The 72089-nt window shown below is 33.5% G+C and overlaps 2 protein-coding genes and 1 pseudogene across 4 annotated transcripts; all 3 read right to left on the bottom strand.

Moving 5' to 3' along the window:
- Window positions 1-16418: 16418 nt before the first annotated feature.
- On the bottom strand, window positions 16419-30821 carry LOC128240906 (uncharacterized). 2 transcript variants are annotated; one of them, XM_052957894.1, is made up of 9 exons: window positions 30663-30821; window positions 29899-30112; window positions 29357-29497; window positions 29025-29135; window positions 28335-28538; window positions 27893-28155; window positions 27325-27451; window positions 26039-26238; window positions 16419-20181 (listed from the first exon to the last, which is right to left on the bottom strand). In XM_052957894.1, the coding sequence occupies exons 1-9, from the start codon at window positions 30819-30821 to the stop codon at window positions 20137-20139; spliced, it is 1464 nt and encodes a 487-aa protein (XP_052813854.1). In that variant the 3' UTR covers window positions 16419-20136. The 2 variants fall into 2 exon arrangements, with proteins under 2 accessions (XP_052813854.1, XP_052813855.1); XM_052957895.1 differs by lacking the exon at window positions 30663-30821 and adding an exon at window positions 30213-30346.
- A 262-nt stretch (window positions 30822-31083) lies between these two features.
- Window positions 31084-47182, bottom strand: LOC128240904 (uncharacterized). 2 transcript variants are annotated; one of them, XM_052957892.1, is made up of 10 exons: window positions 47053-47182; window positions 39585-40160; window positions 38216-38429; window positions 37729-37869; window positions 37407-37517; window positions 36812-37015; window positions 36391-36644; window positions 35890-36016; window positions 34923-35116; window positions 31084-31208 (listed from the first exon to the last, which is right to left on the bottom strand). In XM_052957892.1, the coding sequence occupies exons 2-9, from the start codon at window positions 40155-40157 to the stop codon at window positions 34944-34946; spliced, it is 1797 nt and encodes a 598-aa protein (XP_052813852.1). In that variant the 5' UTR covers window positions 40158-40160; window positions 47053-47182; the 3' UTR covers window positions 31084-31208; window positions 34923-34943. The 2 variants fall into 2 exon arrangements, with proteins under 2 accessions (XP_052813852.1, XP_052813853.1); XM_052957893.1 differs by lacking the exons at window positions 31084-31208; window positions 35890-36016 and having other exon boundaries at window positions 34967-35116.
- Window positions 47183-60400: 13218 nt separating this feature from the next.
- On the bottom strand, window positions 60401-61362 carry LOC128240959 (uncharacterized; annotated as a pseudogene).
- Between the last annotated feature and the right edge of the window lie 10727 nt (window positions 61363-72089).

Raw genomic sequence — 72089 nt, 5'->3', positions numbered from 1 at the left:
CCACAAGATGCTAAATACAACCTAAGATACTCCACAGATACCCCACTTATACATTGTAAAACGTCGTTGTATTACAATTCTCTTATTCCTTCCACCATCCGGGCATGGAACTCACTTGCCCCTACATTACAATCTGCCGATTCGGTATAACAATTTAAAAGATTACTTTGCAATACTTCTAAACTACCGATCTATTTTAATACCGGCCCTAGGCACCTACAGATTCTTCATACAAGGTTAAGACTTGGCTGCAGCCTGTACCGGATGTTGCTATTTTTAGAAACAGAAGGTATTTCCCCGCTATTCATAGGCCAATAATGGAATTTCTACATTGTAGTATTTGGAAACTCTGTGATGTATTTCTCATGAATACACGTTTAAAATAAATAAACACTTAAAGTGCACGCTGGCAGTTGATTACGATACATCTTACAACTTGAGTCATTACAGTAAAACATGGATTATAAGTGATTTATACGAGTAAGAGAAGATTTTCTGTCGAAAAAAACGAACTGTCAACAATCAGCATGGAACTGGGATATTCAGATATTCGTATCAAAGGGCTATAAATGTAAGTATCCTTGAGCAGTTTTTTACGTTAATATGTTCAAAAATGTTTGTTTTTTAATTTATCTTTGGAATTCTTAAATCATTTTTGTTAGCTAAATGTTTAGACAGCGTGTTCATATTTTTACATGTACTCATGTACATGTTACATATTTTTTTATGTACATCTATATGTTACATATTTTATATGTACTTACGTACATTATTTATGTATATGATATGAGTATGTAATCTTTAATTTGATTGTTATATCTTAGAAAAATATTAGACTTAAAATTGTGTTTAAAAATGATGTGTTTTGGTATGTGACATATTTCTAACATACTATAATACATGTACATGTACTAACCCATGCATATTTTCAAAAAAAACTTGTGAGAAAAAGTTGTACGTGGTTTGGGGCTTGAAGCCACTACAGCTTGGACACAAGCGAGATTCATTTGCTTGGTGTAGGTCTCCTTTAAACCCCAGACTGTTGTGAATCATTATCAACCATACGCACAACAACTACATATTTGTACCTACCAACCCTTACTCTTGGCAAAAACGGATATTAGTGCAGAATGTATAATACTTGTGCATTTGTATTATATGGTAGTTTCTGTTGGTTGATAATCTAATTTCTTTCAGGCAGGAAAATGACTGAATATTACTAAGTCACCAACAGTGGGTTATGAGGAATTCCAGCCTGCATTAAATACTATGTTGGGTCCTTGAGACAGATTTGACAGCCATGTCTATCCACAAGGCAGTCGCATCTGATAGAGATGATGTGAGTATGTCATATAAAACATATATGACTTGGTTTTTGTTTTTAAAAACCCACTGTATTCAATAATCAAGTGGTGGTAGTGGTTGTGGTTGTGGTGGTGGTGGTGGTGGTGGTGGTGATGATGATGATGATGATGGTGGAGATAATGATGATGATGATGGAGATAATAATGATGATGATGATGATGATGATGATGATGATGATGATGATGATGATGATGATGAATTTTATTGATAAATTTAAATTTTCTTTATATATACATGTATGTATCAGCTTGTTTTTGTGTGTTTTTTTTTCAAAATAATGTCGAGAAATATTAAACTGTTAAATTTTATTGTGTATATGTATGGCAGTATAGTTACCTATACTAATTAGTTGTCAAGGCTTTAAAGTACACCTTTTTTTTCCTTTACAGCACTAAACATTCTGGATGGGTAAAGTACCTGAAGGGGCATGAAGACCAAATCAGCATTGACTCAGCATTGAGTAGTTATCATCTGTGCTCTCACTACAAGTACAAAGGCATGGGAACAGACCAAACTTCAAATGTTGAAGAGTGAAAAAATATTGTGAAAAAACCTTAATATTAGAATACCAATACCAATGACAGAATAAGACAGATAGACATCAAATTACCCACAGAAGACTCACAAGATCAATCAAAATGATTTTTTCCATGCGTATCAATAATTTGTTCGTTTGAACTTTAGTTTTCTGTTAAATGAAGGATTATTTTACCAGAAACTGTTGTGTTTATTTCATTATCTCTGATAATGCGAAAAAAAATCAAATATAGACAAAATATGTACTTGTCGCTCTTTGTAGCCCTTGGAGTTTGGGGGTGGGTGTAATGAAAGATAAATAACTGTTTTAATTCACGGTAAAAAAAATTCAAAATTTGGATAAAAGTCCCATAGTGTACCATGATTATAACTATGTTGTCGGTTAAAGCTTTTATAAAAGTGTGTATTACGCGGCTAATACCTTAAATGTTAATGTACGTTTTACTGATTGTACTAATTCTAAAATATTTTCTTCCGTATACTCCAATATTGGTTCTACTAAAAGGTTTCGCTGAGTTGAAGTGTATTTGCTGATTTACATGTGACTCAAAATTTATCTGTTTACTGAAAGACACAGAAACATTTTTTTCATTTTTTTTATCACTCAATGATTATTCTATTTATAATAAAGTTCATGGATCTCCATATATGTTGTTTCCATTAACATAAAAAAACATTTGTTAAGTTCCATTGCGATACATACATTTATGATGCATTTTGATGTGTATTGAACTGCTTTCTACAGAAGAAAATGATCTTTATAAGCTTTAAGCTTTCGATCAAATTTTTAATTATTTAGAATATGATATATGTTGTCACTTGTATATTTTCATGAAATAAATATGTTTAAACCAAAGAGTGTAGTGTAAAGAGCAGGAAGAAGGGCGGGGGGAGGGGGCATGAATAGGTCAGGTCAGTAGAGTCAAGATTGTTGTAATTTATCTTAAGGAGGTTAAAAACGTTTAGTTTGGCGAATGTAGTGTTGAACGTGATTAAATATCATTGAGTTTGTCTGGTCCGAGGCGTTTTTGAATCCAAACAATAGAACTTGAAGTGACATAGGCCTAATAGCAGGACATTGGCCGAATAGGTGATGCCTTTGTGCATGATATAAGGGACAGGTGAAAAAGAAATGGTAGGTGTCCTCAATTTCACCACATTGGCAATTTAAACTATTGATAATGTTTTTAGAGAACAAATGTTCTTTAAGATTACTACAGTGCATCCGCAGCCTTGCATGTGTGACACTCAATTTGCGTTTACCCTCATAGTAAAATTGAGGAACTGTTTGTTTATTCTTATTAAGGTTAAACTTGAAGGAGGGCAAGGATGTAGAGGAACGAACTGTTTCCGAAAGTGCATTCCACGACAATATTGTAGTTGGTAGAAAAGAATTCGATGAAAGTTGAGTTTTACAAGTAATATTACGAAGGTTAACAAAATTTCGAAGATTGTAGGAGGTTGTATCACCAACTCGGGACGGAATAAGTGAAGTGAGATAGGCTGGTCTTAGGAGATGAAACATCTGGTTAAAGAGTGTGAGTTTATGCTTCATTCTTCTCTCCTTCAGAGGTTCAAGTCCTGTTTCAAAATAAAGATTAGAAATGGAAACGAGTCGTGTTGCCCCGGAGATAATTCGCGCTGCCTTATGCTGAACCTTTTCTAGATCTTCTTCATCAGCTTGCGTAATATTGACCCAAACAGCATCGGCATATTCTATAAGTGGCCGAATAAATGTTTTATATAGTACTTCTAGCGATTTGCGATCAAGGACATATTTCAATGATGGCATGAGGTAGATACGTTGCCAGGCCTTGCTTTTTACGGACTGAATATGTTCATGCCATGAACAGTTATTGGTTCGTGTGACGCCAAGATGTTTATGGGAAGTAACTTCCACTATTTGAACATTATCCATAGAAATGGGTGGATTTGCCTGTCTGTTTGATTTTCGAGAGATACGAAGTGATTCAGTTTTCGCCGGGTTAAATGATACAAGCAACCTTTCTGCCAATATACATATATGGATCTTTTCCATGTCATCATTTAATTGCTGGGCAGCAAACAAGGGGTCATCGACAATGATATACATGGTAGTATCGTCTGCAAAATGACGTATGAGTGAATTTATTTCACGAACGATATCATTTATGTAGACAAGAAAGAGTAAGGACCCAAGGATTTAACCTTGCGGAACTCCGGCAGATATTGAAACCGTATCAGACATAGTACCAGACATAACAACGCACTGTTTTTATCACTGAGATAATCAGTAAGCCATATTAAAAGGGAACCAGAAATACCACTTCCTCTAAGTTTGAAAATGAGGGCTTCATGTCATACGCGGTCAAAGGCTTTTGAGTTGTCACAGAATACTGCTCGCACTTCTTTACCCTCATCTAGAGCGAGGCTGGATGAGGGATAAATAGATACAAGCTGATAAACAGTGGAATCTTTAAGAACGAAACCTGACTGCAATGGTGTAAGGGAGTCGCTTGGGCTGAAAAAGATCTCGAAGGGGCTGTGGAATTTCGGTTGCTATCTCCCTTAGAACATAGGTGTTTATAGAGTCCGGTCCTGTTGCTTTACCAGTCTTCAGGACCTTTATTGAGTCAAGAACATCTTGATTGGAAATATCGAAATCCTGCATGGAAAAGGCAATCAGAGACAGTGGGAAGAGGTGTATTATGTATTGTAAGAAGGGTTGGTGTTTGGAAATTTGTTCAGAAGATTTGCCTTGTCAATGTTTGATTCGTAGACGGTGCCGTTGTGGATGAGAGGGGGAATGTGCTGTAAATTATTAAATGGTTTTCTAAAAGTCTGTTGAGGAGAGGCTATTATCTCGTAGTATGAAGTGTTTCATAATGTGTTTGCTTGGCAGTGCTTATAATATTGTTGGCATTATTGTGTATCATCCTATAAGCCCGCCAGTTGTGTTCATTATTCGAGAATCTGGCTCTTCTACATGCTCTTTGTCTTTGACGGATTAACTTAAGAATTTCATTATGCAACCAGGGAGGGTCCTGAGTGCGAATCGTAATAAACTTTGACGGTATACATATTTCACAAAATTTCATAAGTTGATTAGTGAAATTATTAGCGAACATATCGATATTTGTGTGGAAACATGAACTCCAGTCAAAATATGACACAAGCGATCGAAGTTCGACATAGCCCCCTTGTGAATATTTCCAGACTTTCCGTTTAAATGCTAATCCGACCGTGTTGTTAAATTTCAATATGCAATAAATAGGGCAGTGATAACGAACTTACTGATCCAGAAATGGCTCCCCTACACCACATTTTAAAACAATATCTGATGATGAAACTAAGAATAACTCGAGAAGAGATTCTGTGTTTTTGGTAAAATGAGTAGCGTTACGAATGGCTTGTGAGAGACTGAACTGTTGACATTCGGACTCAATCTTTTGTCCAGATAATGATTTATCCATATCAAGATTGAACTCACCTGTAATGCCTATGTCTTTAATACCAGTATCAACCGCCGGTGATATTGAGTTGGTAATGGATTCAAGAACATATGAACTGGAATAAGTGGATCTGTAAAAAGTACCCAAAAGAAGACGTTTAGTTTCAATGCATAATTCGAGCCAAAGACATTCTACATCATTAACTTCAGGATCACGTCGCTCTAATACAAATATGTCAGATTTGATGAAGACAATGACACCTCCATGTGAGTCAGTAGGTCTGTCTCTCTAAAAGGTGTATGAAAGGCAGGAAAATTCAACTCAGAAGATTCAACATTAGGTGTGAGCCATGTAAAAGCTAAGATATCAAAGTTATGTAGTCAGCATACAAAATGTCTTTTTTCCCGTAAAACCTCTGCATATTGTAATGTTCTATTCTTAAACTACCATGAACCACACTAGAAGCTTCGGAGGAGGAGGTCGACAGAGATGATATCGGACCGAGATTTTCATGAACATCACCGGAAAGGAGTATAAGCATAGACAACCAACAAATTAATTCAAAATGAGTTAAATGTTTAGAACCTTTTGCTTGAGCTTGATAAAAACAGAACAAACTGACCCTCATGCTATATGTGCCTATTTAGATGGCCATTTAAAATCATGTGACCAAACAGCTTTCTGAATGAGGGTTATCCACATACTACCTGACCTGTACCACGGGAAAATAGAGAATAGAAAGAGAAAGAGGGGAGAAAAGATGTAGAAGAAAAGTACTTGTGTAACATAACTAGTACTTTAAAGTTAAAAGTTCCCTTAGTTAGGGTTTGGATAAAAAAAAATCGTAGATATAAAATGTTTTACGCAAAAGCGAACATAATAGTAAAACTACAAGTAATATTAGAAGCTAATTAAGCTTAACAGCTTCTTAGAGTATATTTCATGTTTCGGTTTGGTAGCGGACGCGACTTTATAAATAACAAAACCGAATGAATGCTACTTTTCGGATCAAATATCAATGTTATTCTAAACGGAGGGACTACCTGAGACTCTTTAAATTGTTGAAAATCAGATACAAGGAAAATACTGCAAACGGTTTCACCATGTCATTTGTGAATCATAAAATATAAAGTTAACAACGCGAAATATTTAATAAAACATCAATTATAGTGCCGCTGGAAAGATAAATATACGTTACCGAAACTTATTTTACAGAAAATTTCAAATGATTCATTGCGACCGAGTATGTGCCTTTAATGTGTCAACATGTGTGCACGCTTTTTCTCCGGGAAGACGAGGTGCAAAGTAATTTGAAAAAGTATCAGATATTATAAAATGAATTTAAAGAGGACCAGTTGCGGAGTAACATTGCGGAAGATGAAAGAATAATGATAAAAATATCGGAAATAATAAATGAAATTGAAACAACAACTAAACATTAACAAATGCCAACTCATGGAATTTTGCGAACGCGATTACAACTAAAGATTACACACCAATATATAATAAAAAAACTTGAAGCTGAACATATATAATAATTTAAAAACGGTTTCCGCGAAATAAAGAAAAGTTAGTAGTTTCAGTTCATAGGATCGGATTACACACATTACGGTATTATGATAACTTCAATTATGGTAAAGAAATCAAATATTTCAATTAGAATGTTAAATGTAGAAAATAGAAAAAATACCACGATAAGGTCAATAAATTTTAAAGAACTTTAATAGGCAAATACTATTTAGGATGGATGCCTTTGTTGTTTATTCATTGACGTGATTTAAAGGATACCGTGTAAATTGGACGGTTTAATTATGGTGATTTCTGGAATCACACTACTCTATAAAACAGCAGTCTGGGTTAGTCATTCTAAAATGCCGTTCAGGCTTTTTAAATGATGGTTAGCCTTGACATCATTCATAACAAAATTCAAAAACATGTAAAAACTTTCTATGAAATGAAGTGATATTTATTTGTATTATGTGGCTTAAGACTGCCAATAAATACCTTAATTCTTATCCATAACCATATCCATTTTGCAAATTCACAAGCTGTTTCCTCAAAATAGTAATTTAAATACCTGAATGCAGTTGACAGAAGCTTTCTTATAACTCAAAAGAAAATGGTTACACACAACTATACTTTCGGGTTCTGCAGTAGTATTTATAGTCTGGAGCACCTTCCCCTAACACTATCGTTATCAGTAAGCAGGGGACTATAGTATTTTATGAAATTATAAAACATTTATCGTTACATACAGGATTCAAGATTTATTTACAAACTATTCTGTAGGCCATGTGGACAATGTTTACTATTATACATACATATAATAAAATTAAATAATAAAGCAAAATAAGACTAAATATAAAAAAAACATGTATATCAACGACATTGTTACGCTAAGTGAATTAAAATGTTTCATTGTGTAATCTATTAATTAAAATTTGACTTCAGCATGAAAACCCAAGTTTACAATAATAAGAGAATATTACGTTTTTGCTGACTATTAATTTATTCTGTGTATATATAGTTTTGCTAGAAAATATGTTTTATGATGATATTTATATTAAAAAAATACCTAACTCCTCACATCAGAAAACCTATACAAAACTCAACTAAAAGGAACCTTTAGGAAATTACCATTTTAATGGAATTGATAAAAAGACGTACCGGCAGAACATTGTTGTTTGCTTTTTTTCCGACTAGAGTACGTTTTCATCGTCAAGCTTAAAGCTTATAGGAACACAGCTAGAGTTAGAACTATATTGGTAAACAGTTACAAACGAGAAAACCCTCAAGTGTTTAAGAGATTAAAACATGACAAAGCCGGGCCTTTACGTGATAATTGGCCTTCATGCTCGTATAGACTATGTCTCGGGCTGTTATGAGACACTTGTGCAATCTTCCCCAACTATACATTTAAGTTGTCATCCTAAACGTAGCCAGATGCCCAGTTTGTGACGTGCACGCGCCAGCGGTTCGAAGGGACGCTATGAAGTTTCATAACGCTTGAAAAGGCATACTGGTAATTTTCCTCAGTATTCTTATTTCTGTCATCCAAAGTAAGAGCACACGTTGAATAATTATAATGTATGTTCTTTTTTGGACGGGAGGCTAGGTGCGTGCGCGAAAGGGAAAAGAACTGTAGAAATGTTTTTTTATGTCAATAGATGACAATTAAAAACCTCCAAATAATTGGAGAATTTCAAACCGTCATGGCAGGTTTTAGTTTTTGTCAGCATACATACAAATGGTCGTTCACTGGGGAACACCAGAAAACTTAATCACATACTGGTAGGAAGACCGTAGAGAGCTCGTGCGGTCGCCAATTTGTACCTGAGGTTGCTCTTACCGCAAGTATGTGACAAGTTCTTGAACAATTATTTTGTTGTGTGTCAGAATCTGGATGCTTTAGAGACACCAAACCAAGAATATTAAGTAGACAAAAGTCCAGTCATCCAAGTGAGCATAAAGGAGTGGTAGATTACAAAGAAAATAATGAAATGAAAAAAATGCCATGCATGCAAATGCAAATTTTTCCCACACTTTGATAACATTCCACAAACTGAATGATATTGCTATTTGTTTCATTTTGCAAAAACTGCATCCATTTATTGTAACAAAAAGTAATAAATGTTCGAAAACATTCATTTATTTTGAATAAACTCATGGTTTAGATGGTGTTGTTCCTGGTTTACCTCTTTTTTGGTGTTTTTATTGCGCAGTTGATAAGATTTGCTAGAATATGTACAGATGTAAAAAAAAAATCAGCTCTCGCAGTATACTTATGACGCAAAAACTTCGCTGATTGCTAATAGTATTGCTCATCCTGATTTTAATGGTGATGTTTTAAAGAAAATTCGTAAAATTAAAATGTTTCCAGCAGGTAGTTGGCCAGATAGACTTAATAAATTACTTGGATTTTATTTAAACCGTGGATATAAAGGCAATATTTTGAAGAGCACTTGCCTTCTCATTTTAGAAAATGAATACCTGACACAAAATATAGGGTTGAAACATAGCAAAGCTTTCATAACTAAGGTTTCTGTCTTTGTTTTTATGTAGATTTTGCTAATTCATGTTATCTTTAAAACCGTATTTGGCGAACACGTTTTTGGCTGACTCGGAGTGTTTTGGCATATGACTTCATTTTCTTTAAATATTTTACATTTTCAAATCATTTGGAAGGAAAGATTTGCAAATACATTCGCTTTTATTTTTAATAATATTTTCCTTTTTTGTTCCCAGTACAATGATGCTTTTTATTATGAAACTAAATGATCACACAGTTTTAAACCTTTTATTTTATAAGGCAGACTGTTTGTGATGTTATAAGTTTCAAACAATAACTGCATCGTATCTTTGAAAACTTTTTGCATTAGGTGCTCTGAATTATATTCCTCCGTCTGCAGATGGAGTTGGGATCTCTAATCATATAAGTACTTGGGGTTTACCTATACGTTTATTATTATTTATTTTATTGATAAGTTTCCTCAAGTCAATGCTAACTTTGATAGGATTAACTTTTGCGTTTTATCTTTATTAAGGATTGTTGGGATAAGAGTGAGGTTTGTGCACATAAACTGGTTTAAGACCCCAGTAAATTTACATTTTACTGACCGTTCCAAGGCGGTACCTAACAATCTTTGATAAACACCCCTAGTTTATTTGTTTTTTAATTAGTTTATGTGTTCCGAGTTGTTTGTGGAGCTTTGTTGATTTATTTTTGTATTCTATGTCTTTGGCGTTTACCCTGTGCCATTTAACGGGTTTTATGTTTCCCCAAGTTAATGCATACTTTGATAAGATTTGCAACTTATGCTTTTACTTTATTCAGAATTGTTGGGATTAGAGTGAGGTGCAAACAAACTGGTTTAAATCCCCAGTATATTAACATTTTGATGACCGTTCCAAGGCAGTCCCTACAATTCTTGATAAACATACCTAGTTTTTGATATATAGTATGTATGCACTGTGCTTTTCTGGGGTTTTGTGCTGTTCTTCTGTTTCTTGTTTGTGATTTTATGTTCTATGTCTTTGGCGTTTACCCAGTGCCATTAAACCGGGTTTATGTTTATGTGCTACTGAGCTTGTTTTTGCAGCTTTTTGCATAAATATTAACAAAACTACTGCTAATGACACTTTCAGCTCTTAGTTAAATAAATAATAGTAATGTGTTACCTTAACCAGGGAAAAGAAAATTGCAATTGGAATATTCTCGGCTACATTCGTTGACAAAAACAATGGTGTTTGAAAATGCATACTGTGTTAACGATTCGGAACATGGTTATCATAAAGTTTATGATATATAGCGAAATTGATGTAAAAATAATTACTTTTAACAGGTTAAGTGTTCTATTTCTGTTTTAATTGACTATATTGGAATAATCTTAATACATGTGCGACCAAACTCTGATCGGCATTTTGAACAATTTTACGAATTTTGTTATTGTAACATAGACGGCATTTTAGTATGACTACAGTCTGGGTTATATTAATGCCGGTCATTGACACGAATGATAAGAATGGTATAACTGTTTCTATGTCAATTATCGTATTTGGTTTATGTTTCGAACTCATTTACCTGTATCACTTAATATAATTCAAGTAAGATCGGACGTTTAACTTGTAGTACACTTTCTTTTTTCTTAAGAATATTAACAGTATTCTGTAACTTAATAGTCGCTGAAATCTAGATTGATTTAGTTGAAAATGTTGGTGTACATTTCATTACTGACAATGAATAGTGTAAATGTTAATTATTTAAAAGAGGATTTTGTTCAAGAATCAAGCATTTAATTGTTTTTCATTTTTTTTTCGGATATTGGACAGTCCAAAGATGGTAGTATGACCAGGAAATGTGTAAAGCTCTTTTAAATACTTAAAATCATACTTTGAACATACACAACTATACAAAAACTATACTCGCAGTTGACGAGGAATTGAAATCTTAAGTTGTATGATTATCTATATGCTGTTTTAAATGTCAGTAACCTTTCCATATTTTAAGACAGATATTTATATTTAAAAAGGTATTTTCAAAATAGTTAAACATTGAACAAAGATTCGAAATAAACACTATTCTAATAAGATAGTCCTGCATTACTTGCTTAACTCCTTATCACATCAGAACAAATATGTTTCGCTCTGTTCTTAATTATAAAAAAGCCATTGGTGTTCATGTTCCGCCTAATCCATCCTTTATTTTAGTGAAGGAAAGCCATTAGCGAGACTGTTACAATTGATGTTTGACATATTGTCTCATTGTTATATATTCTGTCCTATCACTCTTTGACACGCAGCAGTATGGAATTCACAGAAATGCAACTTTAGATTTTACCAAATAATTAATTCTTGGTTATTGTCATGACTTTATTCAGTCACCTTACACAATTTTGATACATTGTATGCAAAAACGTTGAATTTCTTTGTCTAGTGTGTTTTTATTATTAATAGTCTGGCCTTTTGGGATCATTGAATACGTCTCAATGATTCCTGAAAAACGAATACCGCAGTTGAAGTTGGAACAAGAGATATTAACAGTAACTGTGTTGCATTTAATTTTCACTTTCATTGGAACCGAGAAACTTAAATTGGCTGTTATTTATGCTTCCTAAAGATCACTCTTCAGGATGTGATAACGTCAAGTTCTATTATCAATCCAGAGTATGAATCCTGTTTATAATTTTACAATAAAAGTATTTCTCTCTGTGCTTTTAACAAGAACCATGAAACATATAACAAGAACCATGAAACATAATATTGGAGTATTTCGAAATCCTCTTAAGGTATACATTTTGCGATAATATAGCCAAGTTGCTACCCCATAAACTTATTGACAGGTTCTGTGTTTCACATAATAATCACAGTCAATGGAACAGACATTAATGTTATCATTCCTTGGAACCACTCTTCCAGTATGTGATCACATAGATTTTTTACTGGTTTATATTACGAATCATGTTTTCAAGTTTTCAATAAAAGTATTTACACGGTGCTTTTAAACATAATCCTGAAACATAACATTTCTTTTAAACCTCTACATAAAGACTCTCAAAGAATAATAGCTGTTGATTGATTTGTCAAAGTTATAAAGTGTGGGGATCAAAAATGAAAGCAATTGTTGTATTCAGGGCATATGGCACACGGAGGACATGTGAATGAGTTATCAGATGGATTAATATTTAATATTTATTAAAGATCTTGATAGTTTCTTTCCTTAAGTTGGGAACATTTTTATGAATCCAGAGTTAGACATTAGAGCAAAGTAAAATTTGATGATCTTTGCGTACATGTTTAAACAGAACACTGCAAATATTCACCGAATTGATACCAGAAGGTCTAGGGTTTAGCGAAACGTCGCCACTCAGTAGAAGTGATAAAGAACATAAATGTATACAAATATATTAGGTCATTTTTCGGTTTGTCGATTTTCCATCCGAAATCATTCCATCCGAATACTCCACCGCATAGGTCGAATTTCCATTTGGCTGCCACAAGTCCACCTATCCTGGAACAATATATTTGATTTACGATAACTGTTGTTTTTGTGATGTTTTTCCCATATAAATTAGTTGAACTAGAGGTAAAGTGAAGGTAAGAAGACAAAAATTAAATGCGTCTTCGTCCAATGTTTACAAATCGCGCCGTTCAGCGGAGCAGGCAACACAACCATGGGTATCTGCATGTACATTCAATTTTGCCGCTTCGTTGGTTTTGTTTTTATATCAACGCTGAAAACGCCGCTTTAATTGTCTACACAGGTGATCAATCACAAGCATTGTTTCAACTGCGTTGTCGTTTGTCTCCTTTAATAAATAATTCACTGTAGTAGTGATTTTACAGTTGCAAAATTGTATTAATTAACGAAAATTAAATTCGCGCGCGATCGTTCAAACCGCATGCCGCCAGACGACAATCGGCCCGGTCCAGGCCGTAAAACTATTTATACAATTAATCGCAATAACCCTGTACAAATTTGTTACTTTATTTAGTAACATAGGTTATAACGCCCCATTACAGGAAACAATTCATGCCAAGGCAGACACACTTGGAACAACGGGAAACAATGTCTATTAGCTGACAATCATCGTCGGATTCCCCCAATACACTACAACGTATGTGTATCATTGGACATTTGGCTAGGAATATTCGTAATCAGGAATAATTAATGAGGCAGTTCCATTGGTTCCGCAAGGACATGCAAGGAGATTTTTTCGAAGTCCAGACTAACCTCGCCGGAAATCTAGCTTATGAAATTTCCTTGTTTATCTAAGGATTGGTCTTTTTAAAACGGCGGCCTCCATGTAATATTTTTCTAAAGCATGTGGTTAATTTGGTACTGGCAAATTTGAAGCGCTTCAAGTTGATGTTATAAGTAAATTGTTAGAAAGGACTGACGGTTTCTTGTTTATGAAGACTGTTGGGGGGAAAAGTCGTCTGAGTTACCAAGCGTTCCGTTGTTATCCATTATGAATTTATGACAATGCGAGTTTTGATGAAGTTTTATTGCTACCTACATATGAAAGGACATAGAATAAGGCTTGGCCATACTGGAAGGGAAGTTTGAATTCCTGTTTTCATCACCGGAGAATCTTCTAGGTGTATCAAAGTGGAGGTACATTCTTGTAATCAGCCCAAGCATACAACTAATTGTTATAGACGAGGCTCAGTTGTACAATCCTACAGTGATAGGTTCCATATACATTATATATCCTTTCTTGGTAGCATTTTAAAGTATATGCATTACTTTAAAATTTCTTTAACAAATTTTATTTATGTACAATTTAACATTAATCAAAAGATTTCCTGGCAACTAAACAATTAAAAAATAGATTTTAAGTATTTTATTATGAAACTCTTTGAGGGAAGGGGGTATTTTTAATATAGCTTTATTAAATGCGTTTTTAGTTTTGGATTACTCCTTAGGTCATATATCACAATTTAGAAGGTCTTAAGTTTGGCGTTAAAGTTCCAATACTTTAATTAAATATTCATGTGAAGGACGTGTCGATCACGGTTAAACATGATTGTTTTTTGTTGAAAGAAAATTTCAACATATTTCAAAAGAAAGGATTAATTTAATTTAAAAAAACTCCCCATGTAAAGGTGTTTTATCTGTTAACCCTCCTAACACATTGAAGAACGTATTGTTCTTATTCTACTCAAATATAAGTACCAAATTTATATTGCTTTCAGGGGCGAATCAGAAACTGAAGACGTTCCTGTTCGCATGTGGTATAGGCAGCTTCTCCAATTTAGGTGATAACAGCGACGGCTAACAAAGATGCGAGAAAGAAGCTCCAGAAATTGCTTTGCATCAAAGGGTGTCATGAGCTAATTACTAATCCAGATCGTGCAAATATTAAACTAAAAATTTAATCGACAACACCATTACCAGAAATAGATCAGTTTTTAATCTCAAAACTTTGTGCTGAAAAAGAATAATGTGAACGATTTATTATTTTCTGTCCATCAATAAAACTATGTTGTAAATTATATTCAATGGTCCGACTTCGAACTGAACATTCAGTTCTTTTGAAATTTGTCATTTATGTACTGTTAAGGAAAGAGTAAAAACTGATATGAATGATGTAAATGGATACATCAGTATTGTTGTCGTTGCTTCTAGTGCTGCTGGAATGGGTGTTAACTTCCAAACATACATTGTTGTCCTTCAAAAGACATATACAATTTTGTTCAGAAGATTGGTAGGGCTTGCAGAGATGGTAAGCAGACAATGGTTCTTATGATTTATACTCGAATGCACTGTAAAGAAATTGATATAGACATGAAAATGTACATTGAAAACATTTCTTAGTGCAGACGAGAAAAATTACTTTCAGCATACAAAACCATGTGACAATGTGAAGCATTTGTGAGCTGTGATTTATGTACTCAAGTATGTGCATGCAAGAGTAGCATTTGTTCTACTTTAGGCCATCCATACTTTATTTACAATGAAACAAGGTGTCTTAGTGTTAATTCCAGTTCTGATTCTTCGAACGCTTGTTCATCTAGTGATGATGTTTTTCTAAAGTTCTAGAGTGCTAAACGTAATGATTTGTAGTTCTTTATAGAAAAGAAACAACAACAAGAGAATGCCAATGCTTGTCTGTTATCATCATTATAATCAACCCTGGGACTCTGTTTACAATACAATATTATGTTCAAAATACATAAGTACTCAATCAACTGCATGAAGCAGCACATTATTATATTGGGGGTATCCGACAATGGTCTGTTATATTTATTCCAACAAGTGTTACAACTACAGTTAAGAATCTTCCTACACAGGTGCATTTGTTTCATTTGATTTTGTTATGTCTAGTTATGACCATGTACATGTTTTTGATTGAAACTGCATTTTAGTACCACTATCAAAGAGTTGAAAGTGTATACCTAAACAATTATTATAGCCAGAGTTAAGCTACACATGTGTGGATTGTCTCTTAATATGTGTGAAAGGCTTTGTGTGAATATTACAGCTTCAGTTGTTTTTCAGTTATATGCAAGGTTAATTAAAATGTTTGTATGTTTGTGACCAAGTCCATCACAATAACTGTTTTGTTATATTCTATTTTTAGAGCATGTTACTACCGGTAGTGTACACTTCTGTATTTGTAGTATTTTAACGAGGAAGACTGTGATTGCAAGCTTTGTAAAATTTGTGTCAAGCTTTGTATAACGTGTGACAATATACCATTTATAAAAGAGACCCTAGTGCAAACTGAACCATAAACAATTTGTTTGCAACTAATGGTAGCCAGGTGGTTGGCGCACTGGCTTGACAATCAAGAGGTCGCAGGTTTGAATACAACCTCCACCCGGCATATTTACTGTTTTGATAAAACCTAAGAATCATTATCATGGTTATTAGCCTTCCACCTCTGTTTCAAGTGGGAAACTTGTCAATCTGTTGGAGTTAACTAAGACGAGCACTGGTATGGAGTCCTGGACTTGACTGCCTTTAAGTGACCATTGTTAATAGAACAATAAACACAACATACACACTAACAGTGAAAAGTCATTTAGAAGTAATATCCTTTAATGATTAAGTCTTCAGACTGGAAAACAACAAAGACCAAATAATATTTATTAAGTTTATTGACAAAGAAAACACTTGTATGTCCAATTTCCCCTAAAATTAACTCCATATGTACATGTTGGCAATTTTACATCATTTGCATATTATGTTTTATATTTTCAGAATTAAAACATTCACTCAAACAATGTAGTAAATATTTACTACATTATTACAGGTCATTATAATTTTACGATGTGTCGCCTATCAGAAGTGCCAATAATCTATCTTGTAAAGGTCACCATGACCCTGAACTTTGACTCCACAATATATAGGGTTCATCTTCTAACCATAACTAATGTGCAAACCAAGCTTGAAAACATAAAAGTCGTTCAAAGTGTTCGATTGTAATCAAAAGCAAGGTGCTTTCGACGACAATGTCAGACAGAGTAAGCCATGCCATGCCAAGCTTAGCGGGGCACAAAAAGGTTATATCAAAGATTGTACTTTAGGAATCGTGTTTATTTAAAAGACAGGGTCCATACTTATCATGTAAAAAGTTTGAGTCAAAGTGGTAGATTTCAGAAAAAATGTCAGTCTAGGGACTGCCAAATATCAGTTAGTTAGAACTCCTGCAAGTAAGCAATAATTACAAGTAAGGCATACAAAAAGGTTTGTTTCAGGTTTCATACGCCTAACAAAAAGGGTATATATGTAGGTCCCAGACACTTTTTCCGATATTTTTTGGTGAGCTAGAGCTTTAAATCATCAATAATATCGTATTAGAAACATTGATATTAATAAAGGCATATAAGGCATCACTTTTAACTTTTAAATTAAACCAAACGAATGAAAGGCCACAGAAGGTATAGGATAATAGCAGAACATTACAGCTTTACATTAATAATCAACACGTTAAAGAAAAGAAGAGAATATCATTTGTATACAGATACAAGTATATAAGCAATACATTGGCGCATTTTTAACAGTGGAGTTTGTGGCCACAGAGCTATAAAATGAAAAATAAACATGATTTATAGAGGTAAATATTTTTTTTTATTTAAAGTAAAATAAATGTAAATCCCTTAATATTTGAAATACGGTCGGGACAGAGCCGCCCACAATACATGTATGCCAATAGCTATTTCTCACATAAAGGAAGTCATGATATTTAAGTGTTGCTGACACACAAAGAATGGTGATTTAATTTAATAAGGTTCTCATGTGAGATAAAACACAAGACGTAGTATCCATTATTGTTGTTTTTGTTAGTTGTCTTAATAGCATGTGTATTATATGCCAAGCAAGCGTATATCTAAAAAATGAAACATGGACTTGAACATCGAATTATAATGTGGCCGGAACATTACGTTTTGCTTCCCTATGCCAGATGACTAAATCACAACAACCCATCAAGTCTGATTTCTCTTATTATGAAGGTTACGAAGAGTTAATTATAACTTTCAATTCAGCGCAACTGAAAACAAAAATTAAGAAATGAAATGACAGAACGAAAGAAATCATCTTGAAAAAAACACTGCTTTAGAGGAACTATTTGACGTTAACTTAAATAACAAGGCATCATGACGTCGGTTAACAACTTCGCAAGTGCTATTTTGTAAATTGTACAAAACAATATTTTTCTATAAGAATTGAAGTTTAAAGTAATGCAAGAATAAAGATCCTTCCGGTCCTGATCGAAAACTGTCGGGCAAGCCACATGGCCGGTACAGTTGATCGGTAAGCCTCGTTACCAGCTTCCGCAAGTGCCATGGCTAGGATTTTTTCGATCAAGACCGGAAACACATTATACATATGTATATATAGTATTATTTCAACCTTGTTTAAAAAGTAATATATCATGCATATTAAAAGATACAAAAAAATACAATTTAAAAGGATATACAAACACAACCTGTTATAACAATATAAATTGTTATCTAATTAAGTATACAAAATTGTGATTTAGAAACGTTCTTTAACAACATTAACTTATAATAATCAATTTCTTAGCGTAAAATCAAATACACTTTCGAAATGCTTATACAACTTGTATGATAAAACGAAGAGTACTCTAAGCAGAGTATAAAATCAAGCCAATATTAGGGCAACCTAAATTCCTTGATGCCATTTTTTTTTTGTAATAATATCTTAGACACGGTATCGGTATATATCCGTACTGCTGATATTTACTGTCGCTAAGAGAAAGGAATTCTCCTGTAAAATAATTTTGTAATCCGGTACGAAAATACTCGGTAATTACCGATGACTGTGTGATTTCATTGATATTAAATTTCTGATGTAAACAGACGACAATTATAATAATACGGTAAGTAAACGATCTTGAAAGTCTTTCTGGGTTCAAATGTCAGTTTGTTTTAACAACAAACTATTGGTCGCCTTAAATTGTTTTGGAATAACAAAATAAATATAAATGACTGACTGAGTAATGGTAGATTTGTCAAGTCGGTCGACAGTATTTCCTCATGTTGACAAGTTTCTTATCACTCAATAAGCAATGTTATACTTGTATACTATCCTTCATACAAATAAAAATTAATACTCTTTGATAATAAAAAAATATTTTTCGCTGTAAATTTTACAGTTCAATTCAGGTGTCTTTGTTAAGCACTCGATTGAAGAAAATTACATCGACATAATTTAATTAAATGCAGTTAGTATACAGCAGGGCTACAACATTTATTTCACACGATCATAACTGCCAGCAATCTGCGTATTCCTCTTTAGAATAGTAAAGTTAATTTTTTCAAGTGCGACTATTTTTAATATTAAATGTATTCACTATCGTAAATATGACATAATGGAACAGTAAATATACAATTTAAATTATATCGCATATAAACCAATTTATGGTACAAATCATACTTTAATTAAACACTGTTTGATCTTTGGAATCGTCATCACACTAAATACTACTAGACACTACTGTAACATCAAAACACAGGCCTTCTTATAAAAGGCATACACATCACACAACCCAATAATCAAATAATAAATTGTAGTGAACTAAAACCAAAAAAAACATAAAACTAATATTCAAGATTCACAATCAATACATCAGAAACAAACCTGACAAACTTTCATATGACTTTGCTGATATTTGATCAGACAAGCATTGCAACTGTAGCAACGTGCTTTAATGGTTTGAATTGATACCTGATGTTTGATTATTAATGAAATCATAAATATCGGATGAACAACAGTCATGTTTGTTGCTCCGTTACAATGATATGTACATGTGTTATGTGTTCACTAAGTGGTGCTAATCAGAAATATTGAGAGACGCTTCATTCAATTGTCGTTAACTTGGTATGGTGTCTTGTGTGTTTCATAATCATTTACCTTTTGTTTGTAGAACATTAAAGTCGCACAATATAGGTTGATGCATATAAGCCGTATGCTGGCACTTTTTTAACCATGGAAACTGTGGCCACGCAGCTGTTAAACATAAGAAGATTTTAAAGGTTACTATGTTTTAGTATGTTCCTGAATCAAATGCCTTTTTATCATAAAAGTCAGATGAGTTCAACATGATAATGCATTAAAATTAAAAAGAAACAACATTGTTTTTGCATCAACCTATAGTGTGTGCCTTTAACTAGACCACATACATTTGGAACGGAAATTGATACTACATATGCATTTATATCAGTGTCATGAAGTGATATCTTCTAATTATCACCGATGTATCATTGCGACCATCAACTAGTTTAGCTAGTATTGACCTGGAGCGAATGTTCATCATGTGATGAAGGCATTTGATCAAAAACGTGCACTTAAGGCGAACTGCTGTCGCCTTTTCACTGCCTGAAAATAAATCATTCCCAAACATCATAAATAAGACACCATGAATAAATTTGAACTTGGCATATGCAGTATTGAATTTAGTATTGATATGAGTATCGTATAAGTGTACTGTGCATTAACAAAATTACCAATCATGAAGTCCTACACAATACATATACATATTCATAAATGAATGGTTACCACAGGGAAAATAATAGAAATAAGGATGTCATCCTTGGAATCATCCGTATAACCGGTTAATTTTGAACTGCCATTCGAATTACCATTTAGCATATACATTGAATAAAAGGTCACCATTCCGCTTGTTATTGTTGCACATTGTTTTTTTAGATATTGGCTTCCAATATCATTTCTTACTTTAATCGGCTAAAAGAACACAACACGTGAGAAGTAAATACACGTAGAGGATTGGCATGGTAGGGGTAATTTCAATGCGTTATTGAGACATATCGTAACATATGTCCTGGTCTTGAATACCTAATTGGAAATATAATGCAGCTTAAGTAAAAACAATATGATTGTATATACTATTTTAAAAAGGATTAACGATTTATTTGTGAATGGAATTCAATTTAGATAATGTCATGTTTGCCTGCTTGTATTGGTATGGAACCCCAATAATGTTTTTGCTCTATATTTGAAACCGGCGTACCTAACATTGGCATCCGGAATACCGCCCCAATTGAGACAGAATCTAGCGTGCAAAGGGGTGGTCACACCCTCAAAATATGCATTTTCTGTAATCGGCTTCAATGTCAAGGTTAAATAGACATCTCTCAAAGGAGTAAAAGTATGAATAAGCACATTTAAAAGAAAATGTAGTAGAATCTTTAGCGTAAGGCCTGACACAAGTTAAAAAAGAAAACAGCTACATACTGCGCTACTTTCATTCACTTAATAACCTTGGTCATAACTTAAAGAAAAAAAATCAAAATTGAAATATTGTCCCCGTGTTATCACTGACAACATGCAAAAGTGTACCTAGGCCCATAATAATATCTTAAAAATGTCCGAAATTGACCCTATGTTCGACTGAACAAAAACGACACAAGACGACCATTCGATTTTTTTAACATACGAACATGTTCTCCCATACACATACACAATGCATCCCAATGTGCATTCCATTACGGCGACACAAATTTAAGCACAAACGATGCTTAAATTGATTTTGTGTTTTTTAAATCCTTCTTGAAATTTAGTGCTGCTTTTATTCAAAGATATTGCAAAACTCTCAGAAATTCCATGTCTGGCTAGATATATTAGTTTGATGGCAAATACATTTCTGGACACAATGGTTCGTTTGTAATTAGTATCAGTTAAACGGACGTCAACAAGACGTTACAATAGAAAAATATCAATTTAGATACGATACTAGTATATTAGAAAAAAACAAAAAACAACAGTTATTCAAGCATAGATTTAAACTTTTTTAAAGTTTGGTAAAACGCAGTTGTATGGCTCATTCTTGAGTTGTGGTCCTTAAAAGTATTCAATGCCCACGACGGGGAATCCACGTGACCAAATGGTAGGTTTCAGTGCAAGATGGTGTCACCAAAACGCTCGACTCGAGCCGAAAATCAAGGTAATACATATAATAATAATCTTTTCTTTAATTTTTAACATAGCCTATCATATGCCCACCTACCTAGTTTGTATTAGCATATCCATGTTTTCCTTGAAACTTTAACCGTTCTCGAGAACACTTCGGCAATGTTTCCAAAATGTACGAAATCCGACTGGTAGGTTACAGTTCCATTTATCATTTTGGCTCGATTTAGCGGAAAATGAGGTTATAATTTGGGAAAATCGCATATAACAGTTTTGTTTAAACATAACAGGCACATGCATTTGGGAACGAATATTTTAATGATTTTAAAAGATATGAGAACGAAAAGAAAATGATAGGTTTCAGCTCCGATTTTTGAAGAGATAGGTTGCAGTTCCATATTTAGGTTGCCGTCTGGACTGCAGATTCTTTGACTTAGTTTTAGTGTTCAAGCCAAACATATAGGTTCCCATAAAACTCAACTGATATTTTTCTATACCATTGTTCTTTTTAGATAGTTATAACATCATCTAAAATTATAAAATCATTGAAAATCACATCGAGACTGCTGTTTTTATACTTTTGATTTTTCTGCTTACAAATTTATAAGGTTACCATCATTAATGATTTGTTTTCTGTGACAAATTGATGTATTACACGTTTAGAGTTGAATTGTTAAACCATTATCTGTGATAAAATCTGCACACACTTTTATTGTATGACTTGTCAATCGATGTTTTGCAATTTTCGATATATCATATGGAATGCATTTTTATCTTTCAGACCAATGACACGAATAAGAGAGTCTTTCCCTTCATCAACCTAAACGAAATGAATGCAGGATATCTAAACAGCCAACCAAAACAAATGGCAGCGATACAACAAAACAAAAGAAGTGTTCAGTGAGCATTCGTTTGATCACAAGGTGAGGTCAAGACTGGCCTCACGCAGAAAGAAAGCGACAGCACCCACAGACAGAAATGCAATACAAAGGGAAACTTTAGGTGTACGTTGGGAAAAGGCTAGATGAAATTTGTCGAAACAGCTTCCAACAAAGATCATCGGAAAAGACTCATGTGCCATTCTCATAACAAAAAAACACGACAAATATATCCATTTTCACTGTAAATATCATAATAAAAAGTTCATCATGTTATGCTGATGCCGTTCTTACATTTGATATTTTAGCTTTAATATATATATGTGTGTGCGTTATAATATTAATCAATCAACATTTTGTGTTAATTGTTGAAGAATGCCGATTGGTGCATGTCAAAAGCAACTTCCTATATGAGCTTGTATATTTATTACCCATTTACGTTTGAACTTTTAAATCGCTCCTTACATATTACATGTCATACATACTTGGTCACCAGTTCATGTAAGCAGAACTCATGAAAGGCAATGTTTGTCATTTTAGTTAAGTATAACGTTTAACTTTGTTACTTGCGTTTGAACAAGATCAACGAATTAAACTCGACTGGTTTTCAATGTCAACATGCATTTTATATGTAAAAATATTGTTTAATCGCAGGATGATGTGGTTTAAACCTAGCTTATTCCTCCATTGTTTAATTATAAAACTACCTTCGTCGCTGTTATAATCCTTCCGTGTCATGAACATGCATTACCTGACTTAATATCAGTACTAGAAAAAATATGATGTAAGATATTGAAGAGTTAGCTTTCGATTAATGCGCCGTGTTGAACAACTTCGGACCAATTGAGACCACCTTTGTTTAAATGAACAAATACCAAACAAGTGATTGGTATTTTTTATTTATTAAACCTTGTGTTACCTAAAGGTAACTTCAACTAAAGAAATCTTTAACACTTGATTAGGATAAAGATTATAAGTTTCTTCCATGGCCGAGAGTGTAAGATAGGTTCATTCCGACCCGAGCATAGGGTGTTTTGCGGAAACGAGGTTTACCCTTTCTTACGCGAGCGGCAATGGTAGATGCTTTTTCTCCCACCTCAGTTAAAAATAATTAAGTAAAAAATGAGTTTTTTGCTGGAATTCTTTTGTGCAGAGTGAAAATAATTGCGTATGGATATGAGATAATTCGTGGTTGTCATGGATATGCGCGCAGTGATTCCGATTAAATCAATAGTAAAATCGGTCTTTAAATAGTCCTAAGGAGAGTGAACCATTATTTCTTGAATGGTGCGTGAAAACTGTTTTATGGTGACATTCGAAGCGAGAAATAATTAACTAGCATTCTAAATATTGCCACAAGACAAGGTTTCCATGATGCTACAGACGACAGTCTTCAACAAGGGAGGTAATTACAATGTGGTGACCATTAAAAAGGAGTTCCATACGGGCATTTTATCTTTGCCCGTGGCTAAGAATATCTAGCATGGTTAAATTATTGGATGTACTTATCTGAAGTGGGAGAACAGTTGTATCCATAATACTTCACATAATAATATATCGGCAGTAAATAAATAAAAATGTTAAACAACCTGATATTATATACACGACGTGTCCATATATATATATATATATATATATATATATATATATATATATATATATATATATATATATATATATATATATATATATATATATATATATATCTTTAATTCATAAAAATAAAAACAGTTTGTCACATTTCATTTCCTCCATGCTTGTATACAATAACAGTGATACAACAATCACATTACATAATTTGCAGTCCAGACGACAACCTTTATATGGTACTGCAACCTATCTCTTCAAAAATCGGAGCTGCAACCTATCATTTTCTTTTCGTTCTCATATCTTTTAAAATTATTAAAATATTCGTTGCCAAATGCATATGCCTGTTATGTTTAAACAAAACTAAAGTGTTTTTTTTGCGATTTTCCCAAATTACAACCTCATTTTCTGCTAAATCCGAGCCAAAATGATAAATAGAACTGTAACCTACCAGTCGGATTTCGTACATTTTGGAAACATTGCCGAAGTGTTCTCGAGAACGGTTAAAATTTCAAGGAAAACATGGATATGCTAATACACACTAGGTAGGTGGGTATATGATAGGCTATGTTAAAAAATAAAGAAACTTTTATAATTATATGTATTGCCTTGATTTTCAGCTCGAGTCGAGCGTTTTGGTGACGCCATCTTGCACTGAAACCTACCATTTGGTCACGTGGATTCCCCGTCGTGAATGCCAAATACCTATGCATTTTTTATGCATTTCTGTATCATGTTCCGTTCCGAAATAAACACATATGTACCATTAGCAATAGCTCTGCCAATATGTGCTACTTGTAGAAAAGAGCATCCTTTACATATATTGAGTAGTATATATGAACTGTACCGGTGGTATGTTACCGGAATAAGAGGTGTGGGGTCGGTGCTACAGGTATTTCGGGCAATTATTAGCCTACCTGGCATAAACTTACGTTTCCATCTTGTTTTAGTATTGCGTTCTACCATTTTGTACATTGAACAACACTGAGTCATTATAAGCACGGATTACGTGTTCAGTTAAACATTATTTAGAACAGCTTCGCGGAAGAAATAGGGGGTGTTTGCTGCACTGTACTGTATGTATTGATAGTTTAACTTTAAGAATATGACTAAAGTCTCATTTTAAATTGTAACGTAGTAATACGAAATATTTTATATCTGTCATATGTTTGTTTCTATGTCTCTTTCTGTAGTTTTATTGATGAGTTCTCATTTAACTCATTGCCCCTCATTTAACCACCTGCATGCATTTCCTATATTAAGTTTACTGCACGGATACCGTTTTAACACCCGTTTCGGTTCTTAGGCACGCATGCACAGTCCCCATATTTACATCGGATAAGCGCGAGCTGTCCCTTGTTCAAAAACAATAAAAGTCCTTATTATCACATACACTGTGTTTAATGGTAAATAAAGTATTGAGGAAATGTATTTCTAATTATGTGCATTATGTATTTTCTGCGCATTTATATTCGTTTTGTGTATTTATTTGATGTTGGCAGTTCATATATTTGCATTGGATAGGCGCGAGCTGTCCCTTGTTCAAAGACAATACATGTCCTTATTATCACATATACTGTGTTCACAGTTAAGTAGAGCCCATATTACTTAGAATAACCCAGTAAGATTCGTAACACTAAGAGTATAGTAATTTATGTTTACTGTTCATGCAATACGATATTTAATAGATAACGCAACAATATTCAATCGAACGAAAACATCGGAAAACTAGTATTATCATATACTAAGAATAACAAATTTACGCATGATGTATTGCCCTACATAGAAAAGTAAAGTACATTGCTCTGTAAATAGTGAAATATATACTAATAATAGAATACCTGTGGTTTTGATGATCCTGGAAACTGTCTTTCAATTTCTTTTAGCAATTCTTTTAACTTATCCTCATAGTCATATTTGCCGCTGAAGTCAAAATATAGTTTTGTCCCACATAAAATCGCCAGCCATCCATCAGGCTTGTAGTTCCGTTCCATGTACAGTGGAATAATTTTTTTCTTTAATGCAAAGGCATACTCAGCCTCTGAAAAATCCATGCATGTTTGTTGTGTTAAAAAACGTCATATAAAGTGTATATACAAAATACGTAAACTGTACTAATAACATAAGACTGTGTTGGATTATAAACTGAGGTAATCTTTTAAATAAACTACAGGAACCATGGACTAAATCCATTGCTTACTTAGTATTTTGATGACTTTCTTTATATCAATAAAATGTTAAGAAGGAGCACACGGTGTAAAATACAGTAGTAAGTGAATGTTTAAGTGATATGACATATAAACCTTGGCATGTTGTTCCCAACCTCTACACACTTGATGCAATAATGAAATGTATAATTAATAATATGCAAAACCAATTATACAAATCTGAACCACACTTTCCGATGTTAAAGCTTTTATTTTTGAAATGAGTGAAGGAAGGAAATGGATGAAGCAGAAATGTGCGGTGAGCGACCATTGTTTTGAATATTTAATGACAATGTCCGTATACGTAAAGGTGCCCTAAACTACACCCATGTCAAGCTAAACAACTTATTTCATAGGAGATTCCTACTTTGTTTGATATAAGAAAAAACGACACCCAAGTGCAAATTGAACAAAACACAACGACATGAAATCACGCCCTTGAAACCGGGCTATGTTTAATAAGCAAATATGCTAAAGAACATGAAAAAGTATCTGCACGATGGATATTTTCAGACAGATATAACTCTGCAGTAAAAATCTTATTTTAAGCTAAAGAAAAAAATCAATTTCAAAGCGGTATAATGGGAGTTTTGCACTAATGACAACACAATTATTTTATTGGATTGGATTATGCCATCTTGGCCCCACATCGCCTATTTCATACCTTAACTATATCAAGCCAATTCAATGTATTACAATGCAATTTTGAAAATTAAGAAATTTAGCGATAGCGATCGTGCGACATGTATGAATAAAATGATTACCTTTAATGCCCAATGTACAGTTTCTACATATTTTAAAGGACTTGATTAGTAAGTCAAATTGCCGAGTTATGTGTTTACAAAACTTCGCGTATGGCGAATATAAATACCTTGTGTTTATAAAATATTAACATTCATAGTGATGAAAATTAACTGTACCAGCATGGCAGTTATTACTGTCTTTGTACATCTGTGACATGCATATCAGTACAATTTCAGCATCTTCCACAGCGCGAGCCATTGAGTCGAGTGTGGAGCCTGACATATTGTCAACATCCATCCAAACCTTTCAACAAAAGGAATACTGACAATCAGTTTCGAGTGACGTAACTCAATCGGTTACTTTAAAACCAAAGACCCATTGGATGTTGGTGTAATGAATAATTAAACCAGTAAATATTTTAACCAGATATCAACACTTTACTTCCACTGAAATCATATGTAAAATAAAAGGTTTCAAAATCAACAAAATGACGACATGCCTATTATGTTTACGGATGATTAGTGGTTGGGGTATAGGAGCAACACTATTTGTCTTCTCCTTCTTTCTAAATAATTTTCGACGGAAGTACACTAGAAAGATATATAACTTCCTCCTCAATAGGGTTCATTCAGCTTTAATTTGTTTGTGGTTAATTTGTCAATAGACACCACCACATTATTTTAAACTAAGTTTATCGTATTCGAATCAAGTGTAAAACGTAGGTACTAAAATGCTATAACTTACCGAATATCCACGTCTAGAAATTCTTTCTTTTATTTTCAATAGAACTTCTCTGTGGGTCTTATTGTAGGATATCATGATATGTTTCTTTGCTTTGGCGTAATTCAGAATTGATTTCGTGTTATAAATACTACCATGTTGTACTTTAGTGGTATACTTGTTTTTACAATCGTCCGTTTCTGCCGTTAGTTCAGCCCTAGGCTTAGAGCGATCTTTTCCTGTAGTATGTGTTTGGTACTGTGTTGCAGATAGTTTGTATTTTTCACCTATTAATACAAACACTTTGATGATATTTTTTATACGATTACCTAACTACTTAACTCGCGTTTCAAACTAAAGTATCAACATTGAATAAGTAAATGGCAATATCGTCATGATATTTATTTTGTATCACAAGTGGCAAAAGCTTATATAGATCAGTCTCAAAATACATATTATAGCAGACCTGTTCTCCTGTAACGCCTGTTCTTTGATTTGCTCAGTTCATCGCGTATAGTCCACAACGCTTTACGCGAGGCACGTGCAATATCTTTGTCAGTGTCTCCTTGGAGTTCGAGGAGAAGATCCACTATTCCAATCTTTTCATTGTCGACAGCTTCTTTCTTGTTTTTCTCGTCAAAACATAGTAGCCAAATTGACTGCAAACTTTCTGAAAAACGAGGAATGACTTAACATTATTCACTTACCTGCGTTTAATGATATAAACGTTTGCTATTATCAGTTATTCTCATTTTCATTAATTTTGTATATATCATATAAGTTCGCCCAATCATTTCTATTTTATGAAGATGCATTATCATAGTTTTGATATATTCCAATTATACTGTTTTATTGCAATAATTTACACAACCACATCAGCAATTAACATTAAATATAGACATAGTTTTTTCTTTAATACATAATTAAAAAGATGTATAGAATATTTATTTAAGCATATTAAAAAAAAACATCTTTACAAAATCAAAATAATATTACATAAAACCGCGTGTGCATGTTAAAATACGTTCAAAAAATAGCACTGCTCCATTTTTACCATTTGATGTAAGTATTATACAAATGGTAAAAATATTGCATTGATAATGTTGTATTACAATCGAGTTTAACGTGATTCAAGGAAACAAGAGCAAAAACACACCCATTTGTTCCTCTTTTCCATTGACCTTTCCAAGTTTACACAACAATTGAAAAGCGCCCAATTCAACAAGCATTCTCTTGTTTGCATCGTTCCTCGCCAACAAACGAATAGCTGCGTTTACGTATAAGAAATAACGTTCAATGAGTGACATCAAACAATATATTCTAGAAATGATATGAAGTCTATGATATGGTTGATGATCTATCCTTTTATGTTTTTATATGAACATGAAAACACAGCATATTTTATCAATATAAGATATTTAATTAGTATGGATGTTATTATAGTCAACTAAACTCAGTTTAAAGTCCTAGCATATTAAATTGACTTACTATGAGCAACAGCGCGTGGGCATGACCAGCCTCTTACCCTTAGCTCGCTTTCTTTCAATCCTTTTGCAAGCAAGTTCAATAACTCTTCAACTCGCTCTTTGTTTGACAGTATTACATCACATTCTTCTTCTGTCACTAATGCTGAAACGTACGGCATTGTGCAGTAGCACAATTATTTCAGTATCAAACGCCCCAAAGGGAAACTTTTCTTAAATATCCTAGATGGAAAACAACTAACACAGTCGCCTGGTAAAGCTACTTTTCTTCGAAAATGGGAAATTATATTATTTTGGCCGCAAAGCCATGCTTCATTTGGCTTACATGATGGTCTAGTACACTAAAGTTAGGACGGACATATTCAATAACAATTATTTTATGAGGTGTTTGCATAGATAACCCTTTGCTGACTTAACTGGTGGTATGTTGGTTGTTACTCTAGTAAATCAATACAAATATGACAAATATGCTAAATATCATGTTTTATTATGTTTGCATTATATACAAAAATGACGTTCCCAAATATCTAAAACTTTAGGAAATACCTGCTAGCAATGTCAGAACCTGCATCCAAATGTTAGGATCTTCTTTGGACAGAAACTCTTTTAAAGCATCTGTGAATCCAACTTCTTTCATTTCGATAACTAGATCATCCCTTGCGGCAATATTAAGCAATGGGGCTAAGAAATAATACAAAAATAAAAGGCCGGGGTCATCAGCTTTGTAGACTTTATTGTCGTGGATTCTGTTGAAGATGCCCTGCAAAAAATGTTATTTCGTCATTGCAGTGATGTCCGGATAACGCCCAAACAGATACATTTGTTGAAGTACCCGACAGAAACGAACGTAAAATACTTACCATGGCAATGAATTAGTTCGCAGATGTTCTATTCTGCTATCACTTAATAAAATGACCGGATAAACTTGTTAAATCCCCAGTAAAAAGAGAAGCGCATTTATGACGAGTAAAATGTAAAATTATGCAAATATTATAAAGTGCTTTCTTCTACACACATTAATACACTCTGATAGAAAACTAGAACTGGGAGGCCATGAGAAAGTAACACTGGTTGGGACCGAACCCACAGCCTCTTGGACGACACAGGTGGATACCTGTAACATCTGTATATAACATGATTATTAGATTTCCTATACTCACATAATCTTAATTGATTTGATATTAAACAGTTTGTAAATATATAAGGTAAATGACTACCCAAAAAATGTTTTGTGATAATAGATATATTGAACGCTCATTGGGTGTAAGTTCGTATTTTAAATTGAAAAATATAACTAAAAGAAATCCAACCGTTTTGGCAAGAAACTGCTTGCTCCTCTCAAGAAACACTCTATTGCTGGAAAGCTTTTCGCATAAAAGCACTGAAACCTCTGAAAAACGTCCAAGACACGTCACTACATGTTGCAACGTAGCTGTAATTGTGAGCACTTCGTTATTGGACTTCATCATTTCCTCTAGGGCGTTGATGAAATAAGAACAATACGCATCAGCAGCTCCGGTTTCTGCAATTGCGTCGCCTACCTTTCGGCGAAATTTTAAAAGTACTTCCTTTGAGTAAATCGTTTGATCCTCATCAGTTATTTCAACTAGAGCCCCAGTAAAACGCTTCAGATTCCATTCCTTGGAACCATCATCATCATTATTGTGAAACTGCCAAAGATCATCGTCATCTCCGTATTCTTCTAACACAGACTGGAAATGCTCGAATAAAACATCAAGATCTGGTACATTCCGGTCAACAATGCCAGAAAAAGACGTTTTAGGGCGGTTGCTTTCTGTCTCGTCCTTTTCGACATCTTGTTTGGTTCCATGTGCTGAACAACCTGAACCCTTTATCTGAATAATGTTATGACAATACATTCATGTGATTACATGCTCAACACAGAAGTTCCAAATACTAAGATAAACCACGTTTATGAATTTTTATGAATCCAAGTAAGCAATTTCTGGAGAGCAAAACGTATCAGTGAACCTCAAGCAAGTATGTTTTGTTCGTGTATATATGCTATTTTATTTTCGCCCCGTTGCTAAAATAAATTATTTAGGAAAAATATGATAAATTTAAATAACGTAATAGCATTCTTGTTTGGACACTTGTAACTGAAAACGTAACCTTAGTCTGCAATTTCAATCGACTTAATAATAAAATTTGCATTTATGTTAGATCCTAAAAACGGAAAACGTAAGCCAAATCTGCAAGTTTACCTCAATCGACTTACTGATATTTTTGGACTTTAGAAACGGAAAACCAAACCCAAATCTGTAATTTTACCTCAATTGAATTAATGATTTAAATCAATCTAATTATTTTCATATACGAGAGTGAATAAAAAATAAGTTGACATTCTAAAACAATGGTGTTTTTCACTTACAACGGTTAATTATTCAAATAAATACAGAAACCGATTACACGGTAAAAACAGGAGCGTATAAACATTGTTTTTTTCTGAATTACGTCCATGTGTATATATATATATATATATATATATATATATATATATATATATATATATATATATATATATATATATATATATATATATATATGTATGTATGTATAATACTGTTAAATACGTTTTGGCTAGAATCTGTTCGAAATATACCCTTATTTATATACATTTCTGATAATTATTTTCGTGAATAGAGTGCTAAATAATGAGAGACCTTAAAATGAGTACGTAGCTCGAATTTTGCCTATTTTTCAAAAATAACCTTCGATATTCTGGTTTTAATTTTTTTTTAAATCATGCAGATGTAGCAATAAAAACTATCAAAGAATCTAATCTAAAATAATCAAACAAACGTTGAACACCGCAAAAAAACCTTCACTACAGATTGAAAAATAACAACATTATATTACGGCGTTATCTCCGCTCTTTACATTAGACACAAACATGTAACATTTATTTAAATATTGGATCTAAATGAAAAGTTTTGGTTAAACATGTATTACATTGTATCATGCGATATATTAAAAAAAATGACAGCAAATATATATATTTTGATGCTGGATAAAGCTGTTTTTAAACATAAGAGCACTTATATTGACACTTGACAATCGCCAATCATTTATTTCCGTTAAAAAATATCGCAATCTATTAATACCATGCTTAGCAAATACGGAGCACTTCATAAGTTTCGAGTTTATTTATAATAAACCAGAAGGTCGTAGACCCATGAGACATAAAGTGCTCAATAGTGACAGATACAAATAATAATTTTGTACTTGTGCGGTAACATATTAACTAATACATTTTATAACAATGGCTATAGGACTAGACTGTTACAAAAGTCTATTTGACATAATGTGAAAAGCTTTGTAATCAAATACACTCAAATTCTTCAATGTTCCTTCATTTTTAGTGTCAATTAACTCTATAAATTTGTGCATAGTATGATGTCGTAAATAGTAGGATGGCAATAAAGAGTTTCGTATATCATTATACAATGGACATTCAATAACAAAATGGTATTCATATTCTAAAATATTACATTCGATACATTTTCTATCATGTACGGGTATTGATACAGGTCTAGCCCATCTTCCAGTCTCTATACATAGTCTATGTAAGGAAACTCGTAATTTTGCTAGAGCTATTCTAAATTTAATAGTATTTATTACATCTAAATATAGCTGAGGCTTAAAACAAGTTATATATCTATAAAAATTAGCCCTGGTAGATTCCTGTACTCTTCCATTCCAGCCCTGAATAAACTCTTCTTTTAGACGGCACCAATTTGTATCACACCAGCTTATTCGATTCAGGGCCACTTAACGTTATCCTGTCTCAAGCGTTTATGATGCGTTGAATACTTGTACGGAACTAAAAATGACGGATGCGGAAGCATTGAAGGAGATCAATGAAATTGGTACGATACCGCCATGCGGAATCACATTTGTTTATAAATGGCATGAGTCCTTTTCTAAATAGTCAGTCTTCGTTCGAAGACAAACCAACTAACAAAGTACGAGTGCTGGAACACATTGATTTTGACAGACGCAACTTGCAGAGGAGCTTGAGACGTCAAGCGCTAGTGTGCATCATATCTTAACGAACGAACTCGGAATGTCCGGTGAGTGCGAGATGGGTTCTGTGACTGACGGGCGACGCGAAGCAGGAGCGCCAGAAGGTGTGTTTGTTAACCAAGATTTCACTCACAGGTATTTTAAATTGTAAATGTGACTTACTTTCACTCACAGAAATTAAAAAAAATATTTTAATATACGATTTTTTTAGACAACCGTTCTTTAAAAAAGAACTTGCGTAGTTTGTCGATAGTTTGTCGATAGTTTCGTGAACACAATGTTATGTAAATTGAATGTTTCACATACAGAGTCCATGTATTTTATTGTCCCTCGTACACCAATTAAGTTGTTGTATTAATTTGCGATCCTGTGTTTGGATAAAAACAGTTCTCGTGCGTCTGTTTAGAACAAAGAAATGTTAATTATATCATATTATCCGTGTTGTGTTGTTTTCAAGTATGTCGACTACTTATTAAATAACTCAACGGTTTGGCTTCGTTATAATTAAGACATTATACGTTGTTATAAGTATGTCTTACAGGCAAATGTTTTAAAAAAAACTAATCGGATGGTCTCATAACGTGTTCATATCATTAGCACAAAATGCGTTTTTACGAGGATAATTTCAAATTTGTGATATATGGCATAATATTGTAATTTGGTTTAATAGCAATTACCAAATACCCTGAGAATTTTACTTTAGACATAACACTGTTAAGAATAAATTGGAATTCGCGAGGCTCCTAGTGCTGCCGGGCTAAAAAAAAAAATCATAAATAAAGTTTGCTGAATTCAGCTCAGTTTCTCTTCGCTTCATATTGGCGTTCGGCAGCACTATTATGTGTCCAAAATATTAGGAAAATTAAACATAAACTTAATGAAGGCTCACTCCAAATGAACACTGATGTACATTTTGACGCAATTAATGTCATTAATATAACTGTAAATAAATATTTTCTTGCGGTTTTGTGTACACGAGTACTTTTGTGGAAAAACTCTGCCAAGAAAACGTTCTTTGGAGATTCCAGTTTATATATGCGTTACCATTCATGTAAACTTGAGTTTGTTATTGTTGTTATCTTTAAACTTGCACGTTGCTGAATTTTCATTATAATTGGAAAAAAAATCCAATATCAATTTAAAACAAATCCAATAAATTATTCTGATGATGGGATCTTTTTCATAAGAAAACATATATGCCAGTCACTAATCCAAAAGTCCGAGACTAGCAGTACACGAATTTGGCTCAGAATGTAATGCGATATGTTATTTGTCAAATAAACATAATGCTACTGATTACTTTAAGAATTTAACTTATATATCTTTAAATAGCGAATAATACATTAATTTGGAGAAATTAACAAAATGGCAACCAGTCGAAACATCGAAAAACATGCATCCTCATATATTACGAAATAAACATTAATGCAAGAACTTCTTAAACACCAATCATATAAAACCAGCTTATGAGTGCCAACCATAAAAAATATTCAATATATCTGCAATGTTCAAGAATGAGATACCTTGGAATTTGAAGATACTGCTTACTGTATATCTATTTCTTTAAGCAATTTGTTCATTTTCTCCTCAGATTCTCCACTGAATTCAAATAATAGTTTTGACGCAATTAACTTTCTCAGCCACCCGTCAGGCTTGTAGTTCCGTTCCATGCACAGTGGGATAAGTGTTTTGTTCAGTGTATAGGCATACTCGGCTTCTGAAAAGTGCAAACATGTGTTGGTACCTTTGTTTAATTTTATATAACATAACATTACATTCATTGTTATGTAACACTTTCGACCCATAATAAAATTTTCATCTCATTTTAACAACATTAATAATATACATGCATGAGCAAGGCACATTTTGTAATGATCAAATACCATTAATAGTTTGGTGAAAAAAATCAACGTTTATCTTGTTTCAAAAGCGTTTAAATGACAAACATAACAATACCGTGGTTTGAATATACTGACATGATGCTGTAGAATATTGCCTATGTATTGATAACTGTAATCCAGTTAGATTTGAAATATTCATATTGCAAATCTGAATACAAAACGCAAGTCATATACAAGTGAAACTCGTCTTCAATGACATATACACATTATTGATAATTGTATAAGGAACAAGATGAAAGTTATCTCAGCGGGCTGTTGTGTATGCTAATATGTTATTGTTCATATTTTCGTCTGCATGATAGTTGTAAGTTTGCAATTGTAATGTTAAAAAGACATCTATAATTGTTTACTCAAAATCGTATTTAAAGATAGATTAAATAATTCTATCAATTTCAACGCGGAAAATTATATTTTCAAAATTTAAACTTCGTCATTTGATGTCACTAGTTTGAGTAATACTCGTATTTTAATGTCATCATGCCAGACTAGTTAGACGTTATGATATTATTGAAGATATCCTATTTGTCCTTGATGGAAACTGTATATATGTTTTTAAGTTTATAAAATATAAACGTGCAAACGGATGTACCAGCACGGCAGTTATTGCTGTCTTTGTACATCTGTGATATGCAGATCAGTACAATTCCAGCTCCTTCTACAGCGCGAGTCATTGCGTCGAGTGTGGAGCCTGACATAATGTCCCCATCCATCCAAACCTACCGACATAATGATTTTGGACAATCAGGGCAGAATGACGTAGCGGTTATATTGAAGGTGGCAAAATATCATGTATGATGACTGGACTTTTCGTTTTACATATTATCTTAATATCTAACCATATGCAAACATATCATACTGATATCAGATGTAAAATGAATGTTCGAAAATCAGAACGTGAAAACATGCCAATAACCGTCCTGAGCGTTATGCGGTTTGGGCAAAGAAGCATCATAATTCATATTGTCCTTATGTTTAAATATTTTCAGACAGAAAGGGCATATAACGACACTATTTTAAAGTAACCCTTTTTCGAGTGAAGTGTAAAAAATACTAAAGACATTACATTTAGGCACTGACATGTCATACTTACTGAATATCCACGTCTAGAAATATTTTCTTTTAATTTCAACAGAACTTCTCTGTGGTTCTTATCGTAGGATATCATGATATGTTTCTTTGCTTTTTCGTGTCTCAGTATTGATTCCGCATTAAAAATAGCATGGTCAACTTTATTTGAAAATGTATTTTTATTTTCGCCCGTTTTTGTAGTATCACTAGACTTTAAGCGATATTTCACTTGACTTCTTGTGTGGTTATCCTTTGCCGATTGACTGTATGTTTCACCTGTGAAACAATTGAAACTTAAAGTAACTTTTAACTAACGTTTCAAACTTTAGTTCAACTATCAAACTGAAAAAGAAATATTTTATTATGTAATGTTTTTGACATATGTGATGAAGGCTTATTAAGCTCAGTCCGAAATGAATGACATGACAAATCAAATAACATACCTATTTTCCTGAAACGCCTGTTCTTTGATTTGGTCAGCTCATCTCTTATAGTCCACAACGCATTACAAGAGGCACATGCAATATCTTTTTCAGTGCTTTCTTGGAGTTCAAGGAGAAGATCCACTAGTCCAAGTTCTTCATTGTCGACAACTTCTTTCTTGTTTTCCTTGTCATAACAGAGTACCCAAATTAACTGCAAGCATTCTGAAAGATGAAGACTGACTTTTATTCACTAGCATCCCTGATAATATTGACGTTTACTGTATGTGTTTAACTCGCCATTTAAAAAGACTACAGAATATCTTCATTATATGAAAAACTACAGAAACAAGCTCAGTAGCCGAAAGCTGAAACATTAATGGCACAGGGTAAACGCTAAAGACATATAACACTAAAACAACCAATCACAATCAAAAACATGATAAAACACAACAAAACTCAAGAAACAACACAGAACACATATACTTTATAAAAACTAGGTGTTAAATACCCTTTCTTACCTAAATTTACCGTTATTATTTACACATTTCCTAGGTAGATTTACATTAAAAAGGAAACCAACGTATAGCAAGAAAGAACAAAAACAAAAACACACCCATTGTTTCCTCTTTGCGTTTGACCTTTCCAAGTTTACTCAGCACTTGAAAAGCACCCAGTTCTACAAGCATTCTCTTGTTTGCATCGTTCCTCGCCAACAAACGAAAAGCTGCGTTAATTACAAGTGAAAAACGTTGAAGGATTGCTATCAAATGAAACATTATTGAAGTAATATTCAATGAAGGCTGATCGACCATATTGTAATTTGATATACAATAAAACATAATTAATAATTTTAAGTTGTTTACTTAATAGTTATGGTATTATAGACGACTTAAACATTACGTTTCATGCAATTTTAGCATATTTAATCGGCTTACTATGAGCAACAGCACGCGGGCATGACCAGCCTCCTACCCGTATCTCGCTTTCTTCCAATCCTTCTGCCAGCACATTCAATAACTCCTCAACTCGCTCTTTGTTTGACTGTATAATATCACATTCTTCTTCTGTAACTAAGGCTGAAAAGATAGTAATAATAACACGATTTTGTTTTCATTTTCAACGTTTCTAAGAGAAATTACTCTCTAATTTTCATTGAAGGCTCACAATTCATACAGCCGCCCAGTACTGCCACTTTATTATGGTTTTTCGAAAACATAATTTTTGAGACGCCATATTATTATTGGTTTTGCATGATTGTCAAATACATTCAGATCAAGAATGACAATGCCAATGGTAATTTGAAGGTTGTTTCTGTGTTTATTCCATAACAATATAAGTAAAAAGATTTACTAAAGTTTAATGTTCATGATGACTGCATTTGGTTCCAAAAGGATGTTCAAATCAAAACGTGAAAGGAAGTACCTGCTAGCAATGTCAGAACCTGCATCCAAATGTCAGGGCTTTCATTGGACAGAAACTCCTTCAAAACATCTGTGAATCCGACGTCTTTCAACGCAATAACTAGTTCATCTCTTGAGGCAATATATAGCAACGGAGCTAAGAAATCATACAGAAACGACATGCCTGGGTTATCAGTTTCGTAGACTTTATTGATCTTGATTCTGTTGAAGATGCCCTTAATATAAATAAAAAGATGTCATGGCAATGCACAAGTTTGCTTAGTTTTGGCGTGTTATTAGCTTGTGATGCCAGAATATAATTCCACTTAAAAAACTTATAATATTATAATTATTACATCGACAATTATAACATATTTTAAGGAGCTTTCTTTTTCCAAATGTGAACACAGTCCCACATGATTTGAAATGTATATTGTACTTAACCAAATAAAAAATGTTTATTGGCAAGACGCAACTATGGCTACGGCTCCATAGCAACTCCCCGATTCTTAGTGCATACTAATATAGTTATATATTTTTTCGATTAAAACTTTCTAAAAGATTTTTTACTGATTCGATGAAGAAACTTTTCCTAAAATGACCATGAAATATTTCTTAAGCCTATACATTCATAAGGCACTTTTTAGCAAGACCCTTGAAGTAATTGCTTATTGATGAAACACATTATCTATATTTACATTCGCCTAGTCCTTTGTATAGATAATCTTGATCAAACGTTTTCGCATAAATATTGACGTTCATATTGTATAACAAGAGAGGAGTCATGACGTCATTGAGTACTTCAATGTAGCGCTCCGATTGAATTAGCGCGACGTCATTTAACCAATGATATACGACGTTATTAAGATTAGTTATTCTTTTATACAAACGTATGTTGTCGTTTCACTTCTTTAAGAACAAAAACAAAGTTGCAGAAGAAACTGCTAATCTTTAATTGCAAAAAATTGTAAAAACATAAGCTATGATGGAACACATTTTTTCTTGCGCTTATGCTGTAAGAACGCAGCAGGGCACGCGAGCAAATTCCATGAAGTTCGTTAGCGCTTTTTGATTATTTCCTTAAATGACCCATGGCTTTTGTCGGTCGTTATACAGTGTCGTTTTTAGCTCTGATATCTTTAATTTCTTTAACTTTTAATGAAAGTATCTGCAAACATGGCCTGTGATAATAATGAAATAGTAAAACTACTGCATATCATACTCCATGTATTGTTTATGTACAACTTTTACCTGCCAGTTTAATAGTTCATTCGGCACTATGATATAACATCAATTGCAAACATGAATGCAGCCTTTGGAACAATTTTAAATGGAGGTTCTATATAAATAATTGTTCATTTTCTTAATGTAAGTCTGAATAAAATATCAACCTCTTGAGCCAGAAACTGCTTGCTTGTCTCGAGAAACCTCCTCATGCTGGATAGCTTTTCGCATAAAAGTAAAGATACCTCTGTAAAACTTCCAAGGCACGTCACTACGTTTTTCAACGTAGCAGTAATTGTGAGATCTTCACTCTTCGAATTCATCATTTCTTTTAGGGCTTTTATTATATAAGAACATAACCCATCAGCTGTTGCGGTCTCTGCAATTGAATCGCCTATCTTCCGGCGAAAATTTGAAAGAACTTTCTTTGAGACACTCCCATTATACTCTTCGGCTATATTAACAAGAGCCCAAGTGAAACGCTTCAGATCCCATTTTTCGGTACCGTCAACGTCTAATGCCTCGTCATCATCGTTATCATGAAACTGCCAAAAGTCATCGTCATTCCCAAATTGTTTCAACAAAGAATGGAAATGCTCGAAAAATACTGAAAGTTCATAGTTAATATCCGTTTCTTCCTCTTCATCATTACAAAAAGAAAGCGTCTCTGAGCATCTGCTTTCTGATTCGTCTTTGTCTCTATCTTTATTGGTCCCACTTGCTGACCTGCTTGACTCCATTAGCTGAACAATAATATTATAATAAATGCTTGTGATTACATACTCAACACAGAAGTTCTAGATATTAGATGGATAATACGACTAGGAGTGATTTGTGACCTAGATTTTAGCGACTTTTGGAGAAAAGAAGGCATGTCTATGTCGTAATTGTCATATCGTCCCATTGGTGCAAAAAGGTACCAAACAACATTTTTTTACCAAAATTGACGTTTCACTTTTTTGACGCAATAAGGAGCCTTATGGCATGTGGTACCTTAATGCATGAAATTATTCTAAAGCATTAGATACATATTGCGGTGCAAAAGGGAGACGTATGATATGTGGTACCTCCTTGCATAAGATGAGTTTAACTAAATAAGTTTACAAAGTGTGCAATGAGTGACCAAATGGCATATGGTTTGTTTTTGCATAAATGATTTAGACTAAAATGTTAACATTTTACAATATAACTGATGTTTACATGGTACCTTTTTTGATAGCAATACATACATTTCTATTATTTAACACTGATAACTGATAACTGTGATATCAAGTAAGAAGTGTCCAATAGGTTATTGTCACTTTCTTTGGGATTACATACCTGTCAAATAAAAATGAATAGATCCACATGAAGGATGTTACAATGACATTGTTCTTAATAAAACCTACAAACCGAGCTAGGACGATTTTACTTCCACTGATTTAGACAATAAGACTGTATTAGGAAGCAATAAACGGAATACAGAGGCTTCAGAAGAAAATTTCGTAACTTATTAAGATCTAGCAAATGAATACTCGAATAAAGATAAGTGGGATAGAACATAGAGAGATTTCCTTCAAAAACTAATGAACAGTATAACACTCTTACAAAATAAGAGATGCAAACAGTCAATAAGTGATTAAAGCCCCATGGAAAGGGCAAAGCGTATGAGCGTATCAAGACTGGATAACTTCATTGCCAGCATTGAAGGTAAGCGAGTAAACGTCCATGGAGATGGAAACTGCTTTTTCAGTGCATTTAGAAAAAGATAAAATTAATTTAAAACTGTTGATGTATCGGAAATTAGTACAAACCTGCGTAACTTTATGTTGAAAAACAGTGAACATTATGTTCAAACAAAACCATCAGTTCGGTACCGAGCAGTTCATCAGTGAAATTGAAAAGTTCAAAACAATATTACAATCCTTATTTCTAAAAGGCAAAACAGGACCAATGTTTCGTGTGTGAATTATTTAAAAGAAAGCAAGCAGCTGGTAGTATTAATGAAACCTTGACCAAAGAATATGATGAACAAGTGAAGAAAAGAAAAAGGACAAAGAGAGAGCAAAAGCTGACAAAAATGTTTAAGTTGAATCGTTTTACTGACAGGCATTGCTTACAAGTCCCTTTTCATTAGTCAGTGAGCTATAGATGAAAATGATGCTAATACAATAAGACCATATATAAGTTGCTACATAAAAATTATTTCACAAGACCTGGTGCAAACGAGGCTCTTCCGAGATAGCTACATGTCTCATAAAAACCACTATTTCAGTTCGTTAAAAAGTTCTGTGCAAGAGATTGTGCATTACTCTAACACTTGTATCAGGCCAAACAGAAACCAGTAGATAGCATCTGTTCACATTTTCATCAGTACCACAACTCAAATTTTTAGTCACAAGTGCCTTGTGTCAGGACAATCTCAAATGGAATGTGATTCTGTTCACTCAACTCTAGAAACAGGAAAAAAGGTATGTTTGTACGTCGCAATGGATTACACTGAAAGATAAACCTGTATGTCGTTCCAGTCAAATACAACCATGTGGTAGACTTCAATTAATTTCTGATAAATACTATCCCACCTTAAAAGTGTCAACCTTAGGTCAGCGCTTAAAGTTTCTTCATGATAAATTAAGTTAAGTAAGAAAATCCTCTACTAAAAAGTGTCTTTGTGAACTATTCATTTGACAATGACTCATTTCTAGAGATAGCTATACAAACCATAACAAAATGAAAGGAAAGGGCACAGAGATGTTGTGCCAATGTCATCGGACGTTAAATAAATATGAGTATTTTAAAATGAATAGATTCATTTTTCATACCGAAATATGACATTCGTTTGTGGTAGAACTAGCATACTCATAAGCTTGATGTATAATTTATGTGCAGATAACAGTGAGAAATATCTTATTTATACATATAATCAAAGTGCATTGCAAAACTGTTAACATGTTTAATAATTTTGATAAACAAAAATGCATTTACACTGAATTGGAATTAATAATCATGATACATAACCTTGTTCCATGTAACATATTTCGAATATCTGCACCATAAATTAGTTATTAAAACGTTAATTTGCTATAATACTATATATATAATCACTTATATTTAAATATTGTACTAAACGTTGCAATATAGAAGATCAATAAACATTTATTATGCTTTGTGTTTGACATTTATGCCTATAACATCTAGCAATAAGGTACCATAATTTTATTATATAAGGCACCTTATAGCATGCAGTTTTATCTGATTTTTCCAATTGAGTTTTATGCAACAAGGTACTAATTGCCATATAGCTCCTTTTCACATTATTTGTATTCCCAAACCACCTTATGCAAAAAGGTGCCATGATACAAAATTAACTAATTACCCTTAATTATCACTTGTATTGATATGCAACTAGGGGAACATTTTATATACCCCATTTGAGAAAAGTGATACAAGATTCAACGTCGCTAAATTGTTTTCTGATTTTTTAGGAACCGCCAAACCTTAAAACTCATTTTTCTCAAAAAATATGAAAATGTCGCTTGATACCTTTTTGCACCAATGGGACGATATAAGCGAACCAAAAGTAAGCATCGATTTTTAATCACCTTTTAAGTAACGCTTATTAGAAACCCACAAAAATATGCTCACTTAGTGTTCTGTGAATTGTTTAATTGGTCTCCGTTGTTACAAAATTATTTTTTCATTTGCTTTTTGAAAACTGAATATGACCCTGTCGGAATCTGCAAGAGACTCGTTGGGAGTAGACTGTCGTACTGAGGAAGATTGGCAGGCACGTAGCTACGGCCAATTTGGGATTACACAGATCGATAACGGACAGCACATTAACCCCTTCACCCCCTACACTCCTTTGGTTTTTATTTCAAATTTTGGGGTTTTGGTATGACAAAAACTTCGTCCTGTCAAAATTTCATTACGCAACTGCGTATTTGCCTACAGTAAGGTACGCGCTGTCTGTGGACATTGTACATGGTCGGTAGAAGTGAGCATTAAGAAATATTAAAGTTCATCAACCGCCAGAGATGACGCCAACATTTTCCAAGAGCATCATCAGTGCAGACTTTTCAGAATAGATATTTGATACAGACTACTGTTCATGGTTTGCATGTTTATATGTGTGTACATTTTGGTGTAACTTGAATTGTTCACAAAGAAATTGATATTGTTGCAGTCCGATAGTGTTATTCGAACTTGAGAGTAAGCGGAACAGTATAAACTGGATCACTGGAACACGACTTAACTGGGGCTTTAACTAATTCACAAAGCCTGTGTACCTGTCTTCATTAATAAATTTGCAGAATGACATTAAAGTAGTCAAAATGCAAACAATTATGTACGGTGATGTCACAAACATAATTAGCATAAATAATTTTAAGCACAGATTTGGAAAGTTGTTATTGTTATGTCACAAATGCATGATGATTTTCTAATCCTGTCACACAATCTGATTTCAATATAAAGCCAAATTCCTCAACGAAAGGAAGAAGTAATAAACGTCCATATATTCTTGGTAGCATAAGAACACACATTACATTCAATTATGGGACAGCATAATAACTCTTATTAAAACACATATACGTATGTTACTGTCAATACCAATTTGTGCTGGATAATGAAATTTCAGCCTTCGCCTGCTTGACATTATATGGCCATAATTGATGAGAGAACAAATGTACGAGCATTTGATTTACAACCTGATTAGTATTTTACGGTTTTTTTACTCGTTTATATAAACGACGAAGTATAATTCATGTCACTGGCTACCTCTAAGAAGTATTATGCGAAGATAAGATAGCAGAATAAAACTTTTGAAACTGTTGATATCGTAGTTTTATGGTCAAATGTTAGTTACATTCCCTTGAAATAAATTAGAATTAACTTAAAGAACAGTACTCTAGGGATTGTAAGTTGTTTCATTTGTAGTTAATATCAGACGTACTATATTTAATGTAGATCAAATGTATTATGTTATCAATATTGGCTCCAGTATCATAAAGTAAAGTCATAACTGTAACAGTGACGTCATTATTATCAGCAAAGCGGTCCCGGTGGCATGGGCAAAATTACGTAGGCGTACTTAAAATAGTTTCGCTATATTGATTATGCAAATATTTCTCTCTGAAATGAAATCAGGGTTTGTTGTAACAGAGACATTTTTAATACTGCACATTTTTTTTTTAATTTGCCAATAACTACTTTTCAGGCAATATTTTCCTGATAACAACTTTTTTATATCTTACTAATAACCCCAATCAGAATTTGTATTGCCACAGTAACTAAAACATTTTTAAATAGTATGAAAACTTTTCAGTTGCAAATGGTAGAATCCATTGTACACGATGTTTCACATGTATCAGCAATAAATAAAATTCATGGGATTTACCATCCAACAAATACGAAATTTAAAAACTTAACCTTATATACAAGAAAGCAACTGATACCTGCTATGTGAAGTGTATCCACTTAAACTTAAATTAGCGTCTCATATAAGATACGTCCCGAGGCGAATTATAAACTGATAGCTCGATAAATTGAAATATATAAGAATCGACGATCGTCAATATCACGAGCCGAATCGCACGTTAATTAGACTTCGAACATAATCATTGCAAATGAGTTAATCATTTAAGATGCAATCCTACTCCCAATTAAGATTTACCACAATTAATACATTTTTTTTTAATTTACCGAAAGGGATGAATAAATATGGAAAACAATGGGTCTTATGAAGGATACCGTGCCTAATTTCAAAGAATAGTGCAGAAAACACGGTATTTCTTCCTTATGAGACGATAGTTGATCACGGTAAATATTTAAGCACTCACCAACCTTTTTTATTTTGTGCGCTTCCAGCCATTAAATACACAATTACAATCTTGTTATCAGTAAATAATATTTTCCATCAATGCTTTATCATTAGTTATTAGTTAAAGGTTTATCACTAAAATAATATGTTTGTTATATACGAGTATGTATTGGTTTTAAATACGAGTGTCACTTTAATACTAAACAATGCAAAATATAATTTATTTTTGCATGTGTTTCAATCTCATCCAAAATTTCTTTCTTGAAAACGATTATCATTTGCGCATAATAAAAAACACTATACGCTAGTTGGAAAATTAATCATTTATCATGCATGTCATCTCAATAAAGTACTTTTGTTGTGAATTCATGTGTGCCTAATGACTTAGTTTTCATATTCACAATGCATGGTCGTACTTGCTAACACGAATCTTACACAAGTTAAGAGGTATCATCATGAATAACTTACTGATGTATTAATTAACTGAAACATACAATAAAACATACAATTACGCGCGATGCGGTTCTTATAATGATCATTTAATCGTCTGTGATATCAGAGAGGGTACAGATATACAAATTGTATCGACTGATTTTTATGCTCCAATATAAATAAAATGTTGCGATTCTATTCTTATTAAACGCTTGATGCCTATTGTGAATGTGGACCTTAGCGTTAAAGGAGTAGATAGAACATTATAACACTGGCCATTGTGAAGAATGCAGTATGTTTAGACCATTTGATACCACCGAGCGAAAGAGCTTTTGTCTACAAGTTCTTTGATACACAAATCTATTATTGAACTTCACATGAGTGCAGATAAGCTGTCATTGGCTTTGGCATTTAAGTTTTAATTCTTGTAGTTGAAACTCATTTTTACCATAGTAAATTAAAATAAATATAGATGTTATGTGTTTTGTGTTAACCCGACAATGGTACTCGTTTTCAATACTCTAATTTGCGGGGTTGATTTTTCCTGATAGATGCGATGCGGTTGTACATAAATGACAACAACATGCTAAAATGCACAATTCTACATTTCAATATTTATATTCAAAACTATGCAGATCCAAAGAGATGCTGTCCGGGCTGTCTTGGCATATAATACGAATAAGACAACAGAGCCATCAACAAGGTAAGGTTCAAAACAACATTGAATGAGAGAAACTAACGTACAAGCATCAAACGCGCATAAAAACTACCGGTCAAATTGTGTCATTTATTGTAAGAAACAGTTTTGTACAGTGACGTCAAAAACAGTTGTTCTTATAAATATTTATAAGCATAATTTGCAAACTCAGACGCTTTATCGACAAATGAAAGAGAGTCACACAGGTGTCTTAAGACAATCAAAATGCAGCTTTTAAGCACAAACATTTTGAAACAAAACGCACGGTGATTTCCTCACACTTCTCGCAATTGTACAGCAATATGAACCCGAATTATCCATCAAATGAAGAAAGCTTAACGTAAATATCGCCTTGGTTGTGAAAGAAAAGCATAACTTTTATAAATACATATGAACGTATATAACTCTTTATACCACTTATTGCCGTAAAAAGTTCAGCCTGTTCGTGCCTGACATCATGTTACAATTAGATATTAGATACCGCAGTCTGAAATAAATTTCGGTAATTTTTTCTTTGCTTTATTGAGATTGCAATATAATAAGTATTTCCTATTGACCTATGTATGTCATTTTAATAAAAAATTAGGCTCAGACTTTTGACGTAAAGTGCTATAAATTATACAATGAAAAACATTTGACTGATTCTACTACACACCGAATACAAAATTTAAGAACTTGTCCTTGTTTAAAAGAAAGGAAATGTTACCTGATATTGTATATATATCCATTCAATTTCAAACCATACTGAATACGTCCCGAGGCGATCTATAAACCAATGGCTTGAAGAATTAAAATATATAGGAATCGACGATCGTCGATATCTTGAGCCGCATTGTGCGAATTTGGGCCTTTGCACAGATCCATTACAAATCAGATAATCAGTAATAAAACATGCTAAATAGTGTTTGTCTCAAACTACAAGAAGTTTTAAAACACTAAATGAGTCATCGATATAATCTTTATATATATTTCATGAAGGTTACGTGTTAGAATACAAACTAAGATTATAAACTAAGAATACTTAATACATCAATACAATGTCATAAAATATTGCGTGTTCTTTAAAAAAGGTATTTTGTTATATCGTAATGTGTGTAACGGCAAATTACAACATACATAAAATGTGCAATGCTTTGTTTTTTCTTGCTAACACGTATTTAACGCAATTTTCAGCCCTAGAATTTAAAATTTAAAAGCAAAAGTGTTGTAGATAAACCATTATGATATTTCCTTACCACCAATAGATGGAGACTTTTTCTGCGAGAACACTAAAACACAAATATCATTTTAATTGTCAAAAAAAGAAGAAACGGTATGAAAATTTATTAATGCGCGCACAACATTATAACGTTAGATAACAAACAATTGAGTTAAGATGACTTGCAAATCACAAACTGAATCGAAAGTGTTATAAGCATATTTAAACTAGCTGTTTCATATTTTGACGAATCAAACAAATTGTTCGAATTCAAAATAATCAATATTACTTCATGGCACTACCAATTCCAAAAAGCGATCATACTTCACGATCGTTGATGAAGAGTCCCTACATTGATATGACGACGGTTTAACTAACTTTCATAAATACTTGCCCATAGCATTTGTCTGCTAACAATTCACGACATTCTTGGAAGACGGAACGTACTTTACAACAGTTGATAAGAGAATCCCTCCACGGTCTAACTAATGTCATAAACACCAGCTCATAGCATTGTCTGCTTAAAATTCGTGACATGAAGACGGAACACAGATTAAGGTAACTAAATTGTACAGCTTTTCAGACGGATAATAGATAAAGTAACGGAATTGTAATTTATATTCAGACGGAACACAGTTAAAGGTAACATAAGTGTAATTTATTTGCAGTCGGAACACAGATAAGGTAACTACATTGTAGCTTATATTAAGACGGAACATAGATAAAGGTAACAAAGTTGGTTTAAACAATATTTATTTCAATATAATATTTACAATTAGTTTAGTTCAACAAATTTGAGCATAATCAACGTTAACAAAGACCAAATATGTAATGCATTAAAATATAGGCCATGTAAATTATGCACAAAACAATAGTTTAAACAGAATTAAGAAGAAAGTCTTAAGGCTTATACTATGTTTCCCTTCAGTTAGTCATTCACACTGCTTAGGCTAGTGCGCAAGTTGCGGTGACTCCAAAAATATAATCTTAGTCATATGGTGTAAATTTTGGTATGTAAAAATCAAGTTGTTTTAGTCTGTAATCAGTTAGTTAGAAGGAAGAAAGGCTAAAGGTAGAAGACAATGAAGCTGAAATAAGGGGGTCGGTACAGGCACTGGTCAGATCAGGATCGGGATAAGGTTTGTAAGAATGTGTACTTAAAAACGTTTAGATTGACCTATATAGTTCTGGACGTTATCAAAGATAAGTTTGTTCGTTTGATATGAGGCTACCTTCGATCCAAAGAGTAACAGTTGGAGAGAAAACTGAAAAACGGTGGATGACTGACCAATGAGATTATTTCTCTGAACGTTATGTAATGGACAGGTGAAGAAACAGTGGAAGGTGTCCTCAATTTCACCGCATTGACAATTAGGACAGTTGACAATATCATTTTTAGAATAGATGTTCATTAAGATTTCATTCGTGCATACGCAACCTCGCACGATTTGCGGAACTTGTTTATGTTCTTTATTAAGATTGTATTTGAAAAAAGGCACGGTTGGCGATGAACGAATTTCTTCCGGGAGTGCGTTCCATGTGGATATAGTTGATGGCATAAATGAACTCATCAACAACTGTGATTTGCATGAAATGTTCCGAAGGTTGGCTGCATTTCAAATGTTATGCGAAGTAGTATAGCCAACTCTTGTTGGAATCAGTGAAGTTAGATATGCTGGTGCAAAGGAGTGAAACATCTTGTTAAATAGGATAAGTTTATGTTTACGTCGCCTTTCTTTGAGTGGTTCGATTCCAGGTTCAACATAAAGATTGGTCAAAGATACTACTCGAGTTGCACCAGATATAATTCTGGCCGCCTCATGCTGTACTTTTTCTAAGTCTTCCTCATCAGCTTGCATCAGATTATTCCAGACAACATCGTCATATTTTAACAAAGGCCTAATATATGTGAAATACTGAACCTCAAGCGATTTACGATCAAGAACGTATTTGAATGATCGCATAGAGTGAATTCGCTGCCAAGACTTAGACTTCTGTTTGACTGATTGAATATGATCGTGTCAGGAGTAGGTGCTAGAAAGTGTTTATCAGTTGTAACTTCGGATATGTGGGTATTATTCATCAACGTTGAGGGATGCACATGCCTTTCTAGACTTTCTAGTTAATAGAAGCGATTTGTTTTTTTAAGGATTGAAAGTAACAGTGGTTTCCAAAAGTCGGAGGTGGGAATGTTTTGATTCATTGAGCCGTGTAGTAAGTTTTGCGTAATGTGACTGCTTGGCAGTTCGAACAAGGATGGTAACACGATTTCGTATCCGATAAGATATACACCATTGGTGGTAAGAACATTCTAGTATATTCAATCTATACACATATTACAGCATTTACACTGCACGAATAGTTGGGCTGAACATAGATGAAGGTTACTAATTTGTACACATATTAAGACGGAACATCGGTCAAAATAACCAAGTTCATATTCAGACGAAACAAAGGGAACCAAATGAAAGCTTATATTCAGACAGATTTAGATAAAGGTAATTTTAGTGTAGATAACATTAAGACGGAACATATATGAAGGTAAAGAAATATGTAGCCAATATTTAGAAATTCGTCAAAAATACAATAAACGCTACAGTGAAAACCAAAAGTACAAATAAGGAATACAAACAAAATGAATCCATTGAATATTCAACGCAATGCTTTTAGGGTTCTTTTGCGTTTTAACATTTCTCTTTCTCCAAATATACATTTAAAAAGACATTGAATATCAAAACTGTATAAACAGTTCAATAATACAACCTAACTCAAGGGTAAAGCAGTGAAAAAGTGGCTACCCGATTTGTATGTATGCAGCTTTTCCTTGTTCTTTGAAAGAGCCATTTTTTATTTTATTTTTATAATTCGTTTATATGTGTTGGCATTGTCTTCATATATAATTCACTGATTAACTGTTCGCCAAAAAGATGCAGATTTAACCAGCTGCAGTAACATCCTTAACGCGCATTTAACATATAATTACTATCTTGCTATCTGTATTAAGTAGTTTATACTATGCGAAAATCAGTCATTTTGATGTATTTTATTTGTCCAAATGCTTAATTCGGCCAGGTGATACAATCTTAAAAAATGAATACACTAATTTAAGAAATTGCTTTCAACGGTATTTTAGCGCGTATTTTAATTGCCTATTTAAAAGGCTCAAATTATTACAAAAAGATATGGTCGCTCTTTCCTCAACAGGACTTATTTAAGCTACCAACTTGACATTTATTATCTAAATTATATCTAACCGCACCAAAAGCGTGGCAAGGCATGGGGCATAATTGTATACTTGGGATTTACATTATAAAGCTCAAAAACAATCTCGAGTAGGTGACTGAACATAACCTTGTAAAACGAAACATGAGAGCAATAATAATTACATTGCTTTCAATGTTATTCTTAAAGTGACAGTCGTATTTAATGTCGTATCAATGCATACACATGTATGACAAACATAACTTTGAGAGATAAACCTACTACTTACTAAAACATGTATTTATGGAAAATATTAACTAGTGATAACATTATTGAAACCGACGTGTATTTAATAGCTAAAACGCACAAATATTAAATGACTGGTGTATCGTAAAAGATTAACAGTGGTCAACTATCGCCTCATAAAGTAGAGATGATGAGCTTTCTGTACCTTTCTTTCAAATTAAACATATTATCCTTCATAAGAACAATTGTTTTCAATATTTATTTATCCTTTTCGGTAAATGAAATCAATGGGGTTAATTGTTGTACATATAATTTTGGAGTAAAAGTGCATCTTTAAAGCCTTTGCAGACATGGTATCGATATGTAGGCTTAAAATTGTAATGTCTAGCTAATTGTATCGTATAAAAAGAAATACCTATTGCAAAGGTTAAATAATTATATTTAAACCAAAAAGTATGTCTGATTTCATAATTTGAAAGCATAATGTACAAGAATCATATTGCCGAAAATGCATACAGAATTAAGATTGTTTAAATAAATAATGTTATTATACAAAACAAAATAGTGTGGAGAAGGCCAAGTATTTTGATATTTTAACAAAAGTAATTTTAGATTTATTTTTGAAAAAGTTTATTTTGCAAAAAATCTCCCTTTGTTGATTTTATTGGTATGAAGGTGAGGAATATTTTCTCACAGAAATGTTCAAATTTTCTGGCATCTAAACGAAAATCTCGTAAGTCAATTTAAATAATGTAAGTGCTTAACTGCTTAAGACCACCTAACATGTATTTAATATTTTCATTTAATTCAAAATAAACATGAAGAGTATTTTAAAATAATGACTAAAATTTACGTCCTGTTTATGCATGCTGATATTTTCAATAGACAAGAATTCATAACAAAATTTCAGTCATGATATTTTAGAAAGTGTTTAACATTTGGATGTTAAAAAAGTGTAGAACTTCTTATTTGAAGTCAAACCTTTTGGAAACGAAATCAATTATTTTTATGTATTCCTTTTAAAAAAAAAGTTTCAACTTTCCACTGTACCACACATAAGCAAGCTGATGTATCGTTTTTGCAAAATAATGTACCTTAACATGACATATAAATTGACTTTACAATGAATGTATGTTTAGGTCTTTAAAACCTACTTATATAAGTAGTAAAGATTCTTATGCACTATTTTTCTTCCCATGCCAAATAAGCATGTTTTTGTTAAGGTATTTACCAAAACAAACAAGCACATTTATGAAGCACATGTATGTACTTTCTGTTAAGTCTTAAAGGTACACACACTTTCGCAAGTCATAATACTGACACCACTGCTGGATACAGTTGGCAAGGTGACACTATTACCATCATGCTAATATGTTACCATGTTAAGATGAAATTTATTTTGTGGTATTATGAAATGCCCTAAATAGTACTTCATCGTTATGGGAAACGTATTTCAGTGTATGCCATTGGACAGGTGTCTAATACTTGCGGGAGTACAAATAATTATTTTCGTCTGGTGAAATTATGGAGATCAAAAAGAAAAAAGTTTAATACGTATGGCAGTATAAAACATAATCAAAAGGAAGATCAAAATGTTTATCCGTCAAAACGGTTAACGCCAATTTAGTTAATTTTTTGACAAATGCCCGAGAGTATCTTCAAACTGGTACTTAAATGTGCCTAAGATATTATGTCCAGAATATTAGTAGAAGTTATGACGAGTAGTGGATTAACAATGATACAAGTTCAAAATGACAAACAGTCAAAGCCTTTGAGTACTAAAGAAATCAAAGTGATCAGTGGCAGCTACATGGCTAGTTTTCGAACGTTTGAAAGATAGTATGTCCATACATATTTTGAAAGTTATAGATTTGACAAGACCAGTCTTAGGATATTTGTTAAATTGCCTGCTCTTGACCATATTTCACGTTTGACGTTAGCGCTACGAAAGTCACTATAACAAATATTTCTATCATTACCCGTGTTTCTTCCATGAAAAAATGTTCTCGTTGCACTCAGAAGAAGTGTTCACGTGGTACATTGTTTAAATACCAAACACTAAAACTTTGCAGCGCCTGGTGAGACGGTATGTATTTTTTGCTCATTTTCTCTCCATATTTAAACAATTAAATCACCTGACAACGACCATGTTCCAGCGCCCAATTTTCTCTGTAATTTGGTACCTTCATTTCTCTCAATGCGTGCCACAAGTTTTCAAACGAAGCGAAATGTGCTGCGGAAATTTTTTAACCAAGCATGAAATGTTTTGTTTTCTTCTAATTTTCGTCCTTATTATACACACTTTCGTTAACAGATCTCTTTATAAGCATTGCATGTACACCTATCGATATGCCCTTAGTAATGTTTCCGTAGCAACGCACACATTTTGCGGAAATAATGCTACAAGCATTTTTCTAACCAAGCACTTACGGAATATTATTCGAACCAAGCACTTCATAATTTAATTTGTGTATTTCTTTTTCAAGCTAATAAACAAACCGTTATACAACTATAAACGCTCACTACTCCTGTAACGTAGTACTATAGAGCTTGTATATTCTTATTAAGTATTAGACCATTTAATTTCAATAATATTATTATAGAACAGTCCGGGCATCGATATTTTTATGGAAGAAAATCCAATTTAAAAACTAATAACCCGATTTCTCCACTCCGATTTTTATGAAAATTATGAACTATTTTAACACTTTCCAATATATTGATTTGAAGTTATATAAAAGATTTATCAGGAAATGTTTCTGCAATGACTGTACCCTGTTGGCGATATTTTGTTTTCATATATACATTAAGTAAAGTAGAATGGTCATTTCCTGGTATACGTCAATTAGTACTATTTTGTTGTGATCATTTATTTAAACTCATATATAAACTCATGTATTTGCAATTGACTGGTATCATCCATTTGATTCATTAACAAGGAAAGGTTGCCAGGCCGGAAAAAAATGGAATTTCTCAACAGACAAAAACGCTTCTCTAAAGAGCACGCTGGGTGTACGATAGGAGAAAGCCCGTAGAAATGATTCAAAAATGCTTACTACAAAACGGATGGGCTTGGAATAAATCGAGTAACCATAATATTCATTCATTGTGAAGTGTACTAAACTTCAGTGTACATTGTATCCATACTGCGTACAATGTTTTTGCAAATGATAACGTTTAAAAAATAACCAGCATACATTTTGTTATTCATTTCAGCTCTTTACATTGTATGCGTCTGACAAATTGTCTTTGGTTGATCTGCCTACCTTAAACTATTGTATTTTGTAGCATCAAAACTATATTTATTAACAGTTGGCTTATACAGTTTTTATATTTAAAAGTATTTGGTTCGGGAAATGACTGAGGAACTATAATCAATTCGAATTAATGTATATTATCTTTATGAGAAAAGCATGCAGTGTGAAAACAACACACATAATAACCTACCAATATGAGTGTATGTATTTGATATGTATATACTTTGTATAAAACATTGTTCAAAAAGAGCATGCTATATTAATATAATAAATATTGTATAATTGTGTTTGGACTTATGCAATAACAAACAACCATGAACATATCACAACAACAAAACACAAATCGAGTACTGTATAATCAACATATTCATTAGAAATGGAAAAAAATCACTAATATTTTCACAGATTTATTTAACAACCTACTTGGATTAAAATTCTATCATCGCAAGCCGATGATTACACTAGTCCGTTTGAGATATATAGAAATCAGGGTCACATGTGTGTATGTACGCTGCCGTAACATATAATACTAAAGGTGTCTTGAGAGTATTTTGAACGACGACGATAGGGACTCTAGTGCTATCACAATTTATCTACTATTACATAAAAACATAGACGAGATGATAATCACAGATATTCGTTACAAAATTAGCAATGTATTGCACATTTGGGGCTTAAAAGTTCTAATTGAACGCAGTATATTATTGAAGAACAACTTAATTTATTTGTCAACTTTGCTCCCCACCGTATCGGACATAAAATGTACATACCTTTTTAGTGATATTTAATTGCCTTAATGTAGATACTTTAAAAAAACAACATTGCTTTTAATTTGAAATACAACCCAAATTGACCAATATTCTTACAAAATAACAATTTGTTAAATGTTTCCGAAATTGAGACCTGGCTAAAGCAAAAAATGACTCAAATCGTTTCAACAATAAACCCTCTATCGACACACAGAACATGCACTAACTTGAAAAAATACAGTTTGAGCCCAATATACAAAAATGATATGCTTCAATTACTAAAAATCGTACTTCAAGGTTACACAATTCCAAAGTTAAGAATAATAGCTGCTCTCCGGCCTAAGCAAAAAAAAATGATAAAATATATTATTTAAATCATAAGACTATTTATTATAAAATTGCACTTCCGATGCCGAGCAAGGCAACAAATAAAATGTATAATAGGACATAAACAATAAAATCACTACAAAACATTTGTGACAAGTAAATCACATATCTTTGTAAAATGTATACGTTGACTTCAGGGTTCCGGAAAATGAATTTAAAACCAAGTTTGTTAAGTTAAAAGGAACGTTTTAAATATTTGCCTAAGCAGATTTGTACCATGGCAAAAGCGCAAACTGTAAATTGAAATTGAACTACGTTTTTTTTTTTAAGTGTTTATTTCTCAAATGTATAATTTTTACTAAAGAACAAATATTAAAATGACAACTAGTTGACTCATTCACTTATTGGCGCACTCCTGAACCCTTCTATGATAGCTCAGACCGAAACGTGAACGTATCCTTCACCTAAGCTACGTTTGCACATGTTATCACCTCGGTGGGATGACAGATGGAACTCTAGATCTCGTCAAATGTGGTATTTAGCACCACAATTGTGACATTCAATCTGGGCTTCTGTATGTACCATTACCCGATGGTTTAACAAATTGCCATTGGTGGCCAATGTGCACTGGCACTGCATTCCCTCACCATGGGCACATCCCCTGAAAAATGATTTAATAACTATTTTAAGAGTATTTAAATCTTGTATTTGCATATAGAAACATATTAAATATTTCTAAACATTTAAGGTAATATTTCATATTAATACATTATCATAAAAGCAAAGATTTGAAATACGGCAATCTGAAACAGATAATTTACCTGTGGCGTTTCAAATGACTCTGGCTAAAGAACATAAGCCCGTAGCATCTGTATGGTGCTGAGCCTGAATGATTTCGTTCATGTCTACTCAATGCGGCTTTGGTTTTGTATGATTTCTCACAATGTCGGCACAACATAGCCAACAACACAATAAATGTAATGTAGTGCTTGGTTTGAATAATATTTCGTAAGTGCTTGGTTCGAAAATGGTTTAAGGTTGCTATGGAAGCAAAACTTATTGATATCTGTACATGCAATGTTTTATAAAAAGCTATGTAAACGAAATTGCGAAACATAAGGATGAAATTTAGAAAAAAATGGATAGTTCATGCTCGGTTCAAAGATTTTCGCAGCACCTCTATTGAAACTTCTGACACGCATTCCATGTAAACTAATGAACTGTTTGACAAAATGAAGGTACCAAGTCACAGGGGTGCAATAAGGCGCTTGAACATGGTCGATGTTAGGAAATGTAATTGTTTAATTGTGGGGAGTAAATAAACAAAAATACATACCGTCTCAACGCCACTGCCATTTTAGTGCTTGGTATCAAAACTATGTACTACGTGCTTACCGCCTCTGGCGCTGGTAATAAGTATACTCCCTCGTTTTATTGTCTACACTACATTTATGAAATAATCTCTGAAATATTATCTCTAATATTGATTGAGCCTTGACAGCCGTTTCCAGCAGTACTTTCAGAAATATGGTTAATCAGAAATATTGATGATTATTATTTGTCGATGATGGTGCGATTGTTGATAAGGTGACTAGCGCGTGTCATTATCTAACACAATAACCGAAATTAAGGCTTGACCTTCCTGTACAGATTGTCTAATGGTCAAAAAGCAACTCACAATTAACCGAATTAGTGTTTTTATTTAGAAGGTTTACGAAGTGACAAGTCTTGAATTATGATATAGATGTCGGTAAATAAATTTAAGATATGCACAATATGTATACGCCGTTCATTTAATAAATTTAGCTAAACAGAAAATGTTGTTGATCGATTCATTTAATTAGACAAGAGATTACCAATTTGTACCTAGGATTTTATTTCGGGCACAATAAACAAAACGCACCGACTTCGCCTTTCAGCGGTTCTAAATGTTTTAAAATAAAATCGGAAATATTTAATTATTCTTAATACTATTTTGTTCATTTAATGAAAGTTAAAATATGTATGTCTATGCTCTTGAATGTCCCAAAAAAGCAATGTATTAAACTAGGTTGTACTAAATTAAATAAAAAAAGTTGATAGTATTCATAAAATGTCAATTAGATTGTTGAAAAAAAAGCAGGAAAAGGACATTATAGCAGCAGTGATTATGCGAATGAACGTACCTAAAGTAGGTTTTCTTATGACATATAGCACAAAGACAACGTGAACAAAACAATTGAATTGAATTCAGCAGAAGTCGATCCATTTAAAGATTAATAGGTAATACGTAAAAAAACTGGCACATAACACATTTTAATTTGAGTTTTGACGGATTGGAAATTGAGAACACTTCATTTATTGTTCGTTTTTTATTGTTCATTTCAATGGTTGAGGTGATTATCAATCACAATCTTCGTTACTGATTTTAAGCACATTGTAATTGGCGTATCAAAATGTTATACACGTAAAACAATACAACTCCACCATTTCGTATCATGAAAAGTCAAAAGTTAAAATAATAATTACGTTGTGTGCCCATTTCCGACTTATACTCCGATTTGACTTCGACTTTAAGAATATCAGACAAGCATTCTTAAAAATAACTTAACATGTGAATTTAAAAGTCTACAGTATTTTTTTGGGACAAAAAAGTGAACCTCTTGGGTGCAAGGTCAGACTGCTGGAAGAGTAAACACAGATTTTGGAACACGCCCACATACCACAGAATATAGGTCACAACTTTAAAGTACCCGGTTTGTCCAAAAATGTTAGAAAACCTGTTTCCGGACTGGGTCTTGTACTCACTAGAGTGTAATGGCTGAGTACTACCTAGTAGTTGCAATAGTGGACATGCCCACGTACAACATTATGTCACCGCATTGGGAACACTTATTTACTGGTTTAAAGCACTAGAAAATTTGGGCAGAACATGATAAAATAACCGTACTCCTGTTTGGTCTGTTAACTCCCTAGAGGGAATAGGCTACGTACCACCTAGTAGTTGTTGTAGGTGAAGCGTACAGCTACCACCCTATATAGGTCGATCCTCTAAAAACGTAGTTTAAATCACTCGCAAATTTGGGATAGAAAACCAGTTGTCTTGCTATGTCTCGTTCTCACCGATTTAAAGCAGACGTAGTCCAATCTAGTAGATGAAATACAGGATACACCGAATTACCACCCAAAATAGCTTATCACTCTGGAAAAACTCGTAAACACTATTGAAGCACTCTCAAGGTTTGACCAAAGAAGATAGACATTCCGATTCCCTGTTGGGTCTAGTACCCACTAGAGAGAAGTAGGCGTTGCACCACCTTGTAGGTATTGGATTGGAAACGCCTACCTACCACCTCATACATGTAAACACTCTAGTAAAACTCGTGTGTTTGTTTTCTAAACAAATGCAAAAAAGAAAGAAAACCCAAAACAATTCCGATTGGGTTTGATTCTAGTTTGAGTCAGGCAGGTGGAGTACCACCAAGTAGGTTTGGTATTGGACTCGCCAACCTACAACCCAGGTTAATTCACCGTCTTAAGAAAAATCGTCAACTCGATTTAAACACATGCAAAATCGAATCCGAAACGATTGGATATATATATATATATTTTGACGGAGTATGGTACAAATTAAAGGGAGGTAGGAGGTGTACCCAGTTCACTGAGAAATCATTATTTAAGTATACATACCCATCAACGATGTGATACATTTAAAAATTCTGCAAACAATTTAAACAAATTGAATCAAAATGAAGGCAAAGTCATCACCAAACAACCGTTTATGAGAGGTTCCGCCCTATTTACCATATTTCAATGACTTTCTATCGTAATTTCAATTAAATACTGTAAAGCCACACGTTCAGTGTGGAAAAACATTGGCTGAAACATATATCATGTGTTATATAAAGTGAAACATTTTGGCATTACAAATATCATGATATAGTTATGTAAAGTATACACTCCTGTAACTTGAACTAAACGTGTTATGATTTGTATTTTTTTGTTAAAGTAGTAGTTTTGCATTGTAAAATGAGTGTGAACTTTTTTGGTTGTATTTCTTTAAGCAATTAAATGCTACCAGTTGTATGAATAATAATGAAATAATGTTAAATGTTATTAATTTGTATAAATGCATCGGCAAAAACATGCTCTGCTCCTCTTCCTCTTCCTCCTTCTTCTGCGCCTCCTCCTCCTCCTCCATCTCCTCTGCCTCTTCCTTCCCTCCCCTCCTCCGCCTCCACCTCCTCCACCTCCTCAGCCTCTTCCTTCTCCTTTTCCTCCTCCTCCTCCTCCTCCTCCTCTTCGTCGTCGTCGTCCTCCTCCTCCTCCTCGTTATAATATTGAAATGATTCACAGTGACGACTAGTTGTATTTATTTGGCATTTATATTTGAAATATTATATATATATATATATATATATAAGGGCCGCGTCGCGACAAAACCTGTCTTAATGACCAAAATATCGATTTTAAGTTTTTTACATTTTTATATAGATGTGTTTATAACAATAAAAAATATGAAATTTTATTTTTGATAGCTTGTAAACTTTTTGAGATTTTCCACTTTAAGTGACACAGGGGTAAACGTCGATTTTTTGAAAACGCGTGACGTTATGACGTGTGAAATACCAACAACTAACGTAAATACTTTGTGATAATGAAGCGAACACCTGTCTTCATGAGTAAATATTCATACGAATATTACTGACATAGACCGTTTCAATTGTTTTAATTTCAATTTTAATTTCGTTGCTTAGCAACATAAGAACATTTAAGAATAACATGAAACGTAGCATTCGAATGCAAAAAAACGGCATTTAAAAAAAAAAATCAACAACTTTATTTCATTTCAATATCACTTTATTAGAGTTATTGTCTTAAATATATATGCAAACATTCGTTGTACTGTGCCTTGGCTGTTATATATTTGTTTTACTTGCAAACTAATTCATCATTAATATGGTGCATACATTACTATGTATAACTTGCAATACTGATATGTTGCTCAGCAAAGAGCAATGTAAGTCTTGTATCTACAAAAGATGTCGTGAATTTACATTAACAATAGAACAATCACCGGCCACAAGGCAAACATAGCTATAAAGTGTTTGGAACGGGGCATAAAATGTCCTGGTACGGAGGTCGAACGTATGGTCGGACGCATTTATATAAGGATTCTTGTCGGGGATGGCTAAATCCTGCAGCTTGAACAACATCCGGTCGGGCTTGGGTCTCGAACCGGAAGGCAGGATCCTTAAGAATGTTCAGCGTGTCCTCCTCTGCATCTCGCGACGTTCTTACTACAACGACACCAGGCTCAGTGGACGAAAATCGAACGTACTGGTACTTCCTGAAATTTAATCATGCATGACACTTGATTAACAAGCGATTTTCATTAATAAATAAACGGTGATTGGCTACTCATTACATACTGTAACATTTGCGGTAATTATTTATACATGGGTGTTTATTCAATCGTAAAACCAAAGTCATTATGTAGAAGGTATGGGATTGTTATGAGTTATAATTGAACGTGACGTTACCTTATTCCATTGAGTGCATTGAAATGATCGCCAAGAAAGCCCTTCCAGTTTCTCCAAGACCATGCTGGATAACGAACCGCTGTGTTAGAATATGAGGATTTGTTCACAACGTCCTCCAGCTGATCCAGGCTTTCACAGTCCGTTCTCCTGTACAATCGCTTCACATTTCCAAACCCACTATCCACGAGTCATTTTGCGTGTCCTGCAAGAGTTCGATAAACGGATTTATTAATTAAGAGCATGTGTATTTTGCACGATGTTAAAGTAGCAGTAACAAAAATACGATGTTGTAATAGCAGCAGGAGAATAAAATCTTAATATAAGCAAATGTAAATATACATCTACATATGCGTATTCAATGAAATCGTTATATGTTTATGTATAGAAATATGCATATATATTTATCATAATGACTTAGAAAGACAAACCTGGTATTTGCATCAGATACTCAATGGTACTGTGCTGTCCGGTCATGACTCTCCACATGAAGTAGCCCACGAGAAACTTATTCTTATTCTGACCTGTAATGCGAAAATATACATGAATTTGTGTAATTTATTTCCTGTAGAAAATGTATCGCCACTTTACGCGCAAAATAAAGGAGAAACACACGTAAACGCACACACGCACAAAACTACAAAGGTGCGACATTGTAAATGTTACGGACAATTATTAATAGAAAAAGGAGGGATGGCGCAGAGTTAGAGTGTCTGTTTTACGACAAAGAGGTGCAAAGTTCAATCCCCAGTCGGGAAACATTCTTGTGACCACTCATATTGACACACAGTACTGGGGAGATCAAGCAAGGACATTGACTCGAGAGTTACTCTATCAGCTTTTTTTATTTACCTTGGATATAACTCACTTTTATCAGAAATTGACATTATCTTATAAAAATAGGTGAGAATGGCAGATGCAATTATTTGTGATTTAAGTAAGTACGCACATCATGATTTATGTGCATGAATAAAACAATAACGGTGGGTGGTCTAGTGGATAGTTGTGCACCTCTTACCTCAAAGATCATGGGTTCGATCCACTACACGGGTACTTTCTAATTGCTTCTCGAGAACAGGAAATTGATGCGGCAGTTATTCATATTATCATCACAAAAAATACTTTGGCATACAAAAATGATACTTTGTATTTTACCTGTTGTGCCTTCGTTATATGAGCGCTGTATGCATCCGCCGCTTCTATTTTGTCGTCTTCCTCGACAGCGTCCATCACGCGTTTCCTGATTTTTTCGCATGTAGCACAGACGTCGTCACGCGGAGATGCGATTTTGATGTGGGGTACACATGTCGACCAAATTGTCTTGAAGACGGTCAGCTTCACACATCGAACGGGAACCACCGAATCTACAGCCTGTTTCTCATATTCCTTGAATGTCTTCAGTTTTGTTTCGCTTGCAGGGAGATAAGTTGGCGGAATATTGTCTCGCCCTCTGGGAGCTGCAGGCATTGGTAACCCCTCACGTTCTGCATAGTTCATGAGAAACTTTACCACGCGCTGCACATCGTCAAACGTTAGGGCGTGTTTGGGCCGTCTTCCAGTGTTTCCATGGGTCCTTGGAACGATTCCATTTGTTGCCATGTGTGCCATCAGTCCTTGTAAGGCACTTCTTCCTATGTCATAGCAGAGGTGAAATGTTCTCCTGCAAACAATGGTCCCATTAAATTTAAATGTATAACGCATCCGTTGTCTCTTTTTTCCTTTCTTTGCTGTTGCCTTGGCGCGGTCGTCTTGTAAGATGGCCATGATATACATGTCTTTTTCCTTTGTGTCCATTTCTCTTAAGTTAGGTATGTGTTCATACACATTCCCTACATTAAGTTGTTGTGAAAATTTACTTTGACACCCACATCCATCTTTACACACTTTCTTTATATCTGTAAGCTCACAATTTTCAGCCACTTCAATATCGCTTTCACCTTATTCAGCCTCTCCATTCCCATCGCTGTCTGTATCTTCGTCGACGATTTCTTGCTGCAAAATATAATCCCTCACACGACCTTCCAATATCCCGCCATTTGTGTCAATATCATCGTTGTCGACTTCATTATCAACTTCACACGACTCGTCTAACTCTTGTGATGCAAATGGTGTGGAAACTGGCGTTCTTCCAAAATGATTTGAGTACACCCTGTCTAACTCCTGAAAATATATAATAGGAAAAACCTCATTATATCTGTTATGTAAACCGGGTAATTTTGTATTATTTGAACCCCCTTTTTTTTAATTATCAATGATCAAAATAATACATGTATACCAACACAATTTAGTGGAAATGTGATTAAAGCCCCCCAAAAAAAGTATAGCTCATAAGAGGATTTGAACTTCGGTCTCCCGGTTGCTACACAGTTTTAAGGGATGTTATGATGCCGATATAAGGTGATCTATGCATGTAACGTTATTTATTCACATGTTATATACCTAAGTGCAAATTTATGGGAAAACCAACCAAGTTCAAGCCCGGAAATCCGTATGTGGGTTTTTCCAATATTTACGTCACGTGACACCGGTACAAACAAAGTCAATCGATAGCGCCAAATTTAAACGCTGTTTTTAGCAAAACAATCGTAATTTATGAATAAATAAACACAACATGGTTACAAAACGCTGCAGTTGGGGAACTTGCAAAAGTGACAGTCGGTATAAAGACAAGCCACACATGAAAGACGTTTATTTTAAGTCATTTCCTAAACCAACAAAGAGCCACGACCGTTGTAAACAGTGGATCAAAAATTGTGGCAGGCCACATCAGGATCTATCGGTTGAGAAAATTGGAAAACATCATTTCGTATGCTCGAAGGTTTGTTTGTAATGTCCTGATGTAAGACTAAATATTAGTTAAATGAAGAATTCGTATCGGAAGTGCAGTTTGCAGGCCTATATTATTGACAGTGGTTGCTTGATATTACTTTTTATGAGTATTAACTCTATAAGACCAGCACACTGTCGTTAAGTTTATTTGTCAATGTATTTTGGTAAAAACTTAAATACTTTGTAGCTGATACAACAATGAGTTTATTTATTTTCAGCACTTCCTTGAGGGAGCCATAGATCCAATACCTGCCATCTACCCCACCCCACCTCAACACCCATTGCCACTTCAAGTCGCAAACGACCTTCAGAGAGGAGAACACCTCAACATCAGTCGAAAAAGTCTAAATTAACATATTCCAACCGTGATAATTTTAGCACTGATAACAGCACACATGAAAATATCTTTCTATGCAATTTAAACCTACCTGTGTTTCAGGATATCATTCAGTGTGAAAATAGCCCAGATGTTAAAATAGAGAGTATTAGTAGCACAACAGACTTTGGAACACAGACATCTGATAACACATCGGTTGACTTTATTCACCATATTCCAAAAACCAATGCTACATGTTTTCAATATACTGGTTTCCCAACAGTAGCACTTCTTCACTGGCTTTTTGATTGGATATTGCCTGCAGCTCAAAATACTAAGCTTTGGGGTGGTAAATACAAGAACACTCCACGTTCCAACCAAACCCGAGGGAGAAAAAGAACATCACAATCATTATTTATAGAAATGTTACTCTGTTTAGTTAAAATTCGAATGGGATTTGGAAACAAACACTTGTCATACCTGTTTGGTGTATCTAATAGTCATGTCAGTAGAATTTTTATCTCTTGGACCAATTTGTTACACCAGTGTTTAAAGGCTTTAATTATATGGCCTTCAAAAGAAATAGTCAAAGTAAACTTACCCCAATCATTTGCTAGATATCCAAGAACACGTGCAATTATTGATTGTACTGAGTATTTTGTACAAAAGCCATTGAGACTAGCTGCTCAAAAGGCAACATGGTCAAATTATAAGCATTCAAATACATTCAAACAATTAATTGGTACTGGGGCTATTACATTTATATCTAACATTTACCCTGGTTCTATAAGTGATGCCAAAACTGGATTTATAGACAATATTGAAGAAGGCGATGATATAATGGCTGGTCGTGGTTTTAATATAAGGCACTTGTTACTTCCAAAGAAAGCTACACTAAATATACCGACATTTACACATGGATAATGCCTCAGCAGTAAAGCAATTAAACGTTCAAGATCTATTGCCTCTGTTAGAATTCATGTTGAAAGAGCTATCCGAAGAATGAAGACCTTTAAAATTTTGTCAGGCATAATTTCAATGAAGTTTCGATTTCTGTTGAGGCAAATTACAACAATTGTTGCAGTTGTTAGCAACTTACAGCCATGTCTCGCCTAAAGTATATGCCACATTCCCTTTTTTGCCAAATAGGTTTATGAATATACATTCTTTTTATGTATAAAAATCAAGCATTTTTATGTACTCTCTTTTATGTGTTCTTATGTCAGGGAATAATGTATACTTTTGTATAAAACCAGAACCCAAAGTGGAAGTATGAAATCAATATTTATGTACAATACTTATATTTGGTAATAAATGTGTGATTACATTCTTGAACCTGAATTTTGAATTTCCACTCAAGCATTAAAACCTACATCTTGAAGGTAAAGTTGGGTACAAGTACACAAAAACAACTGGATCAATTACTCCCTCATTAAATAACTTGCTTTTTTATCATATCAGAAGATAGATGGACTATACAACAGATGCAAACATCGAACAATGTTTAATGGTATTTATACATCAATTATGGTACAAAAGCTCATGCAGAGAGAGACTTGTATGTTTCAATATGAATATGTTATTCAATAACACATTAATACAAATATGAATTTTGTTCATTTAAAGATTGCTCCAATTGTATTTGAACTATAGAACAAAACAATATTTAACAATAACTTTGCCAGTGTGTAACATTTGTCATAAATAGTAGGTCAGCATATTGCAATATTGTGATTGTTTTCCTTAGACCATACTATTGAATATTGTAGATATATTGCCTTTCATGGTTTTCATGTTTGAATATCAGGAAAGCAATATACTTGGTGTACAAATTATACCAAAATAATGGTATCACAAGGCATCAATATCAAATGGATGGAAAAAACAGGAATGCCATTTGTGTACCATATACCTTAAAGATATAAATTGATCTCACAAGAGCAACAATTCTTTTAACATATGTTCTAAATAACAGTTGTAATAAAACTGTTATGCTGTCTACGTGAGATGAACACAGACAAGGCATTAGTCCTTCAATTTGTACAGCATATGTTTTTTAAAAGTGAAAAGTATGCATCAGTGTAAAACTTTAACAATTTATTTTTAGAATTATTCCAAAATGACTCATCAAAGTCAACTGTTATGGAACAAATGCCTTTGTGTGTGTACCCAACCAACACACATTTTGTGAGGCCAGTTACTCCCATTTGTCCATGTACTTGGTCAAAATATGTATGTGAACGCCTCAATGTTAAATTATTGTTTTCATCTTCAACACAGACATTTGAAAGTTTCAAGGCATTTTTAGGGTGAAAACACTTATATTTATACATACACTTTATTTCAATCAAAAATTTCCCACATATTTTGCAATCAACGATTACATCTGGTGAACAAGCTAAAACTGGGTCTGCATTAGAAACAACTAGCCCAGGCACTTTTACAGAACAATGTTTATGTTTAAGCCTATGTGTCTTTATAAAAATGTCACTGGCTTTATTTTCAAATCGCTGTCCAAATAATATGGAGTCTGGTATAGAGTGTTCTGCAAACACTGAATGTTTTTGTAAAGCAATTGCTGTTCGATTTAAATCAGTCGAATGTGTAATTTTATGAAAATTGGATGCAGTTAATAGTCCTTTTCTCATCCGATAACAGTTATTATTTTTTGATTGACCTCTTGTTAATTGTTCAATTTGCTCACATTCATTCTCTGAATAAGTAAGATCATCATCATCATTTATTTCAATATATCCTCCGCATGGGAGATAAGAGCACAATGTAATATATATAAGCATGTTTAAATATGTCAGTAGAAAAAGTTAGTTCATGCATGAAGTAGCATGAGAGTAATACATACATGTATACAATGGGTTCAAGTCAAACACAATATTTATGACAAACTAACAGCAATTGTATGATCATACAATATAGACATAATCATCTAACGCAATATATGCACAAATGCCACTGTTTCAGTATTATTTAGATACTATCGAAAGTATTGTATACATTGAACGCGTCTTGTACATAACGAAAACTGAGCTTGCATAGCAGCAATTGATTATAGTCTTCATTTTGTATGTACTTGCACCCTAAAACAAAATCTCTGAAAATTGTCGAATCTTTTTTAGCTAAGTCGGATCCGACATGTTGACCAAATACCATGTTTATATCACAATAAAAACTATCGCGTACAGCTGCTGTTCACGGACAAGCAAACACGATATGCTCGGTTTTGTTAAAGAACACGCGTTTGCAAATTAAGCAGACGGAGTGCAGTAAAGAGGGCTTGTCTAGCCACAAGTTAGCAATAAAATGCGCAAGTTTTAAGTCCGAGCGATTATTTGCGGACTAACACACAACACGTTGCTCAATTTGTTTATGGAGATTTTTTAATAGTAAAAAATCCATGTCGCTAATAAGTATTTCGCGCCATAAAGTAAGTTCTGTCTGTTTCATGGTTTTATGAATAGAGCTTTTCCAGCTCGACATCGAGCGCGCTACATTATGCAATATGAAATCGTTAAGGCCATCTTGTAAGCGGTATTTGTTTACCAAAGCGCATATGTCAGGTATAAAGCCAAGCATTGGATTACTTGTTCGGCAATTAAGAAATGTTATATATATTTCCTTATAAAAAGTTGTCGCGTTAAACTATCGGAAAGCAACGTCATTATCTTTTGCAGAAAAGATAATTTGCGGATCTCGACTAAGCTTATAAGACGATATAGTCCCACCATTGACTCACACATGTCGGAACGAGTGTATTTATTAAAGCCTTGAATCATTTTAACAACATAATGTTGAGTCTTATTGATAATATCGAGATCCGATGACTTGAGGTTATTCCACAATTCGCTTTCATACAAAATAGTTGAAATAATGACTTTTTTATATATGCTAGTGGCAGTTAATGGACTAAGACCTTCGCCATGTAGTCCATAACCTTTCATAGCATGGAATGAGTTTTTGCCCTTTTGGCACCGTTCTTCAATACGTGTTGTAGACCGCATCCCATACTTAGAGTTAACTAGTATCCCTTTCGACGTACCTAAGCGAGTGTCCGGCAAATGTTACTATTAGTGGAACTGACAAGCGTTTTGTGGAGAAAGACAAGCAACAAGATTTTGTAATATTGATTTCAAATTTGTGAAGAACTGCATAGTCTTGTACGATATCAAGCATATGCTGAAGACCGGAGGGCGTTAAAGCAACGAGTGTAATGTCATCTGAGAGAGTAGGATTCCCTGCAGCAATTGTACCAACTTTGGCGCCATATCCGGATGTTTAAATTTTCACATTAATGTTTCTTCATAAATTGTTCAGCTCTTTCCATTGGTGTTTTAACGCTCAGAGGTGATGAAGTACATTTTTTATATGAGCAGTCATACATGGCACGTAATCCGCAGGCTGTTGGTTGAAGAGTTTTCACTTTTTCAAGGAAATCGTTAGGATCAGGCACTGGATACTCGTCAGACAATGGCGAATACAGTGGCATTGCTGTCTGTGTGCTGCAAACAGGAAACAAAAACCTTACCTATAGGCAAGTAAGAAAAGGCCAGAGTATGAAATGTTAAGGTTATTGTCTAAAGATGGGGCTTGTTGGCAGTTTATTTCCATCTTTAAAAATACATCTATTTATACATATATAAATATATATATAACTTATTGATTGGGTTTCAGACAGGGGTGAGGGATGTTAATCTAATATTTTATTGCCTTTAATATTTCATTAAAACGTGTTACAAAAATCACAGTACATCAGTTTCTAGTTAATAGGGGTGCATTTTTTGGTACATGTAGTATTATGAAGATAATTTTGAGATAATATAAGTATTGGAAAAAATAATTTGTGTGTACACATGTTTATCAAAAAACATACAATGCAGGAGGTAATAATATATATAATATGTTTTTATTTCTGTAAATTAACATGCAGTATACTGTCATTTGAGTGAAAGCAAAATATTAATAACTGGTTTGTTTATTGTGAAAGCCATCATCTCTTACCAACGCTCTTGTTAACTTACCTTTCAAATTTATAGAAACATTGACCTCTAGGGAACGCCGTCACCCCCCCCCCCCCCGGTATATTTCCATATCCGCGCCAAATATTCATTAATCAGCAATTTGGGATATGAGCTGATTTTCACACACAACATATAATTTTAATGATTACAAGATAATTTTACTTTTCTTTAGATTGCAACCAGTGGAGGACCAAGGTTATATGACAAATGTGCCATCAAGAAAACATCACAAAATGAATATCATGATGCCGCTAGTGTATTATACGCTGTTTAACATTGCTGATACTGGTTATGGCATCTATATAAGAATTGACTTTGATTTTGAATTTAAGACCATTTATAGTTTAATGAAAATAGAAAATAAATGTTACACTCCTTGTATATTGACCTTGTGCTCCTGTTAAATGGAAATATGGTGACTATATGAGTAAGTACTTCTAACACTTAAATTTGACATCAACAATGGGACAGCTTAGTATTTAAATAGTTAAAAATTATTATTAAATAGTGCTGACAATAACTGAAGAGATCATGTTTCATTCTATTTTAAACAGAAACAGTGATGACATAAATAAGCAGACACCAAAAAAATAATTCATTATGTTAATTATACATGATTGCCCTTTGAGTGCCAAGTTGAGGTTACTGCAAGCCTATGGGTAGGAACATAATTATACAAACATATATATATATATATATATATATATATATATATATATATATATATATATATATATATATATATATATATATATATATATATATATATATATATATATATATATATATATATATATATATATATATGTTACACATATTATAAGTGTACTTGATCTTATCTATATCTCCTATGTGAAATGTCATTTCTTGAAGAATTCCATTTATTCCATGAATCTCTTTCTTTGATCTTGTCTGTAACATATATATATATATATATATATATATATATATATATATATGTTACAGACAAGATCAAAGAAAGAGATTCATGGAATAAATGGAATTCTTCAAGAAATGACATTTCACATAGGAGATATAGATAAGATCAAGTACACTTATAATATGTGTCTGTATTGACACTAAAAGAAACAGTGGTGTTTGCTTACATATATTCTTAATTTCAGCAATAAATCAGTTTGACCCCCAGCTTTAATTAACAAATACATGGAATACTGAAACAATGGTACATATTAGATTACAGTGGCGTAGCTACATAAAGACCTTGTAGGCCTGGGCCTACAACTTTTTTTGAAAAATGACAAAATTTGAATAACCCCAAAATGCAATAAAAACCTATAGCAACTCGAACACTTTGAACAACTCAAAAGTTTGTTGTTGTTTTTTAACCAAAGTTTGATGGTTATTTAAACAACGTGCAGGGTGAATTGCTTGATTTTATTGTAATAATTGTTAATATAATAAAGTGAGTGTAATGCACATATAACAGTCCTCAAACTCACATAGAATCATCGGGCCTACAAGTTTTTTTAGGCCTAGCTACGCCACTGGATTAAAAATATATGAATTATTGATTACTTTAATAAGAATCAATTCTATGAAACACAGTGCATCATTTCTATGACAAGTTGAAACTGACTATAAATTCCTTAGGTGTCAGCGTGAGAAAAACGGACGATGCCATTAAATTTTATTCAAAGATATTTTTTTTGTATTCTGTGTAAGCAAGTATAATTTCTTGTCAGTTAATTTTTGTTTTTAAATTATTCAGATATATTATGAATTGCATATCATTGCAATAATGTTCGCATTTTCCTGCGGTATTAGTTGACCGTTTGTATGAAGTAAAGAGTAACACCCCTGAATTCAGAATAAACCTACCCCTTGAAGTGTTGTATGTGTTTTATTGATCAGCCACGGGAGAAGCTTATAAATACTTTGTACTGTTTTGTTGAATATTTACCATGTAACTTGTTGGACCGATTTAATGAATTTTGTCATTAAACCGGCCAGTTTTACATTGACTTGTATTGGGAAAATTCTTACTTCCAAAAAAAAGTCCGAGAGATAAGAAAATTTGAATACATCATTGTGTTGAGTTTTATTTGGAACATCTTTCAAAGCCATCTTCTCTAAAACGAAAAAGCATATATGTTAGATATTTGGGATGTAGCGGTCCAGCGGTCATCTACTAAATCGGCACTGGTGTAAGATTGGCCCCGCCCTGGTCGCCACTTGTTTGATTTAGACTTAAAGATGTATAAGATTTTTTAGAACGTTTTTTATTCGAAGAAACTCCTTTACAAATCTTGTCTCTGTCTGGTGTAATCAGGAGTCCCGGAACATTTTCCCACAACAGCAATACGAAGTGATAAGATATTTGGCATGAAGCACTTTGCTGTGGTCTTCTACAAAGATTGTTCGAATTTTCCCCTGGCGTTTGACTCTGTCCCGAGGGTCACTTGTTTTACATTGTCTTGTATTAGTACACTATTTACGAATCATTTTTCTCTAAAACTGTTATGCCAAGAGCTGAGATGCTTGTGCTTTGTCTAGTGTTTCTCTACCAAATATATTTTCCTAGAAACCATGACTTTCCTTAGCAACCACTGAACTTTATAACAACCACAAATTTCGTTTGCAACACTTTACGACTTCTTTATAACCCATCACACCCCTTAGCAACAATTGACCTCCTTAGAAACAGACTACTATCCAACCAAAATACTTCCTATTCAATAGCTTTTTTCACTAGCTCCCTTAACAACCAATGTTATTCTTAGAAACCATCAGTTTCCTAAGTATCTACATTTTGCGGCTATGACGCTTTTGTAATGATTTCATGGGATTTGAGCAAGCAGAAAAACCGTATAATTCATCTCAGTTTGAGGCGAAAGTAGTGCTTCAACTCATGAAGGAAATTTAAAAAATCAAGGTTGATATTGGTTAAATTTTCATTGGTAGTGATTTTTCATCATTAAATGTTGAATGGTCTTTTTTCAAATTTAACGTCCGAGTTAAGCACAAATAGAAATGAAAATATCACTCCACGCGGATATAAAAAGCCCAACAGTGAATTGTAAATCCGCCCGAAAAAGAGTTTCCTAATT

Source organism: Mya arenaria, chromosome 7 (genome assembly GCF_026914265.1).
Source record: "Mya arenaria isolate MELC-2E11 chromosome 7, ASM2691426v1".
In the NCBI taxonomy this organism is placed as follows: Eukaryota; Metazoa; Mollusca; class Bivalvia; order Myida; family Myidae; genus Mya; species Mya arenaria.
The sequence above is the reverse complement of the archived record's forward strand: the minus strand, read 5'-3'. Positions and strand labels throughout refer to the sequence as shown.

Excerpts from the sequence above, each read along its gene's own strand:
- LOC128240906 (XM_052957894.1), bottom strand. The coding sequence starts at position 30,821 with ATGATGAAGTCCAATAACGAAGTGCTCACAATTACAGCTACGTTGCAA. Across the intron at positions 29,498-29,898 it reads GGTTCTGACATTGCTAGCAG|CATTAGTGACAGAAGAAGAA; the intron begins GTATTTCCTAAA and ends CGTACGTTTCAG. Across the intron at positions 26,239-27,324 it reads CAGTAATAACTGCCATGCTG|AGGCTGAGTATGCCTTTGCA; the intron begins GTACAGTTAATT and ends TGGATTTTTCAG.
- LOC128240904 (XM_052957892.1), bottom strand. The coding sequence starts at position 40,157 with ATGGAGTCAAGCAGGTCAGCAAGTGGGACCAATAAAGATAGAGACAAA. Across the intron at positions 36,645-36,811 it reads CAGGCGTTTCAGGAAAATAG|GTGAAACATACAGTCAATCG; the intron begins GTATGTTATTTG and ends ATTGTTTCACAG. Across the intron at positions 36,017-36,390 it reads TTTCTAGACGTGGATATTCA|GTTTGGATGGATGGGGACAT; the intron begins GTAAGTATGACA and ends TTATGTCGGTAG.